The 61000-nt window shown below is 39.8% G+C and overlaps 4 protein-coding genes across 10 annotated transcripts; 2 read left to right on the forward strand and 2 right to left on the reverse strand.

Moving 5' to 3' along the window:
• Positions 1-14316: 14316 nt before the first annotated feature.
• LOC137940610 (zinc finger protein 3-like) lies at positions 14317-14937 on the reverse strand. The gene has a single exon (XM_068785765.1). The coding sequence runs from the start codon at positions 14935-14937 to the stop codon at positions 14317-14319; it is 621 nt and encodes a 206-aa protein (XP_068641866.1).
• Positions 14938-14948: 11 nt separating this feature from the next.
• Positions 14949-42872, reverse strand: LOC137940970 (putative DNA glycosylase At3g47830). 7 transcript variants are annotated; one of them, XR_011110343.1, is made up of 6 exons: positions 42409-42872; positions 41938-42138; positions 16802-16858; positions 16495-16714; positions 15807-15912; positions 14949-15287 (listed from the first exon to the last, which is right to left on the reverse strand). XR_011110343.1 is itself a non-coding variant. In XM_068786117.1 (5 exons), the coding sequence occupies exons 1-4, from the start codon at positions 42823-42825 to the stop codon at positions 16496-16498; spliced, it is 861 nt and encodes a 286-aa protein (XP_068642218.1). In that variant the 5' UTR covers positions 42826-42872; the 3' UTR covers positions 14949-15912; position 16495. The 7 variants fall into 7 exon arrangements, 5 of the variants coding, with proteins under 5 accessions (XP_068642218.1, XP_068642217.1, XP_068642215.1 ...); XR_011110342.1 differs by having other exon boundaries at positions 15746-15912; XM_068786117.1 differs by having other exon boundaries at positions 14949-15912; positions 16802-16825.
• Positions 42873-47352: 4480 nt separating this feature from the next.
• LOC137941265 (U-box domain-containing protein 40-like) lies at positions 47353-49331 on the forward strand. Its single transcript, XM_068786596.1, has one exon. The coding sequence runs from the start codon at positions 47482-47484 to the stop codon at positions 49171-49173; it is 1692 nt and encodes a 563-aa protein (XP_068642697.1). The 5' UTR covers positions 47353-47481; the 3' UTR covers positions 49174-49331.
• Positions 49332-58528: 9197 nt separating this feature from the next.
• LOC137940007 (zinc finger AN1 domain-containing stress-associated protein 12) lies at positions 58529-59545 on the forward strand. Its single transcript, XM_068784903.1, has 2 exons — positions 58529-58692; positions 59033-59545. Exons 1-2 carry the CDS (start codon positions 58591-58593, stop codon positions 59459-59461), a joined length of 531 nt encoding a protein of 176 aa, XP_068641004.1. The 5' UTR covers positions 58529-58590; the 3' UTR covers positions 59462-59545.
• The last annotated feature ends 1455 nt before the right edge of the window (positions 59546-61000 follow it).

A 61000-nucleotide genomic window follows, 5' to 3' on the forward strand; every position in this document is an offset into this window, starting at 1 on the left:
AAAGTTGTAATTATTTGTGAGTAAAATTGTTAGCGTGATTGTAGGGAAAGATTTGTTTCCTTGTTTTTTTACCTGATTTTAGGATCTAAATTAGACCTAACTTTAGGATGTAATGTATGTTAAATAGCCTCCGTTAGGAGAAAAATACATCATCAAAAAATCATTCTTTGAAATGTTCTATTTGACACTTACAGAGTTTAAAGGATTCTTGAATGTGACATCCATCTTAATCTTTGGAAGACAGACGCACTAGATGTCATGATTGACTGCTTTTCTAAATGCCGCATTGACTGTCTTACTTCTTATCTTTCTTGTCCTAACATAGAAAGAGTTACAATGATTCTTGAGTAATTTTCAATCACGTGATAGATTCCTAGCTTAACTGGCAAGGGTTCTATTAGAATTTAGAAACCACCTTATTCAAACACCTTGCAACGGATTGCTGAATAAACAACAACTATGGAATAGGGAATGTGAGATATCTAACGATTTTGTCAATGGATGACTCATGAACACATTAATGCCATTTTAGGCAAATATTAGAAAGATTTGTTATCTCAGAGAAAACTATCACAAGTTTGAAATAAGAACTTAAACTTTAAAATCAACTTGATGCAAACTTGATGAATTATTTGTCTAAAATCATGTCTATTTTGAAACCATCATGTTACATATTGATTGAATTAAGGTTCCAATTGTATTTGATTTTGAAAATTTGATGAATTAAAAATGTATGCTTGTTTGGTTGGAATTGTTTGTGTCACCTATTAAGGACCCTTCTCTTTCAGTCAAGTCCCCCCCGAGTCTCGGCACTAGACTTAGCAAGTTGAATCCGACTTTGCTATTCCAACTCAGATTTTGCAAGTGTCCAAGTCTGAGTAAAAAAACCCTAGTTTAAATATGCTTTAGTGAAATTAAAACCAGCTCATAAATCTAAATGATAATTAGGTATTCACTCATTCATTAAGATCAGGAGGATATTGGATCATATACAATTAAATCTCTAGAGCTCTTCACAAATAGCACATTTGGAGGGTTATTTATAAGTTTCCCCACCAAACTTATAAATAATATTGGCTAACCAAAGAGACCCATAATATTGGTTTTTACGTAGCTTAGAGCAAAAAAAAAATAAAAAATTGAGGTTTTTCTAGAAAGTTGAGATTCCATGAGAATGAAAGAAGAATACAGTCATATGTCATCCTCATGATTAATTAAGATGAAGGAAGATTGGAACAAGGATTACTAAAACTTATCTTGGTTGGAGAAGAGATTTCTCAATCACTAAAACTTATCTTGTCTTATTTGAAAATTTCTGCATAGAAGCATGGCTGAAATTATCTTTAGATTTGCATGAAACTTTTGAGAATCTTTAGACCTTAAACCCTAGAATCCCTGCTTTGATACCTTATTAGATTCTAGGGCTTAATCCATTGTAAAGACTAGTGGTAAGAAGAGAAGAGAGAACGAGAGTGAGCTTGAGCTTGATTGAAAGAGAACTTTCACTACTTAGGTTATAATTAGGGTTAGCTCCTCTCAACTTAATTTACATTAACGTCTTGATAAACTTACAAGAGTGCCTCTTCGCTACTTAAGGAGAAAAAGAACATAACATAAGCTTGATCACATCATATTCTTCCAACATTACCAATTGGAGAGGCATTTGTACATGCTAAATTGAAAGCAAGTAACTCAGGCAAGTTGGATCAAGGTTTGGAAGCCAAGATCACCCTCATCTCAACTTGATTGAGAATAGCTAGTATGGTTCAAGACTAGTTGATGTAAAATCTTTTGTGGATCTAAACTACCACTTATTTAGCTATTGTACTCCTGAGGGAAAGACGGTGAAGCCACACTACTATTACTACTGAGCCATAAGTCCTTGTGTAGGCAATCGATGTTGAAAGTCCCATTCTTGGATCTAGGGTTGGTGTACCTAGTGAGAAACCACTACAAATCCGATGTAAGCCTACACTTGTCTAACCTAGTTAGTTACTAAAAATTCTTTGGTTGATCTAGGTTGTGTGCCTAGTTTGTAGTTGTATTCCTAAATGAGGGCAAGCTTTTGTTAATTAGTTGTGGTGATCAATTGAATGGTGTAAGTCCGTGTATTGGCAACATTCTAATTGACTTTGGAGGCAATTTGTTGTAAGTATTGTTTGGCCATCCAAGCTTAATGAAATATTTAACTCCAAGGTGAAACATCCTCAAGAGTGGATTAGCAATTTGAAATATGACTATGAACCGTTATAAACTTTATCTATTTTTTGTAGTTTAGATACTTGTTTATGCTCCTTCCATTGTGAAACTAATTGTGCATATTGGATTGCTATTAATATTGTGAACACCAAGATTAAGAGGATAATTTTAAAAAGTTAATAATAATTAGTAAAATTAACAAACCTATTCACCTCCTCTTGATATATGTCTCATGAAACCTAATAATGGGAGTGATATATTCCTTTTATGCTTTCGTAGCGGATTATATTATTTAGAAGTTGTATAATGTTGTTTTACATTTTATAAAGAGGATGTGTTGTTATTTCAACACAAACAGGGGTTTGTTAGGAAGTTATAAGATCGTAAGGGCATAGTTATAATTTTGGTTATTATTATTGAATGAACTTGGAAGATCAATGGTTACTCTTGCCGTAAATTATCTTCGGTCGTAGGGATTAAGAGAGAGCACTCATCTATCAATATATAGTGCAACCTCATTATTCTATCTATCTTCTTTTTCACTCTTGGATTTATAAGACACCTCGAAGTGGCATTAACGTAAATGCCTTTCCCACGTCAAGGAGGTGTCAAAGGATGTAAATTAAAGGTCTTCTCATAAGGATTACATAAGAGGGTAATTAAAGAATATGAAATATGTCTACTTATGTCTTTTATTTTTTAGAGCTTGTAGCCCTAAAGACATTGTAGTAATTGTAAAATCTCTTCCTCAACTATAAATAGAGGCTGAAGGCATGGGGTAGATCATTAAGTCTCCCCTCTCTTCTCTCAAATCCTTCCTTAGACCTTTCTCCCAAACTATCTATCTCTCTCTCAATCTCTTTAGTCGTCCCTCTATTATGTATGCAATAAAATTATTATTTTAATTATTTTTTTAATTTACTTTATTTTATTTCAGTTTTAGGCCACATGGGTATTTTTGGAATATTTTATTTATATGGGTATTCTTGAAATATTTTATCTTAAGCCCTGTAAGGGTGAACCCTATTTAAGGGGTAAGAGTAATGAGACAATGAAACATTGATTTTAGGTTAATTTTAGGTTAAACAAGCTTGGGAGTCACCTTGACGAGTTCTGGGGTTTTCAAGTTTCCCTTTGGCTTGATCTTCGCCTTGCTTCTCTTCATCCCTACGAATCCTTGTGTCAGATCTAGGACCGTAACAATTGGTATCAGAGCCGGAACACAATGGGCTATTCATTTTTCCCAAAAGGATGGATTATCCTCGATGAGGTATGCGATTTAATGGAAAAAGTATACAAAAATATGGAAAACATATGCAAAGATATGGCAGAAATATACGCGTCGTATGAATCTTCCATTGAAATTGCTGCAATTGAAGTTTCTGAAAAAAGGAGGGATCTCGCTATCGTAGTCGCTCGAGACGCTGGCTCAGACAGGCAGGAGAAGCAAGCAATCAGCGACCACTCTATATCTCTGAGGGCGGCAATCTCCGAATTTGAGGATTTAGAAATTCCGAAACTTGAAGGGTATACAACACACCCTTCATCGGAAAATCCAAAATGGGGTTCGACATCAAATCCTTTGCCAATGGACGTTGTACGTCTTTCCGAACCAAAGACACAGGGAAATCCAAAGCCGAACAGCGGGGAGGTAATACAAATCCGAACAGGGGAAATTCTAAAATCGTCAGCACTGGACGATTTGGGGTCTGACCTCGATTCCGAAATTTGGGACAAGGGAAATCTCCAAGCAGGAACGTCACACGCAAAAATTCCAAGAAGGGCAATGGGACCCAAAAATTCTGAACTCAAACCACTTCTGCGCACGACAAGCAAATCTTCCGGCAACTGTTCCGACTAGGACACAAGCGGCGAAGCCCCAGAGGGATGCCCTTCGCCACAGGACACAGAGGAGGCTCCGTCGGCGCCGTCGAAAACAAGTCCGATGGGATCTGACTTCCGGCCACCACCTCTCACTGTCAATCCAGCTATCGGCAGTCCAGCGGGGAACCCTTTGCAACGTATTTTGGGGTAAGCTTCCGAAACGCCATCGAATCTTATGTCTACACAATTTTTCCATGGGGGTGAAGGGGCTCCAAGGGGCTGAGCGATGCTGCTCGAATTTTTGGACTGGGGATTTTCCGTGCCGGGAGGCAGAGAACCAACATCGTTTTGGCGAATTTACGGTTGGTGTGCATGAATTTCGAGAGGGAATTTTTTTGGGGACGCCGGGAACGATTGCAACATTTTTCTGGATGTTGTTTTATTTTTCTACTAATGCTCAAGGCAGCAGTGTGCCTCTTCCAATTTTTGCTACACGCATGGATGAAGGACATGTTTCATATTATTTGATGCTGCCATTTTTTTTGTGGACGAATTATGATGTTGTGGATGCACACTGCAACAATGTGTTTGTTTCATTCGTGGGGTTTCAGGAAATGGAGACTAATGGCTGCAAGACAAACGCCATTACGTCTCGGAACCTAGCTCTTGGTTGTTTGACAATAGGCTTGGTAGAAGAAACACTGAAGACACTTCAGATTAGATCAGAGCAGACCACAAGCAATTGGGATCGGAGCTCAACACCATGGATGGAATCCACACTGTTATTTGTTGAAATAATTGCTGATATGGGTGCTGCAACTTTGAAGAAAATATTTGTCGGGTATGGAAACATTACAAGCGATGTAGTAATGCGAGAAGGAGATGGAAATTCCAATGTTTTGGATGTGTTAATTTTGAAATGCAGCAGATGCTGCTCTTACGGTTAATGGGCTTCATGACATACAAATTGATGACAATGAGTGGTATTTTGGGAAGGTTCTGAAGAAATCATATGCTTTCATAACAGGTAGTCCTAAAACCCCTGCTATGATAGGAGATTCACAGGATAATAAGTTAAATTTGTCATTTCTTGGTTCTGCAAAGTATGGAGAGATTTCTTGGTTCTGCACAGAAGGCTATTGCTAGTGGGGAAATGGTTTATGTGAACCTTGACTGGACATAAGCATTGTCCCACCCAGACGACCGGGTGGAGTATGAGTTGTGGACCAATAGCGATGATGAGCGTGGGCCTAAGTGTGACATGCTGATGCAATTACAGAAAACCCTGCCTGATCTTGTACAAGGTTTTAGTCCTGGTGCATCTATCCTGCTGGTTTCTCATCTTGACAAGGACACTTCTATTCCCACTGACCTTCCTAAGCAGGTGGACCTACACTCTCATTTACGATCTTGTGCAAGACCATGCATATATGTTCTTGCCAAAGCTCCAGAAATTGGATGTGGTACATCTGCGAATTATTGTTCTTGTTCTGGACCAAGTGAGAAGAGGAAAGTTTGGGAATCCTCATTGTCCTCATTAAAGTCCAAACAAGTTAAAGGTGGCCATCATATCAACTGTGAGAAAGTTTTCCATTGGGATTTGGCTGATGAAAGTGAATGTACATATGATACAAACTTTGTCAAGAACTCTTTGGATATGGTAAGGGATAAATCAATATCCAATGTACTTCCAAGAAGTCCTCAGCAGATTAATTTTATGGAAGTTCTTGTTGAGGGAAATACAGAGACTAACACTTCTTTTAAAGATGTTGGTAAAGATGAAAGATCTTCCTGTGAATATTCAGTAGTCATGTTAATGAATATTGTTGATGATGTGAAGAAAGCACAACGTACAAAGATAGTTGAGGACATGGGGGGGCTCTATTACCTCTCATGGAAGTTCTTGCACCCACGTTATCACAGGAAAAGCAAGAAGAACTCTAAATTTCTGCACTGCCTTGTGTTCTGGTGCTTGGATAGTCTCACCTTACTGGTTAAAAACAAGCTTCAGGGAGGGGAGATTTGTTGGTGAGTCATGGTTTGTCTTAAAAGATGAAGATTATGAGCAGAAGTACAGGTCTGGGGTAGAAGATGCAGTTTTCAGAGCAAAAGTAAGACGACATGCTTTGCTTAAGGGATACGATGTCTGCATAGCCAACCATGTTCAGCTTCTAGCTGACACTTTAATGGCCATTTTGGAATCTGCTGATGGAAATGTTCTTCGTGGACTTGAAGACGTGAAAGAACCTGCATGGACAATTTTCGTAGTGTGTGACTGGATGTATGGTTTTTTGTGGCTGGGTTGAATAGTAGGACGAAGGGTCCACTGGTGGCTGCTATTACAGTGCAGAAAGGGGCTCCACTAGATGGTCGGGTTGGAGCTACTGCAGAGGTGATAAGAAAATTGGAAGAGAATGACCAGTAGTTTGATGAAATGCCTGGCAGAAAGGGGGAATACTGTCATTTATTGCATAGCAGTTTGGGTTTTCTGGATTTGGTGCAAAGTATGTTTGGCACTACTGCTGCGAGGTTTTGTGCGTGTAACTATGGGGCTAAAGATGTGGTTGAAGGGGTTGCTGATCATGGTTATGAGTACATGACGGATGATACTGTAGCAATACTTGGAAAACCTGGTAGCAACTGTGCTCTGGATGATCCACTTATCCTTTACGTTTCTAAGATGATTCCTGCCTCTGATAAAGGTCGATTTATTGCCTTTGGGCTTCCCTTTGCTGGTAAGGTCTGCACTGGTATGAAGGTCAGCATTATGGGCCCAACTTATGCACCAGGCCAGCAGAATGATTTATATATACACGTGCTGGAGTCTGCTGCAGTTGTTCCTTGTGGCTGAATAGAGTCTTTGGTTGGATTGGATCAGTTCTTTACTGCTACTTTGACTGGTCAGGAATAAGTAGTTGGTCACCCAATTCGAGCCAGGAAGTTCTCTGTGTCCCCTATTGTGCGTGTTACTGTCCAATGCAACGTTGCTGCAGATCTTTCCAAGCTTGTTGACGTTTTGAAATTGCTGGCCAAGTCAGATCATATGGTTGTTTGTCCAATTGCAGAGGGGGGTGGAATGGTAGTAGGAGCTGAAGAACTCCATCTTGAGATCTGCGTTAAGGATTTGCAAGATTACTTCATGGGTGGTACTGCACTCATTGTTTCTCCTCCAATTGTTTCATTTTGTGAGACTATAATACGCAAGTCTCCATCCAAACACATCCGACTTTATATGGAAGCTAGGCCAATGGCGTTCTACACTCTTCCTTTGGATCCACATATGGGACAACTGTTTCTCATGGGATGTCTTTTCCAGTGCCTTGATATTGCATTAACAATTGTTGTGGCCATGCTGGGAGATGCTACTTGCGCACAAGTGGAGACGTCTGCGTCCAAACCCTAACTTCAAGCTTGAGGACAAGCTTTGTCTCCAGGGGGGTGCAATGTTATGCACACAATAACATTATTATTTTAATTATTTTCTTTAATTTAATTTAATTTATTTCGGTTTTAGGTCTCAGGAATATTTTTGGAATATTTCATTTATAAGGGTATTATTGTAATATTTTATCTTAAACCTTGTAAGAGTGAACCCTATTTAAGGGGTAAGAGTAATGAGGCAAGGAAGCATTGATTTTAGGTTAATTTTAGGTTAAACAAACTTGGGACTCACCTCGACGAGTTCTAGGGTTTTCAAGCTTCCCTTTGGCTTGATCTTCTCCTTCCTCTTCTTCATCCCTACGAATCCTTGTGTCAGATCTGGGACTGTAACAACCTCTTTCTCCTTTCTCCTCTCTTCCATCTTCCTCTCTTTTCTTCTCCTATTCCTCTTTCTCCTCTCTCACCATCTTAGTCAAGGTCCTTTTCATGGGATCATATATCCAACATGGTGTTAGAGCTATGGATTTAGGATCCCGACGTGAATGTGGTGGTTAAGTGAGTTTATTAAGCTTCATGTGGTTTTGTTAGCGAAGAAAAGGGTCGATCAGTAAAGATAAGTTTTTTTTGTTTCTCCAACTTTCATGAGATGTTTTTTGGTGATGTCTTGATCCCAGCAAGATGATTATTGGTTGATTCTTCCCATCTAGATAGAAGATAAGTATAAAATCTCATGCAAGATTTCTTATGCTTGGTTGCTTTGAATCATGCAAGATGATAAACAGAATGTCGAATGCTCGGTTTAAGCATAGAAGTTCGATTTTCTCTCCTTGAAAAACACAAGTTGGATGAAGATTTGTGCATCATTTTTCTATAAATATCGATTATCATGATCAAAGAATGATTAAATTCATTCAAGATTGGTTAATGTTGATGTTTGTATGTTTACTCTCTAAAAAGAGCTCGGTGTAGACTGTTTTTTTTTTATTAACGAGAGGAGATTTTTTTTTTTTTTTGAAAAGGTGTTGGGCCTTTGAACGATTTTTGGCCTTCCATTAATTGTGTTATCCTCTGGATTATCTTACCTAAAAATCATGGAGAAAAAGTAGGATCAAACTGTGATTTAATCACAAAGTTGGAAACTTTGTATAGAAGGAAAGTTTTTTTTCTTCTAAGAGCTTGCTAAGAGGAAAGTTGAAAAAGGAAAGTGTTGTATTTATCTATTTCAAGGCTTCCTATATTAAATTATTCTATGGATTTTTTTCCTAAATTATTTAAGGAAAGAAGGAAGTCAAAGATTGTGATCTTGTATTGATAGTTGGACTGAGTGACATACAATGAAAGTTTCCTTCTTTACAACTTCTTCTATGTTGTCCAAGATCCCTTGAGATTTCACTTGCCTTTCTAATTCTTTCTTAATTGAGAAATATTTGGAATCAATATTATATGATTTGGATTATTACGTGGAGTAAAAATTTCCTTGATTACATGCATGATTAAGGCCTTGGTTTGGTTTGGCTTGGTTTGCACTGTTGATTGACTTTGCCTTAGTTTGGCTTGGGTTGGCTTGTTTGGTTTCCTCTCTTCTGTTATTGGTTGGTTGATATAGTGCATTGAATATTAATTAGTGATGGCTGAAGAATATATAAATATAAGTGGTAAAAGTGACATGCTTAAGATTATCACTATAACCTTGAGAGAGTTATCAATTAAGTTGGGCCCAGTCAATTAAGAGATTTCTTATCACTCAAGATCTCTTAGGATATTTGACTAAACCAGATCCACCCATAGATGAAGATGATAGTTCCTATATTAAATGGCTCAAGGATGACACAATTCTCATCAGTTGGCTCATTAACAACATAGAGGAACATGTGGTCAATAATGTTATCCACCTTGAGACTACAAAGCAGATATGAGACACTTGTTCCAAATTGTACACTAGCACTGAGAATTTACAAAAATTATATGATGTGTTTCAACTTGCATGAGTACTTGGTTAGGTTTAGATGGTTGATTTAGGAGTGGAAAAATTCTCAATCCTATTCCACTAATATATCAGTTCAAGAAAATCAACGGGAGTCCTTAGCAGCTGCTATTTGCTTCTCAAATATCATGCCATATCTTGAAGTGGCCAAAACACAAATCCTTAGCTCCTCCGTACTTCTATCATTCGATGACATAAGTACAACATTACTTCGAATACGAGATCTTTCCTCCATCTCTCATACTGAAGTATCATTTGTTATGTACTCAGGCAATAGGTGTACAACTTTTACCACCTGAGGGTGTGGTAAAAATTATAGAGGAGGCCGAGCAAGAGGTGGTATAACTGGCTCTGGTTCATCAAGGTAAAAAAATCGGGTCTGCATTCACTGTGGTGGACTGAACCATCTAATGGATACTTGTTGGAAGCTTCATGGCAAACCAAATCGGGTCACTGCAAATCAAGCCACGGTTCAAATTGAGAAAATTGTAGACCGATCTAAGTCACGAAGAGGGAAGAAGACTATTACTGATGATGATTATAAACTCTTACAGAGGATGAGAACTTTGATGGTATCCCCTCCATCTTCTCCTGCACCTTCAACTATTTTCGTTGCCACCACTGGTTCATGTATGATTTTAGCCACTTTCTCCTCTTCATCCTGAATCATCGACTCAGGGGGCTCTGAACAACTTATAGGTAATAAAATTCTATTGCATTCCATATCTCCATGTCTACCAGACAAATTTATTATCATAGCAGACAGATCCTAAACCAAAGTTCTTCGGAAGGGATCTTCCTCTGTTATACCATCACTTCCACTCACTATGCCCTATTTGTCCCTCAATTTCCCTTAAATTTGTTATCTGCTAGCCAGTTAACAAAACGGTTTAATTGCTCCATCACCTTCTCACATTCTTCTTGCGTTTTCCAGGATCTCACAACGAAGCAGGTGATTGGTGGCGGCCATGAACAAGGGGGGCTTTATTACTTAAACTTGCCTCCAGTCACTACGGTTGCCACTTCTTAGATAGAGGCAAGGTTATGGCACAACCGGTTTGGCCATCTATCAATATCATCGTTTTAGCCTTTATTTCCATCTTTCAAACACTTCAGAAAAACATATTCTCCTCAAAATGAACCTAAAGGTATTGCTCCTTTTTCATTAATTCATTTAGATGTATGGGGACCCTTAAGTGTCTCAAATATATCTCAAGTTAAGTACTTTGTCACTTTTGTTGATAACTTCACTCGAGTCACATGTCTATTTCTTTTTAAAGAACGGTTTGAAATTTTTTTAATATTTAAGTCCTTTCATGCCATGGTGTCCACTCAATTAGGAAAAAAAATACAACTATTTCAGTTAGATAATTCCAAAGAGAACCTATCTAATGAATTTTAATCCTTTTGTTTGGATAATGGAATTATCCATCAAACCTCCTATGCCTACATCCCTCAACAAAATGGTGTAGCTAAAAGGAAAAACCAACATCTCCTCGAGGTAGCCTATGGCCTACTCTACTCTATGAAAGTGTCCTACTTTTACTGGCATCATGCCATTCTTACAACATGTTTCTTTATTAATAGGCTACCATCTTCAATACTTGGCCATAAATTCCCATACTCATTATTATTTATGAATGAAGACCCATTCTCCCTTCCTTGGAAGGTCTTTGGTTACACATGTTTTGTTCATGCCACGTACCCTCCGAGTAAGCTTGAGCCTAAGTCTCTAAAGTGTATTTTTTTGACTCTCGTACCCAAAAAGGTTATGTCTGTTATAATTCTTCTCTTTGAAAGCTAATTGTTTTGAGGGATGTCATCGTTTTTTAGGACACATCCTTTTATTCCTTAAAAGATGCTCCTTCGGGTCTTTCATCAGTTCAGGCAGCTTTGAAGCCCATTGTACCACTTCATGTGGACCTACTCAGTCCCCCTGAAGCCTTGACTGATACCACACCTATGGAGTTTATGGATCCCTTCGAGGAAAGTCTGTCTTCCCCTATTCTATTTGGCCCACAATTTGATACTCGGCCCATGGCTCTACGGAAGGAGACCCAAACTTACACTAGGCCCCCACTTCTCATCCTATATCCAGTTTTGTTTCTCACCATCGATTATTTTCTTCATGTTGTCAATTTCTTCCATCTCTGTTCCACAATCATATCAGGAGGCTCTGAGACATCCAAGATGGAAGACAACCATGGAAGAAAAAATACATTCATTATATGAAAATCAGAGATGGACCTTAGTTTCTCTTCCTCCCAGTAAGAACCCGTGGACTGTAAATGGGTTTTCACTATCAAACACAATCCAGATAGTTCTATTGCTCGCCTCAAAGCCTGACTGTTTGCAAAGGGATACACTCAGTGTTATGGAGCAGATTATGAGAAAACATTCTCCTCAGTAGCTAAATTAAACTTGGTATGCATCTTCTTACTTTAGTTGCTAATTCGCCTTGGCTGGTATACCAATTGGATGTCAAAAATGCCTTTTTGAATGCGGACATAAAAGAAAAGATATATATACATCCACCACCTCGTTTTGTGGTTGAGGGGGAGTCAGTATGCAAATTGAGGAAGTCTCTATTTGGGCTTAAATAGTCTCATCGGGCTTGGTTTGACAGATTTAACCAAGCAATATCACGGTTTGTATTCAGTCGGTGCTCAATAGATCATTATATCTTTATCAAGGATACCTTGAAGGGAAAAGTATTACTAGCAGTTTATGTGGATCGTATCGTCTTAATTGGCAATGATGAAGACAACTTGAAAGAAGTCAAAGAGAATATATCCCAAGAATTTAAAATGAAGGATCTTGGACTTCTAAAATATTTTTTGGGTAATGAGGTATTCCAGTCAAAGTTATCTTAGAGAAAGTATGTCTTGGATCTACTAAAGGATACATGGATGATGGAGTGACGACCTACAAACACTCTTATGGATGCCAATGCAAAGTTATGTGCAATCTCCGGAGAAGATGTTGATATAGGTAAATATCAAAGACTTGTGGAAAAACTTATTTACCTCACAGTGACGAGACCAAATATATCATATGCAGTGGTGAGTCAATATGTGCACAAACTACAACTTACCTATTGCCAAACCTTGGAGAGGATACTGGGATATTTAAAAGGAGCTCCAAGGAAAGGCTTCTCTATAAGAATCACGACCACTTCAACATAGAAGGTTTTTCAGATGCAAATTGGGTTGGATGACCTGATGACAGGAAATCCACTTCAAGGTATTGTAACTTAGTTGGAGGTAACCTGGTAACATGGAGAAACAAAAAGCAGAATGTTGTTGCAAAGTCCAGTGCAAAAGAAGAGTGCAGAGTTATGACCCACACAGTCAATGAAGTTCTATGGATCAAATGCCTCCTTACTGAATTGGGATTCTATAAAGGAACTTCTATGGAATTATATTGTGACAACCAGATAGTCATTCGTATCACTTTGAATTTTGTCTTCCACTAAAGGACAATGCACATTGAGGTCGAATGCCACTTTATACAAGAGAAATTTTAGGCTGATATCTCATCTCTCAGATATGTTTCATCACAAGGGCAGGTGGTAGACATTCTTACGAAACCAGTCACATTCAAGATTTTAACCACGATATGCGACAAGTTGGGTATCTATGATGTTTTCTCTCTCTCCTAGTTTGAGGGAGAGTGTTGTAAGACACCTCAAAGTGGCATTAAGATAAATACCTTCCCCATGTCAAGGAGGTGGCAAAAGATGTAAATTAAAGGTCTTCTAGATGGTACAAGGGTGAAATTAAAAAATATAAAGTTTGTTTACTTATGTCTCTTATTTTTTAGAGCTTATAGCCCTAAGAACATTATAGTCATTGTAAACTTTATTCTTCAACTATAAATAGAGGCTCAAGGCATGCGATAGATCATTAAGTCTCTCATCTTCACTCTCAAATTTGTCTTTAGATTTTTCTCCCAAACTCTCTCTCCATGCCTTTAGTCATCCCTCTCTCCTGTCTCCTCTCTTCCTTCTTTCTCTTTTTTCTTCTCTTCTTCCTCTATGTCTCCTCTGTCACCATCTTGGTCAAGGTAGAGCAATGGTTACTCTTGCCGTAAATTGTCTTCACTTGTAGGGGATTAAGAGAGAGCAGTCCCCTCTCAATATATAGTGCAACCTCGTCATTCTGTCTTCATTTTCACTCTTGATTTTCAATTTATAAGATATCTACATGTATGACATCCCAAATGATTGGTCAGAATTAGGATGCCTATTTATGGGTAATATGCACATACCTTTCCATCAATACCCTTTCATTTCATAAAAAACAAAGACTTTTTTGTGGAATAAACCTTCAAAGCAACTTCCTAAATAGAAATCAATTGAAACTTGGGAGGACTAAGGGTGTTAGTATTACTGTGCTTCCCTGACTTGTCTTCCCTGAATGTGACTGCTGAGGCCAGCCTTCACCTCATTTCTTCGCACAGAAGACAAGGATGTTGGGTTCAGCATTCAACAAACTCTGGGACCATGAATGTTGATGAGGATTGCGTTAGCCAACATCTAGATAAAAGCAGAGGCCCTCGATCTGTCCATCCACTTTAAGCAAAAAAACACCCCACATAATTGACGCGAAAATCAACAAAGTCAGCTTTCTGATTTCGTAATGATCTTCAGTGCTCCTGATTTTCCATTATGAGTTTCTTCAGTACTGCATGAATTAATAAGCTTTTGCTTGTGGGTTTCGCGTCTTCAAATGCTTTAATTTCTGGACTTAAGCCTTCTGCGTGCAGACCGAAGAAGTTTTCTATCAAATGTTTTTGTATTTCATAAACTGATCATATCTTATGATCGAAAAAAATATGTATATTTATAAAAGCGAATTTAGTAAATAGATAAACTACATATCCGATACGCCGTATCCTTCCTGTCATCCTCCAGTTTTTGAGGTTTTTCAAACATTTGACTGGACTGAAAGCTTCAATCGCAGATCCAAAGTCATGTGGTCATGCTTTGGGTTAGGCGGGGAAGAAGAGTTCACGAGACAAGGAAAATCACCAGAGCTTTGTTGGAATGGACCGTGGGATTGCAGAGAAGAGGGTGATGTAAAAGAAAACCCGTTTATACATGAATTCTGTTCCAAGGGGATCAAACTCACATGAGATTCTTCACAGACAGAAAACTCGGGAAGAAAGCAGGAAGAGCCATGGAACGTCCATGGAGTAGTGGGTCCATGGTAGCTGAAACCGGCATGGTTCTGAAATGGCTGGAGATAACAGCTGAAGCTTGCCTTCCTCGCTTGCAGCAGTAATTTTTTCTTCTTCATCCTCTCCTTCTTGTGGGCGTTCTGGTGACCTCCTAAGGCCTGCGAATTCGCAAACTCTTTGAAACAAAACTGGCACTCGTATTTCCTCTCTTCACTACTCACCGAAGCTTTCTCCTTTTTGCAGAAAGACACAGGAGCCGCTTTTATATCTCCACTTGCGTTCACCTCAAAGCCGAATAATCGGAGCTTCTTCTCCTCACCGCTGACATTCACACAAGGATCATCTCTTGCAGCATCGCCGCTGCCCATCGCTTCCTCTACTCAAAGAATCCTAATGAAAGCTCATGCAGCACATGCAATGGGTGAAGCCCCTTTTATATTGCAAGAGCGATTCGCGGAGAAGATTATCCAATGATCATGAACACAGCGTATACGTAGTCAAATTGGTGACAAACATTTAAAAAAAAAAAAAAAAAAAAAACTGAAAGTCAGATCAAAGTGGTGTGTCATCGTCAATCGTGTTGGGGGCCACTACAACAGTATCAGATAGAACTTTCAATACAAGGATGAAGACACGGCTCCTACCGTTTTCCGCCATCCAAGTCATTCAATCTGTTTCGCAAAACAGAGCGATCCGACGTCTTCAAAGAAAAACCAATCTGCAGTTGCATGTCATCAGCACCACTTTGGATTAAGAAATCATATTCCATGCTTAAAGAAGGAGCAAGATGGAAGATCTCTGCAATCTTCTAAAGTCAAAAGAGGGCAAGCATTCATACTGTTCGACAAAATGTTCCAGTATAATGGAATATATTATGTTGGGGCTGACTACTCACCCATGCACATTATGCAAAGCAGTGCAGTCACTCAAACCCAGGCTTGAGGCAAATCTAAGTACCGAATGAGTTGAATACCTTTCAAGATAGATGGGATGCAGGTGAATCTAGGGGGTTTTTTTAACAAAAATGGAGAAATGGGAACATTAATAATGGTTAATGATGTAAGCACAGAATAGTCTCGGAATGAGATCTGAGCAAATCTTCTGGGAGAGGACAAGCCCTATATTTTATGTCAAAAGCATGGTTTGACAGATGAATCGAAGTCATCAGCGGCCTACCATTATTGAATAAACAAGCAGAAGCATTTGCGTGGGACAGTTGTGTTTGATTAGACGCCACCTTTAGCTCTTCTTGCCTTTCATGGGACATCTTGGAAACATTAGACTGTCCATACTCGTCGCCCCAGCTTTTTCATCAAATATCTTCCTGTAAAATAGAAAACAGTCTGGGGACGGATTGATATGGTGCATATCCTGTTCTGTAACTTACGTGCCTCACTGATGCTACTGTATTCTAAATCATGTATTCAAAACGTTGTTTCCAGTCCAAGCAGGCACGCAAATGATTAAACATAAACTAATGTTTCTCCTCGATAAGACTGTCAATGGAGAGATCTGTGCTTCTGTGGGTTAGTTGGATGACTTAATGCTTTTTAAATGAAGCCAGTTGCTGCGATAAGGATAGGATCAAAAGGTGCCAACAATATATCTTGTCGCCCAGAAACAACAATGCTCTAAACAGTTCTCTCAACAAAGACAACCGGGTACTCCATTATTAAAATCCCACCTTCTTGAAAATGAAAGATATACCCAGTTGAATCGCACAATCATGCAAAAGTAGCATGATCCAGCATGATTTATTACTTAACAAGATTCTATTCATATCTGAGGTCCCCCACAGTTCTCTAGTCTGGTTCTTTTTGCTTATGAATTGGAGAAGTAGCAAGAATGGAAAAGACAAAAAAGAAAGAAAGCACAAGATGCAACTAGAGTAATAGGGTTAAGAGATTAGTGTTGAAAATGCTTACTTTAATTAGTGCTGCTACTATAATAAAGCGATACAGGGCAGATGTTAGACGGAGCATCATCCTCTTTGCTGCACTTCTTACAAGCTTTCCCATGCGTGACAAGTAGGCAATTCAAGTCAAATTTCAATTCATTTGGGATGCGTCTGTTGAGATGGTGATACGCCTTTTCTCTGTCTGCTCCCACGGGGACCCAGCCGATGCCTTTGGCAATCCGGAAAACCTAGAGATGCCGGGTTTCACAGGTTAACATACCATATATAGAAATTCTTGACGGAACAATTCATATCCAGAAATGGAATCCACTTACATGAGTGTCCACAGGAAAGTCATCCTGTTGAAGATGAAACATTAGAACACATGCCACCTGGAAACCGTACAACAACCAAACTCACATTCAAAGTATGTTATCAGGAAGAAAGCTCACAAACTGTGGTGCGGAGTTTCCAGTAGATGAGTAACTCATTACTTCAGAGATATAAATGTAATTTAGGTGATGCAGGAAGCCAGATTACATACATGAAACTTATTTTACAAAAACAAACTTAATGCATGAACTCATGTATGTGAGAGACATTTGAAGTCTGAGGTACATTACTCCATTATCCAGACTTTCACAGGTTCAAAAAAAGAAATATTTTATGGGTTATATAAAAACTTACAGAAGAAGATTTCAGAGACCCAGTTTCACGGCTCTCTCCAATTGTCAACAGTAGGAGGGTATTGATAGAGATAAGGATAAGGATTGAAATACAAGTACCAAATAGACTCAAACTCTGAAGAGTTGTAATCTCTACAGTCACTATCTCATCATCAATGAAAATCATGGCAAATATTATTCTCAATTCTTAAATTCTATATGGTATCAAAGCAGATCTATCCCTTTGTATCTGTCATCCTCCCAATTTTTTTTTCCGCTTCCGCTGTCTCTTCACCCGTAACTCACTCTCTGCCACACCCTCCCAAGCTGAATCACCCGGATGGTTCGCTCTCGATTCTGTCTCTACTTTCAACTTCCCTCTAATTCTTTGCCTCCACCCTCCGACATCTCTTTACGTGCAGAAAGCAATAAGGAGATGAGGAAGGATGTCCTCCTTCCCCTTCCGATCTCCCTCCCACTGGAAGGAGATCGAATCTAGTGAGGAGGTCCTTCCCCCACCCCTACCAATCATTTTCCCACAGAAAGCAATGGTTATGGGGAAGGGGGGGCCTCCTCCTCCCCACTTCCAGTCCCCCTCTGACCGGAGGTAGATCGAAATTAGGGGGGTAAGACCCCCCATTACCAACAAGAGGGCCTTCTCCTCCATTTTTATTTTCTGAAAAAATGGAATTTTTCTTAACAATTCCGATACAAATATTTAATATTATTTAAAAAATTTAAATAATTATTATGAAAATAATTATTTCATTTTTGCAATATATTGATTTATAATTAAATATATCATTTATCTTATATAATATTCTTATATTATTATATTATTATATATAATAAAATAATATATTTAAAATTTTAATTCTTGACTATCTTAAAATTCAAATGCTTGTTATCAATTGTAAAAATTTCTTTTTGGAAAAAGGAGTTTTTTGGCAACCAACCAAGAGGCAAATAAAAAAAGGATGAGGAGGCAATTGAAACAATTAGCCCCCTCATTGGCTAGCCTATCGGCCAGACCATTAGCACTTGTTTTTACATGAGAGCAATTACAAAACACTGAAGATGCCAGGTTACACACTTCAAAAAAGACATTTTGGTGTCACCAAGGATACTTCAGAGACTTGGAACACTAATTGATTACATACTAAGAACCCCCTTCACCTCCAAATGCCCAAAGAGATGCTAATGAAATAAGCAAAGCCCATGAAGAACATCCTGCAACTCATCTGACTTGGAGTCGGTAATCCCATTGGACTTTAAACTATTATATATAACACTCTAACCTTTAATATCTCAAATTTGTATAAATTTACAATGAAACCTTTATATTATCTCAGTAATCTAAATAATGTGTTAAATTTAATCATTTCTGAAAATATCTGATTTAGGGAGAAAATAGGAGAGAAAAAAGGAGAAAAGGTGGCCTAGAATAGTCCCTTGTTGCCTTAGGGATAGTGCCAGAAAAACACGTCCTGCTTCTTTATAATCAGGGTTTAAGTGAAAATTTTAAAATGACAAAAAATACTCCTCAATACTCAAAACTACATATCTCCTAAAATACATGTCTAAATTGAATGAAAATTTAACTAGAGATAAAATAAGACAATGGCTATCTAATAGCCATACTATAAGAGAAAAATATAATGTGGGAAATGACCAAAATACCCCTAAACTTGTATTTTAATACTCTCCCTCAAGCTAGAGAATATATATCAAACAATACCAGCTTGTCACTGATGGATACATATTCACGTCTTCTCAAAAGCTTGGTAGATATATCTCCCAACTAGTCCGAAGTCTTTACATAAGGAGTTATACCTTCCCTTGAATAACAACATCTCTAATGAAGTGGCAACCAACCTCTTTATGTTTCATTCTCTCATGGAATACAGGGTTCAAGACTCCATGATTTAGCTCATGGAGAAAAAGGGGAAGAAACCCGTTGGGAGAAAAGTGGAGGAAGAAGGGTTATGGACTTGATTGTTCCTAACCCTCCCCCTGAAGCTCTATTTATAGATTTATGAAACTACTATATTACAATAATACCCCTGAACTTAGGGTTTTAACCCTAGAACTTTAGCTTAATTACATCAATGTCATCTCTATGAGATGACCCATCCCTATGGGCCTTCTCTTTGATCTATGGGCCTTGAGCCCATCTTCTACATCTCTTGGTTCCATGGGTCTGCATTGGTCTTATGGGCTTAGGCCCATCTTCTAATACACTGGATATGTGAGCCTTCCTTGGTCGTGTGGGTTTGGGCCCTATCTTTCAACACTCCACCTCAAGCTGGGGGTGAGAGAACAACATGAACGCCCAGGTTGCTGCAAATGATGTATAACATCTTTCTTGTATAATATGCCTTCATCTTCCAACACTCCCCCTCACGCTGGTGCTCTCCTTCATGAGGCCCAACTGGTATCATATCAGTGAGAGTAAATCACTTCTAGCCGCTAAGATATTGCTCTGAAGTGTCCACCTTCCCCACCGTGTCCCTCCACTGGACAACGACTCTCAAGTGGTAGAGTAATATATGATATTAATGGGGGGAAGTAACATAAATATAATAATAAGTTCCTCCGTCATGGACTTCCAACCACAAAAAAATTGATATTTTTTACGGGATGAAGTTCTTCCGTCATGGACTCCCAACCACAAATAAATTTTGATATTTTTGACGGGGAAGAACTTCCTCCGTCATGAACTCCCAACCACAAAAAATTGATATTTTTTATGGGGATGAAGTTCCTCCGTCATGGACTCCCAACCACAAATAAATTTGATATTTTTTACAGGGATGAAGTTCCTCTGTCATGGACTCCCAACCACAAAAATTGATATTTTTTACGGGGACATAAATAAATAATGGTATGAGGCTACCTCTTCTTCAATAATTATGTCTCATCAAAAGAGACAATAGCAGCAGCTGAAATGGGCTTTGGCTTAGGCCCATTTAACATGTCACAAAATAATCCTTGTAAAATGACCCATGAAATAATCCAATGCACATGTCTGTTCTAAATAATGTGCTGACCAAGGAATAATCTGTCAATTCTTCAAAAATAATAATCCAGCCAAAGAAAAAAAATTTACTAAGTCGTGCCAAAATATGTAGCAAACTTGGGCATGTATACCGAGGCAAAAAATTAAGTGGCCTGAGTCAGGTTGTCCCGGACCTGAGTTGACTCAGTCTGAGTTGGTCTGGGTTGACTCGGTTTGGCGGTTATTGAAATAGTGGTCGGCTGGGAACTCGGGCGCGGGCTGCGCTGACTTGACTCAGGTGAGTCCGGGTTGCTCGGCAGGTGCTGGGTTAACTCGGCCCTCAATTAAATTTCCTAACTTAGGCGCTAAAATAATAAAATTTCTTAACTTAGGAACCATTAATCAGGAAACAAAGCCTTCTTCCCCCGCGTTGAGACGGAAAACCAGAGAGAGATCGAGAGGAAACTTTCCCCTCGAGAGTTTGGATCTATCAGCGACGCCAGAGAAGGAAAAACGCCAACGTAGAATCCATTGTTCCAGCAGAATGATCTTTGCTGTAATATTTCCAAAGATCGTAAAAAAATACCAAAGAGGCAGCAACGGCAGTGACACGAATTTTGCAAAGAATTCCTCAGTTAAACGAGCGAAACTTCCACAAAACTGCGAACCTTGGAAAGATTGCAAGGTAGCTGTCAGAGCAGTGTTCGGCAAAACCAATGTCGGAAGGTTCTGCGTTGATTCAGGCAACTTGGCAGTAGAAAACGGAGCTCGTCAACTTACCAGTGTTGGTTGTCTTCTTCGGTGACGGTGGGTCGTCTTCCTCGTCAGCCGAACAAAGTGGAACAGCAACGCGCAAAACAGCTCTCTGCACTCGTATTCGTCTTCTCCAGCAGCGGCAAACAGAGAGTGGCCGACTTCTTTCTTCTTCTTTGGCAACGGTGGCGAACACTCCTCCCTCTTCGGCAACGATACGAACAGAGAAGCAACTAAACTTCTTCTCCTTCTCTTTCGCGAGCCTCAACAATAGTGTCTTCTCTTTTTCGTTTTTTTTTTTTTTCTTCTTTGGCAACGACAACGTTATCTTCGGCAAAAACCAGAACCTCAGCATCACGGCAACAACCAAAGAGCATAGCTGGTGCTGAACCAGCAGAAAATATTCACGCCATGAAGCAGTACGGGTTGTTTAGTCGGCAGCAACAAACGGCGGGAAGACTGAATAGTAGGATGGCAGAGAAAACTAAGGCTTAACAATGTAAAACCAGGCTCAACGAAGCAGAGAAAAAAAAACGACAATAATAATATGACGGGTAAAACAAAACTAACAAAAATATGAGCAAAGAAAAAAATAACGGTTTCTTTGAACCTGAAAACCATAGATGGGAGTCCTGAAAATCAATGCTCTGATACCATGATGATTTTCAGGACTCCAAGGATTTAGCTCATGGAGAAAAAAAGGGAAAGAAACCCATTGGGAGAAAACTGGAGGAAGAAGAGTTATGGACTTGATTGTTCCTAACCTTCCCTCTGAAGCTCTATTTATAGATTTATGAAACTACTATATTACAATAATACCCCTGAACTTAGGGTTTAGGGTTTTAACCCTGGAACTTTAGCTTAATTACATCAATGTCATCTCTATGAGATGACCCTTTATTTACCATCCTGCCATCAATGTATGTGGGCCTATGGGCCTTCTCTTTGATCTATGGGCCTTGAGCCCATCTTCTACATCTCTTGGTTCCATGGGTCTTCCTTGGTCTTATGGGCTTGGGCCCATCTTCTAATACACTTGGATATGTGAGTCTTCCTTGGTCGTGTGGGTTTGGGCCTAGTCTTCCAACAATTGGCAATAAAAATGATTGCATGGTTACCACAATTCATAACATAGGATAAGGTAACGTAAAACCAAATTCAAGAAGAATATACATAATCCACATAAGCTCACTAATTGTATGAGTAATTGCTCAATACTCGTCCTCTGCACTAGACCTAGCCACAACCATTTGTTTCTTACTTTTCCAACTTACCAAGTTGCCTCCAACAAAACAACAGTACCCTAACGAAGAACATCTATCCATCTTAGACCCAACATAATCGGCATCAGAATACCCAAATACATCAACTTTCCATTCTGAGTATACAAAGACCTTTTCAAAATGCACCCTTCAAGTACTTCAAAATCCTCTGAGGATTTTCCAGGAGCTGGCTCACAACTCCCACAACAAATGAGATATATGGCCTGGTAACTATAGCATAGATCAATTTACCTACTAACCGTCAGTATTGAGTTTTATCCTTCAATAGAGGACCCTAGGTATCTTGTAGATTATGATTAATTTTCATGAGGGTGTTTATGGGTTAAGCACCTAATAAATCATACTCCTGTAACATATCCAATATATATTTTCTCTGAGAAAGAATAATACCTCGCTTGCTATGAGCGACTTCAATACTAAAGAAATACTTGAGAGAGCCCAAATCCTTTGTTTAGAAATATGTGGCCAGATATTGTTTAACTTCTATAATACCATCAAGATCATCACCAAATAACACAATATTATCTACATAGACAACTAAAACCACAATACCAATCTTCCTTTTAAGTAGGAACATAGAATGATCACAATGGTTCCTACAAAACTCAAACTATAGTACCACAGCACTAAACATTTCAAACCAGGCCCATAGACTCTGTTTAAGTCTATAAATAGTTTTCTACAGCTTACATACCTTTCTTGTCTCCCCTGAGTAACATACCCAGGAGGTTGCTCCATACACACTTCCTCATGTAGATAACCATATAGAAAGGCATTCCTCATATCAAGTTGAAAGTAAAGCCAACTCTTATTAAGAGCCACAAATATTAAGATACGTAACGAAGTAAGTCAGGATACAAAAGAATGTCTCAAAGACATCAACTCAAAAAGTCTATGTATACCCCTTCGCTACCAGCCGAACTTTGTATAGTTCAGTCGAGCTATCAACATTATATTTGATAGTATAAACCCAACCACCCTACGATAGTTGCTCCTGTAGGTGGATCACATAGACGGCATGTTCCTTGAGACACCAAAGCACTCATCTCATAATTCATAATTTGTTTCCAATCTAAAGAGCACAAAGCTTCCTGCACTAAACGAGGTATATGGGAAGTATACAATAGCATAGCAAAAGACTTGAAAAATGGGAACAAAAAATCAAGAGACACATATTTGGATAGCGGATGAAAATTACAAGATCGTTTACCCTTTCATACACTAATAGGCAAGTCCAAATCAAAGACAACAGGGTCTATAAGCAATGAGGAAACTAGTGGATCATGTAAAGAGAGCTCTTTAGAGGTAACTGCTGGAGGCACTACAGGAACATGAGAACGACGACTGTAAACACTAAGAGGCGATGAAGAACTCAATGAAGACGGTACATCCTAAACTAAAATAGGAACAAAATTGTCTAAAGGAGACTCAAGTGAGACAGGAAGCTCGATAAAGCATCCAAAATAAGGCATACGTTCAAACAAGGTCAATTCGGTTAACGCATGTCTTCCGTCAAATAGGATCATAACACTTGTACCCTTTTGGTCAACGAGAATGTCCCAGAAAAACACATTTGATAGACCAAGATGACAACTTATCAACCAAAGTTCCAAACATATGAATAAAACAAATACATCCAAAAACACGAAAAAACACATCATACAATTTATAATTTGGTTTTAATACATGAAGATGAACTTGACCACTCCAAACAAATGAGGGCATACGATTAATCAAGTAGAATGAAGTTAAAGCTGCATCTCCCCAAAAAGATTTAGGAACATTCATATGCAGTAATAGTGTCCTCGTAACCTCAAGGAGATGTCTGTTTTTACGCTCAACCACCCCATTTTGTTGTGGTGTATATGGGTAGGACGTTTGATGGGTAATACAATGAGAAACAAAAAATACTGAAAATTTATGGTTAAGATATTCCAAACCATAGTCAGTAGTAAGCACGTGTACACAAACACCAAATTGATTCTTTATTTCATTGAAAAAATTGAGGAATACATCAAATACTTTGACTTCTCCCATAGGAGATACACCCAAGTTACTCTATTGAAATCATAAATGAACGACTCAAAATACTTAAAACCAAATGGACTAGGAATCGACACGGACCCCATACATCAGAATGGACTAATTCAAACAACTTGGTGCTTTGACTAGAACTAACTAGAAAACTGGACCGACGATGTTTTCCAAGCTGACAGGACTCACAACTAAATGAAGTATCGGCTAGCAAAGAAGGAAAAGACTGACGCAGCTTAACTGGTGATGGATGTCCCAAGCGTAGATGCCACAAGTAAGAAAAATTAGCAGTAGTGAGTGCTACAGCTCAAAAAACGGATACATCATCCAGCATGTAGAACCCTCCCTTCTCATGTCCTAAACCAATTGTCCACTTTGTCTACAAGTCTTGGAAAACTCAGGAAGTAGGATAAAAGGTTACTGAACAATTTAAAGATTTCGTTATATGACTCACAGACAAGAGATTAACTGGAAACTTTGGTACAAATAAAACATAATCTAAGGATATGTATGGAGTAGTGTGAACTGTAACCTCCTCCTGAATGGGAGAGGTGGATCTATCAGCTAAAGTAACTCGATGATATGGATGAGATGGACTAATGGACTAAAATAAAGAGGGCATATCTGACATGTGTATAGAGGATCTTAAATCAATGATCCTAGGGGGAATGAGACACATCCAATGCAATCATACCTGTACTAGCCATCATGGCACTCGTTGATGAAGGAGGAGTATTGATACTCTAAGAAGCAGTAGATAAAGCAATCAGTTGACTCAGTCGTTGTACTAACTACTAAATTTCTTTATAGGATCCAGTGTGTGAGGAGGTGTCCTTATCTGTGACTATAGAGTTGTCTAAGGTAGATTTACCAAAAAAATTCCAGCATTTCTTAGAAATATGATTAGTCCTGCCACAATGACCACATTTTCGATCCCCCCGATCATTTCGGCCACAACCACAGGTAGAATAAGAGTGACCTTTGCCTCTATTACTACCACCACGAAACTGACCATCAAGCTTACTAGTAGAAGGTTGAAGGTTAAGAGGAGTTGCTTATGAGATAGTTCCACCTAACTCATTCTTATTTACAACTGCACCTTCAACTTGAAAAAGTCTTTTAAAGGTTTACTCAAGGGTGATCACATCCTTATAGGCCAACAACTGGGCTCTAATAGCATCATACTCAAGCCCCAAACCATCCAAAAATCACGTTACTTGAATTTGATTTTCATCTCAGTGAAATAATCTATCGTTGATCTACCTCTACGCTTCATATTAAAATACTTCACATATAACTCATAGATCCTTGACAAATTACTTTCTTGAGATAAAATGGAAGCCAAGATAGTCCACATCGCCTTAGCAGTACAACAACTCAAAATCAAGCCACTAAATCTGGACTCCATACTGTTAACCGACCAATTCATTACTAAGTTATCTTTTGCCACCCAATCTTTAGTAATAGGCATTGGGGGATAATCGGTTATATATTTTGCTATTCTTATGGCCCTCAATACATCAAAACTGATCTGGACCAGTTTACATAATTCGATCCATTCAACCGAATCAAAATTATCTGGATAGGCTGAGAGAATTTCACATCTAAGCTCTCAACAGTCCTCTGAACAACAACTTGTGTGCTGGAATCAGCTATTAAATATCATAAAACACCACAATCCAGTACATTAGAGCGTCAATTAACCAAAGGGAAACACTTTTCCCAAAATTCTATGTTTGTGCAATCAAATGGACCACACACCGAATTCAATTAGGGCAATTCAACACCCAATTCACTCAATTTCGAACCAACAGTGATCAACTTCAGCATTTAAGACCATATATCGATGAAAGAATGACCTAATTGCAAGAACCCAGGATGATGCAGGCTATATGGATGACGATACAAGCATTGGGTCGATGACACAGGCAGATTTGAGGAATTTCTTCAAATTGGGATCATCAAACACCTTTAAATCCCAACAATCAATCAAATAGAAGCAGTAACCATTAGCCAATAGACTAAGACATGCAAAAAAAGGAAAAAATTGGAATTTTTACCCTGCTCTAGAAATATGGGAAAATCCTTCAAGAAGATTGCTGAAAATGGAGAGAACGTCCACAAAATTGAAAGAAATTTGCCCAAGACTTGCATTGCTACTCTAATACCATGAAAAATATGTGATTTTGGGAGAAAATAGAAGAGAAAAAATGACAAAAAGTGACCTGGAAGAGGAGCAACCTTGTTGCCTTGGGGACAATGCCAAAAAAGTATATCCTGCTTCTTTATAATCAGGATTTAAGTGAAAATTTACAAAAGGACAAAAATGGCCCTCGATACTCAAAATTACATATCTCCTAAAATACATGTCTAAATTGAATGAAAACTAAACCAGAGATAAAATAAGACATTTTCTATATAATGGTCATACTATAAAAAAAAAAAAAGTAATGTGAGAAATGTGAGAAATGACCAAAACACCCTTGGACTAGTATTTCAATAATTTCAAATTTTATTTAGATAATTTAATTTATTATGATAATTTTTTTTATGAAAGTGCGTATATTGATAAAAAGGGGGAGGAAATTACAAGCCTAGCTTTGGGGGCTTGACTCCACAACAAAGTGTTGGAGAGAAATACCCGCCTTAGCCTGGGAGTCTGTCAGGTGATTAGCAGAGCGCGGAATGTGGTTCCATTTACAGTTTAACGGAGAAAATAAATTACAAATTTCATTGAACATATCCCAATGACGTCACGGGGTTGGCCATGGTTAGCACACCAATTGATGACCACTTTTGAATCACCTTCAATATGAAGGGGACCAAAAAGGTGGCTAGAGAAGATTTTGAGTCCGTGCAAAAGACTAGAGAGTTCTGTAGTGGTAGAATCTGAGTTGCCGAGGGGGTCTGCATATAAGAAGAAGAGGTCGCCATTTCTATTGTGGATAACACCACCGAATCCAGTTGGTCCCGGGCAGCCAAGAGCAAATCCAGCTGATAAGTTAATTGTTTAAAATAAGTAACACTATAATGAATAGTGTTAAGTTGGGTCCAAGGCCCATCCCAAAATGACTAGCCAACTTAGGAAACCTCTTTTTCAGCTAATAAACTCGAGGTCTTTATACTTGGTAATCCATGTTAATCCATGTGGGCCTATTCCTTAACACTCTCCCTCACGTGTAGACCCTCTTTTGTGGCTCTACAAGTGGATAATTTAGGATAGGCAGTTAGGTGTAGGCCTTCTTTTGTGGCCCTACAAGTGGATAGTTTTTAGGTGTAGGCCCTCTTTTGTGGCTCTACAAGTAGATAGTTTTTAGGTAGAGGCCCACAATATGAGTACCTACTCTGATACCATGTTAAGTTGGGTCCAAGGCCCATCCCAAAATGAGTAGCCAATTTAGAAAACCTTTTTTTCAGCTAATAAACTCGAGATCTTTGTACTCAGTAATCCATGTTAATCCATGTGAGACTATTCCTTAACAAATAGAATTGTTAATTATCATTAAGATTCAAGTTTATGTCATATAATTCAAAATTTATTTTATAAACTCATAATTGTTTAATTTGTAACTTAAAGTCTTAAACTATCATGTATTCAATACTTAAAGCATTTGAGGTAAATTAAAAATAAGATAAATACTTACAATGATTTTCTTCATTTAATTATATTATATACATGAATCTACAAGAAGTAGCCACTATACCATTACATAATCAAAAATTCATTTTATTAATGAATTCCATATACATTTTACACTACCACAAAAAGTACATCTCATGGCATTTTTTATAGGCACATTAACACAAACAGTACATTCTCTAGGAAAATAGATTACACTAGAATTCACTTTCCTTTTCCTCGTTGATCTACTTTCCAAGGGAACTAAATGCCCCTTAAGAATCCTTAATCTAGGGTCTTAAATAAACTTCAGTGCATTCAGATATATTTTCTAATATTTGACAGAACTTTTGTGATAGCTGTCAACCTGACTCAACCAATCCTGCACACTAAACACTATCTGGCTCCAGTTCAGGTTAAGGGGCTGTGCTGGCTGTCAACCTGACACAATCATCTCACCCAGTTAACACTATCTGTTAAGGGGCAGTCCAACTCAAAAGAGACTGTTTTTTGCTACCTTTGCCTAATTACTCGAGCAAAAGGGAGATTGACTAGGATCCAAGGTGCTAGCAATACACATACCAAGGGTGAAGACAAATTTCTACAACCGTTAGACAGGCCATGCTATCTGAAGTAAATAGAAGACAGTAAGGAAGCATGGGTCATCATCCACAGCAGATCATCTGGTGTGGCACATAACAAATGATGCAGTGGATATTGCAAACAAGAAAAACAAAGTTAAACATGAAAAAACTAATAGAAGCTGAGAGAAGGATCTATAGCCAATAGAGATGGTTTGAGAATGTGTAAGACCAAGATGTGAATCAGTTGGAAGGATTTGCAATGACGATTGAAGAACTGGCAAGGAGTAGATGAAGGCTAAAAATGACATAAGTCGAATGGCGATGGAAGACTTGAAAGAAAAATGTAAGCTAACATTTAAGCAGGCAAAAAGACAACAAAAACGAAATACAGGAAGATAAATGGAGCTTGTAAGGTAGGTTGAAAAAAGCTATAGTGTTGATGAAAGAATACATTTTAGGGTTAAATTCAGTAACTGTCAACAAACAGATGACAACCATGCGGACATTCACAAGTCAAACATGGTCAATTAAATGCATGAAGAAATGTAAGTTGATTATGCCTTTCATATCTATATATAAACTTGTACAGTTTCCACATAATTTGAGCTTTTCGCATTTCGGTGCTTTAATGCAGCTTGCAGAATTATAGACAACAGCCATCACCCTGTTCCACAATATACTTTGGATGGTTTCCATATTTTTCAAATGAACAAACAAACCAATAGGATACATTCACCAAAAACATTACCCTTACTGCATTTAAAAATAAATTAACTAATTAAACTATTCGGTGCACAGTGCCTAGCAATAATGAAAACACAACACAAATCATAGCTCAAATGAATAAAAAAGGTTGAAATAAATACCAAAGGCCATCAGATCATTCATCCTAACTGTTTTGACATGAAAGAAAAAACAACATAATAATGTAACTTGGCCTCAGAAAGATAGCATAATGCCCGTGCTGTTATCATTCTCATGAAATGATGAATGCCCAACTAATGTCCAAGTTTACTCTGTTCTACACAAACATGTGGAACCCAAGTGACTTTTATGCGTTTTAATCCACTGTAGGTCAGAACTCGAATTTAAGCAACTGCTGAAAACTAGTAAAAGGCCAGCAATATGAAAGATTTGAGAACTAGGCATTACTTTCTGAGATAGGCTGTCCGTCACAAAGAGGAAAAGAAAGAGAAACATGCTTGGCTTTCACTCTGTGCAGATAGAACAGCGGCCTGCAGCATGACTTGGTAACAAGATTTCATCTTACAAAGAGCCTGCTATCAAAGTTATCTAGAGGGTGTTGATAAGGGAACTTCAGCAATGGAATTAAGAGTCTGGCCTTGTATCACTCGATCTACCTCTTCTTTAATTATTTTTTTCAGTACCAGTAAGCTAAAAATATAAAGTTTCTTCACCAGAAGCTTAGTGTTCCGATTTCTGGACAATTCAACTAACTACAACCACTAACTTCTGGGTGTAACTTCATGCAAAAGCTGCCTTTTTTTATAATATTGATAATTTATTAAACTGCCTTCATGCAAAAGCTGCCTTACTCACCAATGATATCACAATTTTCCCACTAGTCAGTAGCTTCAACCTTGATGTTCAGTGTTACTGATAGAAACAGCAACGTATGAGTATATTCAATCTTAAAAGAATCACAAAAATTCAGGACTAAAGTCTAGGAACTATGAGAATGCTTGACATTAATAAGCACAATCTTTGGTGCACAGTGTGCACATTTAATCTGTTTAGTCTCCTCATCCAAATGACATCTGCAGTTACACCTGAAATGTCCTCTAGCTTTCTTTTAGAAACATTTAACAGCTCTCATAGATCTAAATAGATCTATGATCTAAATAGATTTCGTAAATGTACTAAGACATACACAATCTTCATAAATTTTGAATGTTCTAGTTTGCCAAAAGAACAGAAGGAACTGTCTAGTCTTTACTGTTTTCAAATGTTGGATAGCATTGCTTATATCACTTACATACACTCGAATCATTCTAAATATTGAATAAAGTGTAGGTATTCAGCAACCTATTATCAGAAATTTTGAGGCAAAGTAGAAGGTCAAGTGGAGTTAGTGAATGAATCCAACACGAGACTAAGAAAATATAAAAGAATAAGCACACAAAAAGCTTGAACTAAAGGTGCTCCAAAAATTTTGTGAATATGAAGCTTGTTGAGCAGGAAAAATCCCACATAGAGAAGTGTTAAGAAAAGTGATTGAGTTATAAGGTTGAGTAATTTGCCTCCTAAGTGGATAATCATTTTGGGATGGAACCGAGCTCAACCCAACAGTGATATCAGAATAGGATGTGTCCATGGCCGAGGACTCGTTCGTGCTCCCCAGGTTGTCAGTGTTGTGGTCCATGAGGTGGGAGTTTGTGGGTTGTGACCTCCATGAGGTGGGAGTCTCAGGTTATCTGTGTTGTGACTCCATGAGGTGGGAGTCTGTTTGTTGTGACCTCCATGAGGTGGGAGTCTGGGTGTTGTATGCTCCGCTAGGAGTTTGTGCCCATGTCTCAAACCTGTTATATATAAGCCTAGATATGGATGGCAGTATTGAGTGAGAGAAGTCCCACATAGAGAAGAGTTAAGAAAAGTACTAGGGTTGTAAGGTTAAACAATAGGCCTCCTAAGTAGCTAGTCATTTTGGGATGGAACCGAACTCAACCCAACAAAATTGAATCATGAATTACAGCAACTGTCAGCAACACATCATTTTTTCTCAAAATTGATCAATCCATCATTTATAATCCTAAAATTGAGCTTCCTATTAAACATCAGATATAGACTTTCAAAAATTAACTTCGCCATGATACAACTTCTCAAGGACTGAACTATCTAATTACAATTCTGTTGGAAGATAGGGCCCAAGTCCACACGACCAAGGAAGACCCACATATCCAAGTGTATTAGAAGATGGGCCCAAGCCCATAAAGACCAAGGAAGACCCATGCAACCATGAGGTATAGAAGACAGGCTCAAGGCCCACAGATCAAAGAGAAGGCTCATAGGCCCACATACAATGATGGCAGGATGGTAAATAAAGGGTCATCTCATAGCGATGGCATTGATGTAATTAAGTTAAAGTTTCAGGGTTAAAACCCTAAACCCTAAGTTGAGAGGTATTATTGTAATACAGTAGTTTCATAAATCTATAAATAGAGCTTCAGGGGGAGGGTTAGGAATAAAGTCCACAACCCTTCTTCCTCCAGTTTTCTCCCAATGGGTTTCTCACCCTTTTTCTCCATGACCTAAATTCATGGAGTTCTGAAAATCAACATGGTATCAGAGCTTTGATTTTCAGGATTCAAGAAATCCATTATTTTTTTCTCATATTGATTTTTTTATAGTTGCTGGAATTTTTTTTATTTTTATATTTGTTAGTCTTTTTCCGTTCTGTTTTAGTTGTTAGTATTTTTATTTTTTATATAGTTGCATATTTGTCTCTGGCACTGCTCATCCTTAACAATTGAATAATAGCAGAGCTACATGCCCAATATCTTCTCTGTTTTTTTGAGAAAAATTGTAGTAGTTGTCGAGTAGTAGCAGAATGAGGACTCGATTTGAGTTCTTGATTCATTACGTTTCAGCAAGCTCTCTGTTTACAACAGAATGGTTTTCTGCTGTGTAGAATTTAGGATCTCATGAAAGGAACTTTAGATCAACAAGAAAGAAGAAGAAGAACAAGAGAGAAGGAGAAGAGAAGAAGAAGAACGTGGAAGAAGAGAGTTTGGATTAAGGGAGAAGAGGGTTGCGTAAAAAAGAAAGATGAGGGTTGGACGAATTTGTGGAAATAGAGGAGAGTGTTTCAATGCCCTACCTCTTAGCCAATGCCTTTATTTATAGTTTTACAATACCCTTAGGGCTACAACTTGATAAAACAAAAGACATAAAAGGAACACATATTTACACTTCTATGCCATCTTTATGGAAAGTACCATATTTTACACATATGTCACTCCTTTGACGTGTGGGCTTCTTGTCTTGAGCTTGTGGGCTTCAGCCCATCTTCCAACACTCCCCCTCAAGCTGGAGGAGAAAATACATCATAAATACCCAGCTTGCTACATATAAACGATAGGATTTTAGATGTAACGGGTTTTGTGAGAGTATCAGCTACTTGCTCTTGAGATGACACATGTTTGAGAGAGATTATTCCTACTTGAAGCTTCTCCCGTATAAAATGACAATCCACCTCAATATGTTTAGTTCTTTCATGAAAAACTGGATTTGAAGTGATATGAATAGCTGCTTCAGTATCACAATGCAGATTCATGGACCCCTTTTTATAAAAACCTAGTTCGGTAAGAAGGGTCCTAATCCATAAAAGTTCACTAACGGTATGGGCCATAGCTCTGTATTCTGCTTCGGCGCTAGATCTTGCAACCACATTTTGCTTCTTACTTTTCCATGTAACCAAGTTTCCCCCAACCAGAGTACAATATCCAGATGTAGATTTTCTATCATCAGGAGATCCAGCCCAATCTGCATCTGAGAAGCCTTCTATATTGAAGTGCCCATGTTTTTTATACAGCAATCCTCTTCCTAGAGCTCCTTTTAGATAACGTAATATTCTCTCTAAAGCCTGCCAGTGGGTAATTTGTGGTTTGTGCATGAATTGACTCGCCACACTTACAACATATGATATGTCTGGCCTAGTTACCGTGAGATAAATCAATTTTCCCACGAGTCTTTGATATTTGCCAATATCAATATCTTCTTCATTTGTGGCACATAATTTTACATTTGTATCCATAGGTGTGTCAACTGGTCTACAACCCTTCATTCCTGTTTCTTCAAGGAGATCCAAGACATATTTCCTTTGAGACAATATTATCCCATGTTTGGATTGAAGAACTTTTATACCCAAAAAATATTTAAGCATACCAAGGTCTTTAGTCTTGAATTCCTGACATATCATCTGTTTCACCTCTTATATGCTCAAAGCATCATCACCGGTTAAGATAATATCATCCACGTATACGGCCAATAATATTTTCCCTTTGACCGTATCTTTATAATATACGGAATGATCAACTGAGCACCGATGAAAACCAAACCGTAGGGGTGTTTGACTAAATTAATCAAACCAAACCCGAGGGGATTGCTTAAGCCCATATAAAGACTTGTTTAACCGGCATACTAACTCCCCCTCAACCACATAACCAGGTGGTTGAACCATATAAATTTCCTCACTGATATCACCATTTAAAAAAACATTTTTAACATCCAACTGATAGACGGGCCATGAGGAGTTAGCAGCAATAGATAAGATGATGCGTACCGAATTCAATTTTGCAACAGGAAAGAAGGTCTCCTCATAATCTATCCCATAGCACTGCGTATAGCCCTTAGCAACCAGTCGAGCTTTAAGACGAGCAACCGCTCCATCCGGATTATGTTTCACAGAAAAAAACCATCGACAACCAACCGGTCTTTTACCTTTCGGGAGTGATGTTAAGTACCAGGTTTGGTTTTCATATAAGGCGTGTATTTCTTCATCCATAGCCGCCTTCCATCCTGGATGTCTCAGGGCCTCCTGATACGACTGTGGAACAGAAGAAGAAGAAAGGGACACAAGAAACTGAAAACACTCGGAAGACAAGCGATGGTGAGACATAAAATTTGAGATAGGATGCGAAGTGGTACAGGAGCGACATTCTTTTCTTAAAGCAATAGGCCGAGTATCAAATTCAGGCCCATACATAGGAGGAGAAGGACTTACCTCAGGTGGATCTGATAACTCCACAGGTGAAGGTACGGCCGGTGCATCAGGGGATGGATCCACTTCAAGATTGAACGGCACAAGCGGACAAGGAGTAGTAGAAGGACAAGTCCATCCTGGAGGAGCATCATGGGAGGAGTAGAAGGGAGTGTCCTCAAAGAAAGTCACATCCCTAGAGATAAACATCCTTCGAAGGGTAGGATTATAACAGACATAACCTTTCTGGGTGCGAGAGTATCCCAAAAAAATGCACTTCATAGACCGAGGATCAAGTTTATTTTTATGTGGAGATGTAACATGAACAAAACACGTACATCCAAACACTTTCAAAGGAAGAGAAAAAGGATCTTCACCATTAAATAACACAGAGTAAGGAGTTTTATGATGAAGGACTGATGAAGGTAACCTATTAATGAGAAAGCATGTTGTAAGTATAGCATGAGGCCAATAGAAATAGGGTACCTTCATGGAGTAGAGGAGGCCCCGAGCAACTTCAAGAAGATAACGATTCTTCCTTTTAGCAACACCATTTTGTTGAGGAGTATAGGCACATGATGTTTGATGAATAAGCCCATTACTCTCACAAAATGATTTGAAGTCATGAGACATGTATTCCTTAGCATTATCAGATCTAAGGGTTTGAATTTTCTTCCCAAATTGTGTCAAGACCATAGCATGAAAATTTTTAAACAAAGGAAGAATTTCGGAACGCTCTTTAAATAGAAATAACCAAGTCACACGAGTAAAATCATCAACAAAAATGACAAAATATTTAACTTGGGAAATATTTGAGACACATAAAGGGCCCCATACATCAGAATGTATTAGCTCAAACGGAGCAGTACTTGTAGTTGTAAGACGAGGAGAATATGTACTCCTAACATGTTTACTTAATTGACAAACCTCACAACTGATATTAGAAAGTCCTTTTAAAGATGGAACCAAAGAACGAAGTGAAGGGGTAGATGGATGACCAAGTCGGTTGTGCCAAAGTTGGGCCTTAGATGTAGTGGACGATAATGCAGCTAATGGTGGAAGAGTGAAGTAGTACAAACCCCCCTTTTCATGGCCGCCACCAATCACCCGCTTCGTAGTGAGATCCTGAAAGACACAAGAAGACGGTGAGAAGGTGATAGAGCAATTTAATTGTTTGGTCAATTGGCTAACCGAGAGCAAATTTAAAGGAAATTGAGGAACAAACAAAACATCTTGAAGGGGAATAAATGAAGTAAGAGAGGAGGAACCTTTGCCAAGAACCTTGGTTTGGGTACCATCAGCAATAGTAACGAATTTATGAGGATAACAAGGAGATAAGGACTGCAACAAGTGTTTGTTACCTGATAGATGTTCGGAGGCCCCGGAGTCGATGATCCAAGAGGAAGAGGAAGAAGAGGAAAAAAGTATACCTGAGGCAATAGTTGTTGTAGCAATAGATGATGAGGGAATAGATGATTCCATGAAGGACTTCATTTTCTGAAATGTAGCATAGTCCTCAGCCGTAAGAGTCACATTTCCGGATGATGATTCAGCCTTATCTTCATTTTTCTCAACGTTAACTGAGACTGGGTTAGCTGTGGCCCAATCAGGCTTGCCATGAAGTTTCCAGCATGATGCCACAAGGTGGTTCTGACAGCCACAATAAGTGCAAAGTTGAGGCTCAGTACGAAAAGAATTCTGACCCATTCTACCACCTCTATTTTCAGCCCCTCTCATAGTTGGACCTCCTCTCATATTTCTGCCCCATCCTCGGGATGATAAAGATGTTCCCCGATTGCCAGAGAACATCATTGATGGAGCATCAATAGGGGAAGGAGGGGATGGATCTGGTATCCTAAGTAATGTAGCACTAATATCATCGAAGGATGGAAGAGCAGAAGAACTTAGAAGTTGAGTTTTGGCCACCTCAAGGTATGGTTTAATATTCGATAAGCAAATGGCTGCTGCCAAAGCTTCTCTTTGTCGTTCTTGAACGGCAATATCAGTGGAATATGGCTGAGCTAGTTTCCATTCTTGAAGAAGACCGCAAAACCGTGCCAAAAATTCGTGAATATTATCTCCATGTTTTGTATGCAGCATGTTTTGTAAGACATCATATATTTTTTGTAATGAAGCAGTACTTGAGTAAAGCTTGGCACAAGTGTCCCATATGTTCTTGGCAGTTTCCAAGTGGACCACATTGTTGGCCACCTGCTCTTCCATGCTATTAATGAGCCAACTTATCACCATGTTATCATCCTTAACCCACTTGTGGTAGGACGCATCTTCATCATCAATCGGAGGAGGAAAGTTAACAACGTGGCTCAAGAGGTCACGAGTAATAAGAACCCTCCGAACTGATTGTGACCAGCTCATGTAATTGGAGAGACCTCTAAGTGGAATTGTAGTAATACGAAGTATATCACTCTTATTACTATTGTATCCAATCTCCATGATGAGGCAAGTAAAATATGGAGGTCAAGGGAAAAGGCCTTCTTCAAAAAACCAATTTCTTTCACAAGGGCAAGCACCAAATTATCAACAAATTTGTGCCTTTAGAAAGTGATAATAACATCCAGCCATCACTCAACTTCTCTTGTATTCATAAGAACAAAGAGAAGAAAGTAGATGCAACCGATTAGGCCTTAATCCAAACTCCAACACAAACGAGCAATAGACAAAAATTTAGAGAAGATTTAATGACAAACCAAGACACTTGGAAGAAATTTATCTTCAGCTCATGGGAGACTTCAACATAAGAAAAAAATTCAATTGTTGAAGTTAAAAAAAAGGGAACTACAAAGGGTAAATGGCTGTTGGCATTTCATCAAACATGTAATGGGCATCCAACAACACAACACAAACCCATGAGCAACCTAAAGTAGGAGAAGATACAACAACATGTGCTGGAATTCTACCTCAAATGAGATGGATCCAAATTACATAAAGGTAATTGAATTTCACCCATCAATCTTAATAAGATGCAAACAACAAATGATCTAGATCACTCTTGTAATTGATTTACAAGGAGTCAAGATTATAACATCAATTTAGTCATAGAAATAAATCATTACAACATATAAAGACTTATCTTGACTTGATGTGACTCAAAATTCAAGAAGTAAAGAAAAACAGTAAAAAGGAGTATGTAAATAAGAAAAGGAAACAAAAAAAAACGTAAATAAGAAGATAATGAACTTATCTCTTTATGACTGAACTCCTTTTACAACTTCTTGAACAGATTTCATAATAACTCCATGAAGAGATCCTAAACTCCTTGCTCTGATACCATGTAGAATTTAGGATCTCATGAAAGGAACTTTAGATCAACAAGAAAGAAGAAGAAGAACAAGAGAGAAGGAGAAGAGAAGAAGAAGAATGTGGAAGAAGAGAGTTTGGATTAAGGGAGAAGAGGGTTGCGTAAAAAAGAAAGATGAGGGTTGGACGAATTTGTGGAAATAGAGGAGAGTGCTTCAATGCCCTACCTCTTAGCCAATGCCTTTATTTATAGTTTTACAATACCCTTAGGGCTACAACTTGATAAAACAAAAGACATAAAAGGAACACATATTTACACTTCTATGCCATCTTTATGGAAAGTACCATATTTTACACATATGTCACTCCTTTGACGTGTGGGCTTCTTGTCTTGAGCTCGTGGGCTTCAGCCCATCTTCCAACATGCTGAAAGTATAGACTTCCTATCGTCAGAAGTATCTTACACCGGTGATCTCATAATCGACGAAAGGGAAGAGCGAGCCTCTAGCATCTTAGGTAACGGGCAAATATTGTAGTAGCCGTTGGGAAGCAGCAGAAATATAGCCTGTTACCCAGCACTCTCTGTTTGCCACTGCCGAAGAAGAAGAAGACGAATGCAGAGAGCTGTTTGCTCATTGCTGTTCCACTTTGTTCGGCTGACGAAGAAGACGACCCACCGTCGCCGGAGAAGACGACTCTGCACCAGAGACTCCGAGAAAAATTCTGTTGCATGGTTTCCGCGGGAGGACGATGACACCGAATTATGCAAGGAGTTTCTGTCTCTGGACTGTTTCCGCCAAGAGTTCTTTGGCGCCGAGAAGGACTCATTGTAGTTGTCGGAAAGTTCACTTTAGCTACTGGCGATCTTTGGAAAGATTTTCCGGAAACTCCTTGTTGTTATTCAGAAAGTTTCCTCTATTTCCGCCGAGCTCTGTTTCAGCCGATTGATCCGTTGGCTTTCCTCTTATAGCCATTCCAATTGATTGTCTTTGCTCGTCGGGAAGAGACGTTTCCCTTTTTGGATGCCGAAGACGATGACATCTTGCCAAGACGCTGGCTGATTGTTCAAGCCAGCTTGGTTTCCTTTTCTGGACGATAAATCAGGAAACCAGCATTGAGCGGTTGGGGAAGAAGACATTGTAGCAATATCAAGTTTTCTAAGTTAGGAAACTTGATTTAATTGAGTGCCGGGTCGAGCGCCTGCCAAGCAACCCGGATCGGGTGGAAAGCAACCCAGCAACCCAAGGGAAGTTACTGTTCTATTCCTTACAGAGTCAACTTGGACCAACTCGATCCAGGTCAACCTAACTCGGGCCACTTATTTTTTGCCTCGATATATGTGCCCAAGTTTTCTACATATTTCGGCTCGACTCAGTAAATTTTTTCTCTGGCTGGATTATTATTTTTGAAGAATTGACAGATTATTCCTTGATCAGCATATTATTTGGCACAGATATGTGCATTGAATTATTTCATGGGTTATTTTACAAGGATTATTTTGGTTTGTGTTAAATGGGCCCAAGCCCATTTCAGCTACTGCTATTGTGTCTCTTTTGATGAGACATTATTATTGAAGAAGACGTAGCCTCATACCATTATTTATTTGTCCCCGTCAAAATTATCAAAAATATTTGTGGTTGGGAGTCCATAACGGAGGAAATTAATTCCCCGTCAAAAATATCAAAATTATTTGTGGTTGGGAGTCCATGACGGAGGAACTTAATACCCCGTAAAAAATATCAAAATTATTTGTGGTTGAGAATCCATGACGAAGGAACTTAATACCCCATCAAAAATATTTGGGGTTAGGAGTCTATGACAGAGGAACTTAATACCCCTTCAAAAATATCAAAATCATTTGGTTGGGAGTCCATGACGAAGGAACTCATTATTACATTTATATTACTCCCCCCCATTAATATCATATATTACTATACCACTTGAGAGTCGTTGTCCTGTGGAGGGACACGGTGGTGAAGGTGAACACTTCAGAGTAATGCCGATAGACACACTACCTACAAAAGACGAAGTGTGCCCTACATCTAGCATGAATTAAGACTGGAGTATGGAGCAATGTCTTAGCGGCTAGGAGTGATTTACTCTCACTAATATTATGCTAGTTGGGTCTCATGAACGACAGAACCAGCGTGAGGGGGAAGGCATATCGGAAGAAAGTGCCATTTTATACAAAAATTTAATACATCATTTGCAGCAAGTTGGGAGTTCATGTTGTTCTCTCACCCCCAGCTTGAGGGGGAGTGTTATGGGACAGCAATCACAGTGCGTCAGACAGCTGGATCCTGGGTTAAGTACATATGTTTCCCGCTCCTAACAGGCCGGTCTTTTGGGTAATATTGGCTAGGTGATTAACATTTGGTATCAGAGCAGGTTAGGATGGGAGAGTCCTTCAACAACGCTGAATTGTTAGCCAGCATCAAGGAAATGATACACGCCGAACTGGTAGCAGGGTAGGAAGAAAGTGAGGGGCGTCTGGCTACGTTGGTGGACAGCAGAATTTCTCAAGTCTCTAACCAGGTAAATGCGCAAGTTCAAAGTTTATCTAATAGGTTAGATGAATGCTTGGGGGTAAGAAACCCAACCCCTCGGGAAGGAGGGAGAAGCCTTGCGACCAGAGCACCCAGCAAGTGGCGTGAGTGCTGGTCCAGGTAGTGGGACCATCCCAAGATATACAAAATTGGACTTCCCATTTTTAAGGGGTCTAAGGACCCTTTGATTTGGCTCTATAGGTGTGAGAAAAAAATTCACATCAAAGGACGGCTAAAATAGACAAGGTGGGGTTGGCCGCCTTCCACATGCTCGATAGCGCAGCTATGGTTTGCACCTAGAATGGGCTAGGTGCTTAACAGGGAGTGTTGGAAGATAAGGCCCAAGCCTACACGACCAAGGAAGGCCCACATATCCAAGTGTATTAGAAGATGGGCCCAAGCCCATAAAGACCAAGGAAGACCCATGCAACCAAGAGATATAGAAGACAGTTTTAAGGTCCACAGATCAAAGAGAAGGACCATAGGCCCACATACAATGATGGCAGGATGGTAAATAAAGGGTCATCTCATAGAGATGGCATTGATATAATTAAGTTAAAGTTCTAGGGTTAAAACTTTAAACTCTAAACCCTAAGTTCAGGGGTATTATTGTAATACAGTAGTTTCATAAATCTAAAAATAGAGCTTCAGGAGGAGGATTAGGAATAAAGTCCATAACCCTTCTTCCTCCAGTTTTCTCCCAATGGGTTTCTCTCCCATTTTCTCTATGAGCTAAATTCACGAAGTCCTGAAAATCAACAAATTCAACTCGGAATAAAACCACATTGTTACCTCAACTAAGGTTTGCAAACCCAAATGCAGAATGCCTTGGCATAAAAAACGTAAGAAACATGAATGATGACACCCTTCTAACAAAATGATCAAGGAAGTTGACAATGATAAGAGCAGTAAGTGGAGACAAATAGTATCAAGCAAGTATTGATAATTCGATAATCATTGGCCTCCTCCTTCGTACTCCCCCTACACCTCTGCATCCAACCTTTGAAAGCAAATTTGAAGGCAATTACTGCACTTCGGAGAGGATTTCTCCATTCATATCAGGAGTGGGGAACTCATCTCCTCCAGGTTGGGCCCCTGGGTAAGAGAGCTGCATCGTAGAGATTCCTTCCCCATTACTTTCAGGCCCGCTAGAAATCACGGCATATTGGTCAAAAACTCATACAATGTTGTCAGTAACTCCGGCAAGTGGGATTTGAACTTAAGAAAAATATTAAGGGATAATGAAGCCTTGAGGCCCATAACATACTGTCCATGCTAGAAAACATCTATATTAGAAGCTCAAGAGAGGACATTATGGTCTGAAAATGTGATATTTCTATGTCATACACTTCTCAATATGCTAATGTCAATGACTATGACCTTAAGCAGGTCAATCAGCAGCTATCTCTTAGAAAGTTCATACGCCACCAAAGGTTGTGCATTTTTTAGTGTTCGTAGCAAAAGATAAGAACCTGACAGTAGATTGATTGTGAAGGAAGACGAGCATAATTGGTTTAATTCATATAAATTTTAAATCACATTTCATAATAAAAAAATGAACATAATTAAAGACCAAACATGTAAACTATGTGGTGAGCACCCTGAGAATGTGAACCATTTGTTCCTCCATTATCCTTTCTCTAGACAAATTTAGAGTGCCTTTAGCCTGAAGTCTAGTCTCTGACTTTGTTTCCTAAACTCCAGACCCCCCACCAACAAACTCCGTTTTCATGCTTTGCATGATCCAACAAGCAAAATTGAGATTCACTTTTGAATGCTCTCTTGCAGCTATTTTAAAGGTATATAGGTAAGAAAAGTCCATTGGTGGTGTCACTGTGGCCACTACGCATTGTGTTTTTTAGTGGGCACTGTGATCATAAGAAGAAATTAGAAGATGGTCCATAGCTCTCTGTTGGTCACACCATTTTACCACTCACTTTTTGGGCCCCTCTTTCAGTATGTTGATTAACTGACAGAGAGATAAGGGGAAAATGTAAAAAAGAGATAATTACCGTTTTGGGGCCAATGCCTTTGAAAGAGCACAGTTCAGCTTTGATTTCATTAACTGACATATCACGCAAATACTCCAAACATATTTTTCCTCTCTTCGCAAGCAAAGATCTCAAGATAGTTTTTATGCAAGAAGCTTTAGTTGCAGCTAGACCACCACATCTTATTGCATTTTCCACACATTTAGAGTCAGCTGCCAGAACCTTTAGCCGGAAACAAGAAAAGTCCAAAGATTAGTAGAAAAAATCTCAATTTAAGTATATCGTACCAATATGGAAATTTTTGAATCGGAAGGAAAAAGAAATTTTAATGCGCCAGGACAAAGAGCAATGAAGAACTTCAAGCAAATAAACAAAAAAACGCGAAACATAAATTTTGTATTCATTTAATGGCACAAATTGGATTCAGGAACTAACGGCATTCTTAGTTATAGAGGTGGTGCACTAAAGGGAAAGACAAAATTGATTACTTACATCTTCCCAAGTAGGGAAAGCAGATTTAAAAGAAACAAAAGCCTTGGAAGAGTTAGAATCTGTAGTGTTCTGCGAGAGCAGTGTGCTGATTAGACCATCCAAAATGCTCTCCTTCTGACCTCCCAATGATGTAACTAGCTGCTCAGTTTCTCCATTCGGAGGCTCAGCTGAGACTTGGTCAGAAACGAAACAGGGTACAGAAGAAGAAGAAGCAGAAACGAAAGATGAATGGGGGTTTCTCTGGTATTTGGCAAACTGTTGAGGGAATCCGTGAAAAGCCAATAATGAATCTCTGACGCCTTGGCATTCTTCTGGGGTTGGATGATGATGAAAGGGGAATGGGTTGGGAGTTGAAGGAGAGTCTTCAGTTTTTGAGGAATTCGAAGAGTGAAGCTTTCTTCTCTTGTTTGTACGCATCTTTCTCCGAAGCGCTCTTCCAAAATCCAAACAGGAAGAGAAACCTTGGAGAGAGGTGCAACGAAGAGAGGGAGAGAGTATTTGTTTTCTAGAGGAGAATTCAAATTCTGGGGGTGTTAGTGCACTTTTAAGTGCGGGGAAAAGTTAGAGGGAAAGTGTAAGTACTTTCTCTAGTGAAAGTGAGAAGGAAAGTGAAGTATTTGTTTATGTTAGGAGAATTCAAATTCTGGGGGGGTTAGTGCACTTTTAAGTGCAGGGAAAAGTTAGAGGAAAAGTATAAGTACTTTCTCTAGTGAAAGTGAGAAGGAAAGTGAAGTATTTGTTTATGTTAGTATGCGCAATGTAAAGTGTACTGTAAAGTATTTTTGTATTAGTATTGTATAATAAAAAATATAGTGTAAAATATTTGTTTGTATTTATATGCACAGTAAAAAGTATAGTGTAAAGTGCAGTGAGATTATTTCTTAAATAAAATATTTTAATATATTTGACTATCAGAAAATTAAATTAATATTAATTAATAAATATAATATATTAAATATAATGATTAATCAAATACTTACTTTTATACTATTAAAATTCTAATCAAATTTTAATTTTGTAATATATAAATACGAAATAATTATATAAAAAGGATGTTATAAAATACTCATTAACTTAATATATATTAGTAATATCAAAATAATATTAATTTATTAACATAATTTATAAAAAGTAAAATATTTACACAAATCCTTAGCTTTAGAAAATCCAAAAAATTAATGTAATTATTATATTAAAAGTATTTCAATTCTCACTCTTAAACTAACGTATATATGCAATTATATTTGTTTAAATTCATTACCCAATGTACTACGCAAACATCGTAATAATAATAATATAAATATAACTCAATCGCCTATTTAATATAAAATACCTACAACTGTACATACAAAATACAATACAAAAAAATATTTAATGGAATTAAAACATAATAGTCAATAATTTTGCCACATCTGAATTGCTAATACATCTCGAAAATACGATGCTCTTGCAAATTGCAAAGCAAACTCCTTCTGAGTACTTCCTTGAGTGTCCATATCATCACTATCATTGTCTTCATTTTCATTTGCATTGTTATCTTCACAATGTTCTCCACCAGAATTATCACTTGAATTATTTCTTCATCTTCTTCACTAGTGACAAAAACCTTGATTTTGTATTGGTGACAAAGGTGCAACAAGCTTGAACTTGTACTGGTGACAAAAACCTTGATTTTACATGTAGGTGAATAGCTTGATATATTGGCCTGTCTTTCCACATCAAAGCATGATACCGAAGTTATAACCCCATTTAAGGTTACTGCTATCATGAGTAAAAATGGTATTGTTGACCAAAATGGTTAAACAGCAAAATAAAACCCCAGAAACACACAAAGAAATAACTCAACACTTCTGGAGTCGATTTAGGAACTCTCATTTCTTTGTTAGGATTGCAGAAGCTGGTGATGAACCTAAATCCAAAATAAATTTGGTTGAATCTTCTCCATTCTCTTTCAGAGATAGGAAAAGAGAAGTCTAAGACTATCAATGTCGGAAATAGAAGGTTTTCACACAGGGATTCCTGTTTCAATACAGTTATTAATAGAGAAAGTTTTGATGCAAGTGCTACTACTGCTTGGTATGGGTGTTGTTCATGACTTTCTTGTGGTTGGGGAATTGGAATTACTTAGTACAGTGTGTCTAGACTCAGACTCATAGTTCATAGTTAGGATATAAGTTCAAAAATAATGTAGATGGGTACTCTAGAAAAAAATTATAGGAATGTAATTTTGACCTCCTTAGAATAACTACATTTGCATATTATATTTTCTTCCTTCTTCGGTGGTTTGCTTCCTGAGCTTTTGAGTTGATTTGGATCATAACACCAAACACCAAACTAGTACAAAGAGTATGGATGATCACAACTTTGTAAGTTTTCTTCCTACTAGATGATCACAGGAAATGCCAATGTGTACTAGATGATCAACAAGATCATTAACTTCTTTGGTTTAATACACAAACACAGTAGAAAGAAGCATGTTGGATAATCTCCAACATCACTGTTGGAAACAATGGTCGAATACAAGTTCAGTAAGTTCTAGTACATTGCCCGATTGAAATCATCGAAGGTTGCGAGCAAGAGAGGAGCCAAATTTTTTTTTCTCCAAGCTTTTGTTTGACAACCCTCCCGACAACCCGATGTAATTGACAAACGGAAAGTGAATTTAGAGCTCGACCCCTCTGAATTCACTTTCCCTCGTGTTATGCCTAAAACAAGGGAAAGTGAATTATATTTGTAATTTATTTTCCCTCCCAACTTACAGAGGGCACTAACGGGTTTTAGTGCTTTTTACCCAATGTAAGTAAAATACATTTCACTTACAAAGGGCACTAATAGGGCCTCTGTATTTATTTAGATTTTAAACACACACCCCTCATAGGCAAAAAATAATCACAAATAAAAAGATTAAATTCCATGTGTGGTTTATAGGGTCCTCTTGATTATTCTTTACATTCTAGATGCGTTCAGATCATTCAACTTGTTAAAATTGGTTTTGGTTCATCCGAAATAACTAGTCACAATTAATAAGAAGAAAAAAATTATAATTCTAGATCCACTTCACACTCTCCTCCTTCAAAGTGTGAATCTTGGACTGTTTTGCTACTAGCAGCCACAAATATAAAACAGAAGCTGGGTGATAGTTTACAGAAACATTGTTCTCTATGGACTCCTATTCAAACACCATTAGTCGCATAGGAAAGATGACCTTCAAGAAGCTTTTCAGAAATGTTTTGCTTCTTGTCCAATAGAGCTTCTTACGAACGACATTTTCATCACCCTCAACCCAAAAGCTGACTTTTCAACGATCCCCTCTGAATTTCGGCCAATTAGCCTTTGCAACGTTATCAATGGCGTTTTCTCAAAATTCTAGTCAACAGACTACTTATTTCACCCACTCGATTAGAAAGAGTCCCTTTGTAGTTTATATCTACTAGCAACTATATTTTGAGAAAGAGAAACAGAAAAAAGGAACATTTTTATTGCTCGGAGCATCGATGCCGCTGCCGCTCCGGTGGGTGACTGGGCGATAGTTATCTTCATCATCGCATGATTCTCTTCTGCACAATTTATATTTTACACGCAGTCCAAGGCGTGAAACAGCCTTCAAGAGCACTGTCCGAACATGAGTCAATGGCCTTCATTAATCTAACTTTTGAGATACCGATCCAGTAAACAAATTTAAAAACCTGGTATGAATAATGGAGAGATTATTAAAGCATCTCACGTGTTCTTCCTTACATTCCCAACAGCTCAAATGAGGTCATTTGGCCAACCCCACGATTCAATTATTCCGATAAACCTCCTTTTACACTACTTGAAAGCAATCTGTTTTTCTCTGCCACAAACTGAAAAACACAACTCCGCCTTTTATCAGCTTTTCTTTTTTCTTTTGTTTCTTCAAATGTGATGCCAAACTCACAAGCTGTAATGGAGAGATTTCTTGAGATTGAATTGAATCTGCGTCGTGGTTCAAAACAATGATTCAGACTGCTTTCAGATGTGTAGAATGAAGAACAAGAACAAGACTGCTTCTTTCACGGAAAAAAACACAAAAAAACAAGAGTCGAGAGAAGAAGAGCAGTAATGGAGAAGGGGGGGAAATCAATTATGGAAAGGGGAGGGAGGTAACTGAGGAAGTGGAATCAGCGCGCCTTTTGTTATTCCCAGAAAAAAAAAGGTGAAAGGAATAATAAAAAGAAAAAGCTTGTTATGCCTGGGAGTTGGTCATTCACCCCACGACCATCACCCCTCTCCACTTCCAACTAAAAAAGTCAAAAAGAGAAAGCCAAAGATTTTACCAATTCGGCCAAAGGTTTTTTTCATAGTTATCAGTGACCCAAAGGAGGTTTCAAAGCTCAAGTTTCTCAATTTTCCGATCACCGTGAGATAGCCGTTCTACATGTTTTACACAGTTTTTCGTGTTTATTAGCCGAGATAAAAATAATTGAAATAAAAAGGAGGGGTGGGACCCAATATTGGCACCTGGGTAGTGGGTAATACCGTAGCTATTAAGGAAACCTTTGAATTATTGTATGGTTTTCCAACGTAGCTTTTCAAGCTGTTGCTTTGACCCAATCATTGGGGACCAAACGAGTACCTGTGGGACCATCCCTTCTCTACTTTTTTTCCCCGCTGGCCCCACTATGTAAATCTTAGTTTTTATCAAATAAAGAAAGTGGTGGCACTCCGGTGTCCACGCAAGGGTTTAGGGTTTAGGGGAAATTAATCGGCATTTTACCTCCAAGTCGTCGGTGGCAGTTCAGTAAATAAGAACACGTTTTTAGGAGTATTTCGTACACGGGCGAGGGACAGGAGTAAGGGTCTCGTCTGAGATCGTGGGGCTTCTTCCCCAGTCGCCAGTCGCCAGTCGCCTTTTTTTCTTGGTTTTTACTGCAAACCAAGAATCCGTCCTTCCAAATTCCAGCACGTCTGTTTATTAACTCATATATAGCTCATTCCTTTCTTATCCTTCTCGCTTCTCTTCTTCTCTCTCTCTCTGCACGCGAAGATGCAACAGGAAGCTCGGAATTAGAGTGAAGAAATAGCTGAAAAAGAGGCTTACGGCTGGGGTAAATGGGAACCGGGAAGCACCGATGGAAGATCTCCTTCCATCGTTCATCCTCTCGTGCTTCAAAAAAGCCGCCGCCGGAATTCGTCTGTCCCATCTCGGGAGCTTTAATGGCTGACCCTGTTATTGTTTCCACCGGCCAGACCTTCGAGCGGAACTGTATTCAGGCTTGTAAGGAGCTGGGCTACATACCGAGGCTTCCCGATGGGTCGCGCCCTGATATCTCCTCTCTCATCCCCAATTTTGCCATCAAATCCACCATTCTCTCCTGGTGCGAGACGTCGGGCTTCGACAGGCCCAAACCCTTTGACTTTGAGAGGGCCAAGGAGCTTGTCCGGGAACTCATCGCCTCTTCGCGAGAGCTGAATGTCGACAAAGCAGCCGCTGCCAGGGAGGGTGTTACTGCCGAGGGAACTGGGAAGGAGTCGGTTACTGAAATTGAAGTAATTGAGACCGCGGATAAGCAGCTTTTAGAAGGGGTCTCGGAAAATCCTGCCTTGAAGTTCCGTTTTTCTAACACACAAGTGAATCGGCGACCAATGTTTTATTCTTTCAGCTCCGAAGAATCGGTGCTGACGACGCCGTTGCCCTTGGCCACCAAACCCTCTTGCTACTCCTCAGCGTCTTCCTCTTCGTCTCAGGAGATGGTCTCGGCCGAGGGCGGCCTAAATCAAATTCGGACTTCGGTGGAGGAAGAGGAGATATTCGTCAAGCTGACGGGGCCCCAGATTAGCGACCAAGTGGAAGGCGTGACCACCCTGCGGAGGATCACCAAGAACAGTCCCGACGAGCGAGTCCCTCTCTGCAGCTTCAGGATTCTGGCGGCGATGCGGCCGCTTTTGGTGTCCAAGTACACCACGATTCAGGTAAACGCAGTTGCAGCCATCGTGAATCTATCTCTGGAAAAGTCCAACAAGGTCCATATCGTCCGTTGCGGTGCGGTGCCGCCGCTGATCGACGTGCTGAAAGGAGGGTTCGTGGAGGCTCAAGAGCACGCGGCAGGAGCTATTTTCAGCCTCGCCCTGGACGACGAGAACAAGACGGCGATCGGCGTACTTGGGGCTCTGCCACCACTGCTGCATCTGGTGATGCGGTCAGAAAGCGAGCGGACCCGCGAGGACTCGGCGCTGGCGTTGTATCACCTCTCGTTAGCACAGGCGAATCGGTCGAAGCTGCTGAAGCTGGGTGCCGTGTCATCCCTGCTGGGGATAGCGCAAACAGGGGAGCTGGCGACGAGGGCGCTTATAATCCTGGGAAGCCTAGCGGCAAGTGCGGAAGGACGGGCGGCGCTGCTCGACGCGCACGCCGTCGAGAAGCTGGTGGGAATGCTAATAGAGTCAGAGGGCGGGAGCAGGAGGACGGAGGGGGTGCGGGAGAACTGCGTGGCGGTGCTGTACGCACTGAGTCAGAGCGGAATGAGGTTTAAGGGGTCGGCCATGGCGGTGGGGGCGGCGGAAGTGCTGAGAGAGGTGGCGGAGCAGGGAAATGAGAGAGCGAGAGAAAAGGCGAAGAGGATGCTGATGATGCTGAAGGAGAGGAGCGAGGAGAGCGGGGAAAGGTTGGAAGGGTCGGAGGACGAGGAAGAGGAGGTGGCGACGGCGGCGGCTGGGGGGAAATTTCCCGACTCAACGGTGGCGTTTCGGAGGAGAGTCGGGACGGGGAAAAACGCATCGGGATTCAACTCAACGGAATTTTGACTGTTCAAAGTTTCGGTATGTAATTATTGGGACTTGTTGTTTGTTGCATTTGCTCTCCTTTTTTTTTAATTCATTTTCTTGTAAAAAAGAAGATATGGAATTTGCTGAAGGAGGCTGGCGTTGTAAACAGGATTTTTGAATATTAATATGAAAATCGACTTACTTACTTGTGTTTGGTACGAAACATGTGCAATAATTATCCCAATCGTCCAAATTATGGTGGGTTAAGATAATTATTGATCATGATCGGACCTGTTCAGATAATTTTTTTATATATTTTATACCAAATAATTTTTTTTAATATCTTCTTCGGGAGATTATTTCCTCGAGAAATCCCATTTCTTCCTGGTAAGCCAGACTATTTGAATATTAATACGAAAATCGACTTACTTGCTTAATTCTTACTGAATGTTGTTTTTTTTAATTGGAATCTGAATTTGACTTTTGAAAAATAAAAAAGAATAAATATTTCGGGAGCAGGAGCGCCAGCGAACCGTGAAAGAGATGGTTTGACTAGTTCAATCAGAAGGAGGCGGACCGGTAAATTTTACCTCGTTTTTAAACTGACTGGAACAAATTTTCAACCATGAATCAAGTTGTTGACAAGTGGCCACATCTTCCAACTACGACTCTCCTGGATTTTTAAGAACAAGTTGTTGACATCTATAATTCACAATTTAAAGCAGCCCAAATGTTCTCATTCCACCTATTTATTATGCAGCCCAAATGCCACCAACATCATGCCTTGTTGAGGATTGCCACTTGTACACTAATAAGGGTTGTATGCTCTTTGCAGCTTTGGTTGAATACAAAATGGTTAGCCTAATGTAATAATAGTTATTTGATTTTACCATGTTGATATTATTTTTTACTTACATGCACTACTACAAGAAAATTGACTTTTCGCGGCCAAAAATCATATTTTTCCATGAAAATCAATTTCACCAAGAATAACATATATCTTTCTTTTTCCTTCCTCTTCTTTTCTTGCTTCTCCCTCCTCTTTCGTCTTCTCGTCTCTACTGTAGTTGCCTCCCGTCACATGTAGTCGTTACTACCTAATGATAGCTTAAACTAGTACCTTATATGAAAAAAATTACAAAGGTCAATGAATTTTAAGGTTGCTATTGGAAAATAGATTTGTTTTTCTTTGATTTAGAAGATTGTATTGGGTTTACGGAGGTTTCATGATAGGTTGGATGGTAATATAATCTAGTTGAAACTTAGGGCTAGCTTAAATTATAACATACTTCATGCTAGGGGTGGTATTGAGTCGAACTCAACCTCGAGCCTAAAATTGGAATCAAGCTCAAACCCAATAATTTTAACTGAGTTCCAGCTCTAACCTATATTTAAAACTTTGCATAAAATACATGTCACATAAATTGTACGTAAAATTACACATAAATTTTACTTAAAATTGGGCATGACCTCTGTACATAAACCCTGCATAAAATTGTCTATACACACTACATAATATTATGCATAAACTTTATTCAATAATCAAACACAAAAATTTAAATGAAATATCAATATCTAATTTAAAATCACCTAAACAAAAACTATAAATCTAGTATGTATTTATAAACTATAAATCCATTCACATGAGCAAAATCTCCACCTACAACAAAAATAAAAGAATATAACTTATTATTTTATGATAAAGAATTCTTCCACTACTAATTACTTATTGTAGTGAAAAATATTAAAATTACAAAGATGAGAAAAAGATGAAAAAACAAGTAATTCGTAGCATTATCACCACAATCTTCTTCCCAGACCGCAGTCATCAAACAAAAATTTAATAAATAAAACTAAAAAATTTACTCAAAAATATCATAATAAATAATTATTCAAAAGTAGTCCACATTTTGATTTTTCTTGACACCGTGAAGAACCCGAACACAATCACCGTCACAAATCAAAGTTTGAATTGTATTTAGTGCCAAGGAAGAATGAATTACTCTGCCACCAACATTGAAGGTAGACTCTAAGGCTACTATAGATATGGGAATTACAAGATGTCTACTGCCATCTTAGATAATACCAATTTTTTTTAAATTATTCACTTTCTATCATTCTAAAACATCAAAATCATATTGTGAAGTTTCCTCATAAATATACACACTTTCTTCAATATAATTTTCCAATTTTGACTTTGTTGAATTCACTACTTCCACTTGTTTTACATTAGTCATTAACTTTGACCAATTTGAACTTGATGAAGAATGTGACCTACGACTTGTGGAAACATTTGTAGAGCTAATACTTGAAACGATCCCTTCATTACTAATCTCCACATTATACATGGATAAATATTCATCATAAATCTCACATAAGGTCAATCAAACTAAGTTTTATTCATTGAAGTTTCATCCTCAAAATATATCTCTAAAAACCATATTTCGATCAATCTTAATTTGACCCTTAGTGAGACGGGGGAAGAAGCCATGGTGTAGCCAAACACCAAGGCCAAAGACTGTGCAAGTCCAGTGCACGGCAATAGCAGCGACAGCCAAGGCCAAGTGCAAAGGCACGGCCCAGAGGGGCGCACGCATATGGCCAGCCCGGAACCAGCTGCAACGTAAAAAGACACACTTGAGCTTGGCAAACGGATGGCCAAGCAACAAGGTGCACAACAACCCCAACAGCCAGCTCAGACACAAGGCAGCACGCCAGCAGACACTTCTGGCGGGGCGAAATGGGGTTGGGCGCAACCAGAAATCCTGGCGGGGCGAAATGGGGTTGCTGGCGCACAACCAGGACTCCAGGCAGGGCGAAATGGGGTTTCCTCAGGACGCCAGGCGCAGGCGCGCGCGCGGCAAGGCACAGGCGCCAGGCGCCAGGCGCCCACGGGCGAAATGGGGTTTTCGCCAGGCGCCAGGCGCCCCGCGCGAAATGGGGTTTCCTGAGGCGCCAGGCGCCAGGCGCCCGCGGGCGAAATGGGGTTTCCGCCAGGCGCCAGGCGCCCCGCGCGAAATGGGGTTTCCTGGCGACCATGTCGCCAGGCGCCCTGGTCTGGCGGGCGCCAGCCTGACCAGGGCGCCCCTTGACGCCAGAAACCGAATTTTTGGGATCTGACGGGTTTTTGACCGTTTTTAGTGATTTCAAAAGGCCTAGGGAGAGACTATAAATAGAGAGGCCTCTCCCATGGAAAAGAGGTCGAAAAATCCTTAGCCTTCTTTACTCTTTTGGTGTATAGAGAGAGTTTTTAGCCTTGGCCTTCAAGAGTGTTTGGCCACCCTTTGTAATCTTGTATTCTCAATACAAAGTAGGCTTTTCTCTTCTATACTTTGGTGTTTTCATTGTCCCATTTGGCTTGCAACTTCTTGTGTGAAGTATTGGTTGGAGGATCCGAGGCTCAAGGAGGCTGACTAGTTCTTCGGAAGAGCTAGGCCGCATGGGGTAGATATTCCGCTTGGCTAGACGGACCTAGCCCAAATCTAACCGCGTGACAACTGGTATCAGAGCAGCATTCCATCCATGACGTCTACAAGTGGAGAAGTAGTAGCAAGAGGTATGGAAACACTCTCTGAAAACGATTTACGTTTGGGTGATTTCAAGTCCAGGCTTGTTAGCTTGAAAAATCAGCTTTCAAGACTGGAGGAGTTCGTACGTGACATTGCGCATGGCCTACACCCTGTCCCTAACTTTTCCCAAAAGTTTTTGGACAACGTAGATAGTGCCATGGCAGTGATGCGAACTGAAATCTAGAGAGTGGACGGAGATGTCAAGACTATCGCAAAAGGAGTGGGGGCAAGACTCACCCTATGCGAGAGAGCCCTTGCGAATGGAGAAGGTTCGCAAGGAGGGGCCAAGACCGGTTCTGCTGGGCGAAACAGCAGAGAGGCGCCCGATCCGGTGCTGCTTTCCAGGAACTCCTGGGAAAGGCAACAGGGAGGCGCCAGTTCTGGTACTGCTGGGAGAGACAGCAGAGAGGCGCCCGATCCGGTGCTGCTTTCCAGGAACTCCTGGGAAAGGCAGCAAGGAGGTGCCAGTTCCGATGCTGCTGGGAGAGACAGCAGCAAGGCGCCCGATCCTGTGCTGATTTCTAGAAACTGCTGGGAAAGGCAGCAAGGAGGCGCCAGTTCCGGTTCTGCTGGTAGAGACAGCAGGGAGGCGCCAATCCAGTGCTGTTTTCCAGATATTGCTGGGAAAGACAGCAAGGAGGTGCCAGTTCCGGTGCTGCTGGGTGAGACAGCAGCAAGGCGCCCGATCCAGTGCTGTTTTCCAGAAACTGCTGGGAAAGACAGCAAGGAGGTGCCAGTTCCGGTGCTGATGGGTGAGACAGCAGCAAGGCGCCCGATCCAGTACTGTTTTCCAGAAACTGCTGGGAAAGACAGCAAAGAGGTGCCAGTTCCTGTGCTGCTGGGTGAGACAGCAGCAAGGTGCCCGGTCCAGAGCTGTTTTCCAGCAACTGCTGGGAAGGACAGCAAGGAGGTGCCAATTCCTGTGCTGCTGGGTGAGACAGCAGCAAGGTGCCCGATCCAGTGCTGTTTTCCAGAGTTTGCTGGGATAAGCAGCAGCAAGGCACCAGATCCGGTGCTGATTTCCAGAAACTTCTGGGAAGGGCAGCAAGGAGGTGCCAGTTCCTGTACTGCTGGGAGAGACAGCTGAAAGTGGCCATATCCAGTGCTGCATTCCAGAAACTTCTGGCGGAAGCAGCAAGCCAACCATGAGTGGGTGGCATATGGTGATGGCGCGTAGACGAGGATGTCTGCATTATGGCGGTGGGAGTATGAGACGAAAACATTCTGGCTCAACGACGGATACTTCCATGCTAGCAAGCTCAGCCCAAAGCAAGCTCGGTGGCAAGTTTTCTTTGCCAAGTTTGACTTTGAGATGAGGTACAAGTTGGGGAAAGCCTATGGTGTTGGAGATACCTTAAGCAGAAAAATGAATTCTGCTATGCCTTTTGATGGAGAAAAGGGCACAAGGGTATTGGCGCATATACAACGCACATCACCAGATTGCACTGCTGGAACACGCTTAGAAACGGAAATTGGGCGTGCAGCAAAGGCAGAAGTGCATGTGGTGCTATGCGAACAGCAGTCAGTAACCTCAACGGGTGATGCGGCAAGCGGCAAACCCTTCACGCGCATCACGCGCGATGCGGTAGCGGCTGCGCGAGACGGATATACGCGCAGCACATGCGTCGGCACTTGTTTCACACGCACCACGTGCGGTGCGGTAGCAGCAGAACCTGATGTGGCGCACGACGCACACATAGACGCTGGAGACATGCGCTTTGTGCAAAGCGTGCCTACGCACATGTAGGACCATTTTGTCGCAGAAACGGAAAATGCGACTTGGCGATTACGAGTCTTAGCAGCAATTACACATGTTAGTACTTCGTTGCTAGACCGGATTCGTAATAGACTTCACCAAGACGCCCAGACCTTCAGCATTGTGCAAGCTGCAACCATGGGTGAGAGGAGAAGACTATGGCTTGACGACGGATTGTTCAAGACCAAAGGTAGTCGACTTTATGGGCCTAAGTACGATTACCAACGGCATGACCGCTTGAGGGAACGCCATGATTCCTTGTGGGGAGGACAACCAGGCCAAAGACGGACGTTGGCCTTGCTCTCTGGCCAGTATTATTGGCTGGACATGGAGAGCGATGTGGAGGAGTTTGTGTACACATGTTTTATCTATCAACAAGATAGGATAAAACAAAGAAAGCCTGGAGGCTTGTTACAGCCTTTGCCCATTCCAAAACGGCCGTGGGAGTTTACTTCAATGGACTTCCTTTCTGGTTTGAGCAAGAAAGAAGGGCTTGAGTCTATCATGGTAGTGGTGGACCAGGTTACGAAGCACGGAACATTCGTAACAGTGCCAAGTGATTGTACAGCAAAAGAGGTTGCTCGAGCTTTCATGGCACAAGTGGTGAAGCACTGGGTGTGCCCACAACGATCATCGGTGATCGTAACCCTAGATTCACAAGAAAATTCTGGACCGAGTTAACTAAACTATTGGAAAATACTGAAAATTTTTCCACTAGTTTACATCCTCATACTGACGGCCAAACGGAGCTTATAAAGACCGAGAGGAGCGCAAAAGGGGCAAGCCCCGGAGGACGCAATACTTGGCAAAGCGGCGGGGTCAACCGGAAAGTTAGGCAACATGGCAAGACACTACCGAGTTCTAGCAATCCGAGAAGGAGGTGGCCCACTATCGCCAGGGGATGCAGACGAGGGCGTCTGCCTTATGGCGGTGGGAGTATGAGACGGGGGAAGAAGCCATGGTGTAGCCAAACACCAAGGCCAAAGACTGTGCAAGTCCAGTGCACGGCAATAGCAGCGGCAGCCAAGGCCAAGTGCAAAGGCACGGCCCAGAGGGGCGCACGCATATGGCCGGCCCGGAACCAGCTGCAACGAAAAAAGACACACTTGAGCTTGGCAAACGGATGGCCAAGCAACAAGGTGCACAACAACCCCAACAGCCAGCTCAGACACAAGGCAGCACGCCAGTAGACACTTCTGGCGGGGCGAAATGGGGTTGGGCGCAACCAGAAATCCTGGCGGGGCGAAATGGGGTTGCTGGCGCACAACCAGGACTCCAGGCAGGGCGAAATGGGGTTCCTCAGGACGCCAGGCGCAGGCGTGCGTGCGGCAAGGCACAGGCGCCAGGCGCCAGGCGCCCACGGGCGAAATGGGGTTTTCGCCAGGCGCCAGGCGCCCCGCTCGAAATGGGGTTTCCTGAGGCGCCAGGCGCCAGGCGCCCGCGGGCGAAATGGGGTTTCCGCCAGGCGCCAGGCGCCCCGCGCGAAATGGGGTTTCCTGGCGACCAGGTCGCCAGGCGCCCTGGTCTGGCGGGCGCCAGCCTGACCAGGGCGCCCCTTGACACCAGAAACCGAATTTTTGGGATCTGACGGGTTTTTGAGCGTTTTTAGTGATTTCAAAAGGCCTAGGGAGAGACTATAAATAGAGAGGCCTCTCCCATGGAAAAGAGGTCAAAAAATCCTTAGCCTTCTTTACTCTTTTGGTGTATAGAGAGAGTTTTTAGCCTTGGCCTTCAAGAGTGTTTGGCCACCCTTTGTAATCTTGTATTCTCAATACAAAGTAGGCTTTTCTCTTCTATACTTTGGTGTTTTCATTGTCCCATTTGGCTTGCAACTTCTTGTGTGAAGTATTGGTTGGAGGATCCGAGGCTAAAGGAGGCTGACTAGTTCTTCGGAAGAGCTAGGCCACACGGGGTAGATATTCCGCTTGGCTAGACGGACCTAACCCAAATCTAACCGCGTGACACTTAGGATCAAAACTGAAGCAACAACCATCAACAAATTGCATTCACCCCAGTACTACTAACCATTGTCTTAATGAAAATATTTTCATTTGCAAAATAAAAATTTAAAATTTCTTTTATCCTATATACCTCACTAAGGTACAAATTAGAAGTTGGGTAGTCACTCCCAAAAATTATATCAGTAACTACATTAAAAAATTTTAGAATCCCACATACCATTTCAACATTTTCCCCATTCATCAAGACTTGGCAAATAATCATAAGTTGGTTCTCTATCTTGAAATCTAGGAAATGCATCTTTGAATTTTAATGCAAGAGACAACTAGTCATAAGTAGAGTTCCAACGAGTTGGATAATCAATAACCAACCCTTTTTGCACCTAGTTGTAATTGTTGTTCAATTTCAGAAAAAAGTGAGAAATCTAGCCTCAAACAAATTTATGAATTTGACACTCACGCACATTCTCAATGATATCCTTAATTTGAACAAGACCATCTTAGACTAATAAGTTTAGAATATGAGCACAACAATGCACATGAAATAACTTCCCTCCACAAACAATTTCCTATTTCTCGAAAAATCATCTTTCAAAACTCTCAAATAAACATCATTATATGCAACATTATCAATTGAGATATTAAATACTTTATATTTTATTTCTCAATCTTTCAAATACTTGTAAGTAACATCTGCTTTTCAATCATTTAGAAAACCAATTACAGGTCTTCAAAATGTGTAATGACATTCTATTCCAACACATATTTACATGACCAACCCAAAATTGTCCTATCTTGCATAAATAAGGAAAAATCCTAATAGCCATACAACACCAATAGTAGGCCCTGCTCTGACGTTATCTCATTTTGAATGTTGAAAATATAATTATAGGACTAACCAAATCTAGAAAAATGAATTATACAAATCAATCAAAAAAATGAATTAGTTAACATATAATGAGATATAAGGAGATTAACATAGATGATCGAGCCTCCCTCCCACATATTAAGAAGAAAATACGTAAACAAATAATATTTAATATAAAAACAAAGAAAATAATAAGAAAGATGATATTTAGCATTCAGTGGAGAATCAGAAGCGTCGTAACACCAAACGACACCAATTTATTAACAACTCATTGAAAGGGAGAAATGGCAAATGGAGAAATTTTTTAATAGAGCGTTATTTCTCCCTTCTGCGATTTCTCCCCTTTGCTAATCATGGAAAAATTTAGGTTTTTGAATAACTAATGGATTAGATGTCGTGGTCTAATGGGAGATTAACTTGGGAATGATGACTTACCTGTGGGTGTGGTCTATTCTGTGGCTTCCGTTGGCAACACCCAAATTCAGTAAAATGAGGAAGAAGTTGAAGATCAACATAGCGGCTGAAATAAGAAACGCACCAAGATTTTTGGATGCTATCGAGAGAATATTGCATTCCAGATATTTAAAATCACCTACTCTCGACAAATTGGCTCTCAAGATATGCTCGAAGTTGAAAACCCACATATCCTAGAGATGGAGAGGTTTCTCCTTTCGTCATGACTGGAGAGATTTTGGGCTTTCAGCTTACTCGATTCCTTACCCTGGGTAAGTAAACGAGTCAGCTCACGAGATCGCAAACTGAATCGAACCTAGTCGAATTCGTTTCGTTTACTTAAATGAGTTAGAAACCAGATCTCAAATTTGATCTGAGATCAGATTTATTCGAACCTAACTGAACCGAAAATGAGTCGAGTTCGAGCTATCCTGAACCGAGTCGATTGAATGGCACCCATACTTCTCGCTCACTCTTTAACTTAGTATATTTGTGTAGTTGTAAAATTCCTTTGTTTGTCCTCATTTTTCTTGCATTTCTTTTTAAGGGCAAGATTACCATTTTGATTTTTTTAAAGTAACTACTAGAATTCTAAAAGGGCTTTTAAATCTAAATATGGATCCATCATTACTCTTTGACGGTGCGAAATTCGAACAAATATTAAATATGAGAGTCAAGGTTAAGGAAAGCCGCGTTTCCTTGGACGCCAAGACTCCCTTTCTGCTCCGATGCAAAACGTATAAATCAGGCAACGAAGATTGAGATTCGGATAGCCGCTCGGAGGTAAGAATATCGCCAGATTTTCGTAAAACTTTCCCGACGATCTCCCTTTTCAAGTCTAAACGGAAACAGATGGGAGGCACAGAAGCCTTTCCAGACCTTGGAGAACACTGCCAAGAATCTTCTTGCAATCAGCTTGATTTTCTCCCTTTCAGGTGTGATGGCTGTCAAAAGGTACGCGTCTTCTTTTCTGTTTCTTTCCTTTTCTTATTACCTTGTTTTTCTTTTGTTCTCCTTGCAAGAATGGAAGTCCTTGCATCACTCGTCTCATTCAATCGCGTTAAAGTTATTTCTGATTCTTCGGTTTCTTTCCACTCCCTACCAATTATAGAGAAAAATTGGAAAGGCATGACACGTTCAATTCGTTTGAACGTTAATCGATTTTTTTATTTGTTATTTGTGAAGAGTGTGAAACAACTAGGAAGTATATAGGGACGAACAAAAATAACTACATATTCTCTGGCATAGAAATCAAGTAGGAAGCTCAATTGGCCCGTTTGTTTTTCTTGTACAGGTGTTTTGCTTGGAGCATAGATCCTACAAATCCCATGAGTGCACAAAGGCCAATCCCAACGATCGAACAGTTGTTGTCTGCGAAATATGTTCGGTCTCCGTGGAGAGACAGGGAAACGAAAAAGACGAGATCATCTTAGAGCGACACGCCAAATCTGGAGATTGTGATCCCTCGAAGAAGAAGAAGCCCGTATGCCCTGTCAAGAGATGCAAACAAGTTCTAACGTTTTCAAATTCGATCACCTGCAAGGACTGCCACATCAAGGTCTGTCTCAGGCACCGGTTCCCGTCTGATCATGGCTGCAACAAGCACGTGGCTTCCGGCAGCGGTTCTAAATTCTTGATTGCCTTGGCTGCGAGAAGCGGCAAACATTGTGGAACGGAGAAACGCTTGTTGCCATCTCCTTCTCGCCCAACGAAGGCTTTTTAGATTATTTCTTAATTTTGGGGGCATATTTGTATGTCAAGTTTTTAATGGTAGCAATTAAGTGAGAAAAAGATAAATATGGTTTATTTTCGCATGTAATTAGAGTGTTATTAATGTAATTAGTTTATGTTTCTTGTAGTAAGTTTGAAGGGTATAATTATAATATTATATTTTTATTATTTATAAATAGAGCTTAATGGGTGAGGGTTTGGAACAAAACCATAACCTCATTCTTCTTCCCTTTTCTTTTCCAATTTGTGTTTTTTTCTCTCTCATATAATCCATAGAATCCTAAAAATCAACATGAGATTGTATCATTGATTTTAAGTTATGGTATTTTAGAATTCCAATTTTGCTATATATGCTTGAATTATTACTGCAGTTACCTAAGTAATTAGGGTATTATTAATGTAATCAGTTCATGTTTATTGTAGTAAGAGTATTTTTTTCACCTTCATATAATCCATGGAATCCTGAAAATCAACATCAGATCATTGATTTTAAGTTATGGTAGTTTAGAATTTCAATTTTGCTACATATGCTCGAATTATTAATGCTACTACCAAAGTAGAATGAGAATATTTTTTTGGAGTCCTATTGTGTTGAAGATGAGGTTTTGTAGCTTCTTGTTTTGGGTCATATTAGTGACAGAAGAGACGCGACGTTGAAGTTCCAGGAGTCCCTATACCGGGACGCAGAAGTATCCTTCTCTATTTCTAGATTTAATCATCACTTACCGATTGATTTGTCGCTGATTACTGTGCCTTCTTCCTGCATCGGTCCACAACCGTCGGCTGTTGCTTATTTGGTTCTCGCTGCCATTGCTACCGTCGGTTGTTGCTTATTTGGTTCTCGCTGCCATTGCTACCGTCGGTAGTCGGATTGCTTTAGCGACTTAACTCTGTACAACGGACTTGTTGCTATTACTTTGATCGTTGTTGATTGATTCAGCTCAATCAAAGGATGATTGCTTATCATCTATTTCTGGAAGAATTGCATTTCCATCCCGAGCTATCGGTTCTCTGCTTCATCTGAGAAGTTGTTCTTTTCATTTCCTTTATCTGTTGTCATTTGAATAGTGTCTGCTTCATCCAGACCGCTAGCTCTGCATTCCTGCTAGCGAGTCGATCGTAACTTTGTTCCAAAAATTCAGAATTGCTTGTTGGCTGTAATGTTGGTATAATTCCCCTTGTGGCACCCTGTGCATGCTACTATACAACACTTGCTCGTTGGTATTTTTTTTTCTAGAAGAACTGTTGTTGTTCCCGTAATCTTCCCGTCATTGGTGTCTATCATCAATCAAGTGTCTCTGTCGGATTGGTTTATTTATGGAAGTCTACTCTATTTGCTTGCAGTTTTTGGAAATTACTCTGATCTTGTTTGATTTATTTTTGGAAGATCGCTGAGCTGGTATCTTTCCTGGAATTGCTGATAAACCCAATGTCGCTCAATCAATATTATGATTTATGGTTTACTTCCGGATTGCATATTGTTATACTTCATAATCATGAACTTCTAAATAGAAATGAAATTCATAAAACT

The sequence above is a fragment of the Aristolochia californica genome, unplaced genomic scaffold (assembly GCF_029961685.1).
Source record: "Aristolochia californica isolate CCGP_79_NKW_82.1479 unplaced genomic scaffold, dmAriCali1.0.hap1 SCAF_9, whole genome shotgun sequence".
NCBI lineage: Eukaryota > Viridiplantae > Streptophyta > Magnoliopsida > Piperales > Aristolochiaceae > Aristolochia > Aristolochia californica.

What these genes read in the sequence shown, in the direction of transcription:
- LOC137940610 (XM_068785765.1), bottom strand. Translation starts at nt 14,937, where the DNA reads ATGGGCAGCGGCGATGCTGCAAGAGATGATCCTTGTGTGAATGTCAGC.
- LOC137940970 (XM_068786116.1), bottom strand. Translation starts at nt 42,825, where the DNA reads ATGCGTACAAACAAGAGAAGAAAGCTTCACTCTTCGAATTCCTCAAAA. An exon ending in AAGGCATTGGCCCCAAAACG is followed by an intron (nt 16,859 to 41,937) that starts GTAATTATCTCT and finishes TACGGTTTCCAG; the next exon opens with GTGGCATGTGTTCTAATGTT. An exon ending in ACTTTCCTGTGGACACTCAT is followed by an intron (nt 16,715 to 16,801) that starts GTAAGTGGATTC and finishes CGGCATCTCTAG; the next exon opens with GTTTTCCGGATTGCCAAAGG.
- LOC137941265 (XM_068786596.1), top strand. Translation starts at nt 47,482, where the DNA reads ATGGGAACCGGGAAGCACCGATGGAAGATCTCCTTCCATCGTTCATCC.
- LOC137940007 (XM_068784903.1), top strand. Translation starts at nt 58,591, where the DNA reads ATGGGAGGCACAGAAGCCTTTCCAGACCTTGGAGAACACTGCCAAGAA. An exon ending in GGTGTGATGGCTGTCAAAAG is followed by an intron (nt 58,693 to 59,032) that starts GTACGCGTCTTC and finishes TTTCTTGTACAG; the next exon opens with GTGTTTTGCTTGGAGCATAG.